The sequence below is a fragment of the Eublepharis macularius genome, chromosome 8, assembly GCF_028583425.1.
Source record: "Eublepharis macularius isolate TG4126 chromosome 8, MPM_Emac_v1.0, whole genome shotgun sequence".
Taxonomy (NCBI): domain Eukaryota; kingdom Metazoa; phylum Chordata; class Lepidosauria; order Squamata; family Eublepharidae; genus Eublepharis; species Eublepharis macularius.
The window spans coordinates 119979795-120051883 of record NC_072797.1 but is presented as its reverse complement, the minus strand read 5'-3'; positions in this window follow the sequence as shown (position 1 = coordinate 120051883).

Genomic DNA, 72089 nt, shown 5'->3' with positions numbered 1-72089 from the left:
CTGTGTGAGCCTGTAAGGAAAGGGCCATGCCCTGCGAGACAAGGTCAACACCACGCGGTGAATGACCAACATGTGAGGTGGAGGTCCGCACCTCCCCTCCAGCCATCAGGCCACTACTTGCCTGGGCGCTGCAAGCCTGTGTGAGCCTGTAAGGAAAGGGCTATGCCCTGCAAGACAGGGTCAACACCACGCAGGGAATGACCAACATGTGAGGCGGAGGTCCGCACCTCCCCTCCAGCCATCAGGCCACTACTTGCCTGGGTGCTGCAAGCCTGTGTGAGCTTGTAAGGAAAGGACCATGCCCTGTGAGACTAGGTCAACACCACGCGGTGAATGACCAACATCTGAGGTGGAGGTCCGCACCTCCCCTCTACAATCAGGCCACTACTTGCCTGGGTGCTGCAAGCCTGTGTGAGCCTGAAATGAAGAGGCCATGACCTGTATGCCAAGGTCAACACCACGCGGCGAATGACCAAAATGTGAGGCAGAGGATTGCACGCAGAGGCCCTGTCACTACCCGATTGGCATCCTCTTGGCCTGATGAGCCACCCAGAAAATCATGCTGTGTCCACATTTGAGGCTTCAACACCTCCTGCAGTGAATCACAGCATCTAAAAAGAAAAAGAAACAATTAGACACAACTCTTTAGAGTGTCAGCAGGGGTGCACGTATGCCCCATACACTGCCTACTATCACTGACCTACTCTTTGGTCCCAGATAGCCCAGTGCAGTTGCACTGCTAGGACTCATCACAAGGGCCCACCTGAACAATTGTGCCCCCACTGTCACTGATCCATCTTGGACCACCTAATATGAAGGGTCACTGAATCAGTCTCAAACTTCAGGTCCTGTGCCCTCAGTGCACACCCAGACAGATCTGTGAGGGATTGGGCCACCAGCTCACTCCTCTCAGAGTTCCGCAGAAGGCCATCAGTGACGTTACATGAAATAGTGCAGACTCAAATCCTGATAGGCACACCTTTTTCCAAACAGAGCCTAAACCCAGGCTGCAAGTCTGTGTGAGCATGTAAGGAAAGGTCCAGACACTATGAACCAAGGTCATACCACCCAGGTGAACAAACTGAATGTGAAATGGAGGCCGCTCCACCCTCCAGCTCACAAGGCCACCCAGCCTATGCATGCAAGGGCCATGCCCCACAGCCCAGGTTATTACTGCACATGTGAATAACAATATGTGAGGCAGAGGACAGCTCCTCCCCTCAAGCACACTGGGCCACCCAACCTATATATGCACGTCTGTGGGGCCTGTAATAGAAGGGCTGTGCCCTTGGAAATTTCAACTCATTACCCCCTGGTGAATGACCAGGAGTGAGGGAAATATCCTCATGTCCCATCAAACAGAAATAACAGCTGGCCATCATGTTCCTTGTGGCTAAGTGCAGTGTCAACCAGACCCTTCCTTAAGGGCTTCGGTCATCACTGTGCAAATTCTCAAGAATCTAACTTTCACACCAACCATTAACATCATGTAGCCCCAGAAAATGCCCAGGCCAACATCAAACGGGGAGGTTTACTGGTGAACCTAAAGGCGCATAAGCTGCCTGATGACTGCTACTGGCTACAAGGCGAGCCCCTTAATTTCAACCCCACCCCCATAACTGTGGGATATATCCACTAGCCATAACTCCTACAGACCAACCTATGCCCCAGCCTAGAGACCTCCATCTACTTAGACATAGGTGCACCGTGTGCTGGGGGCTATAATATCTGGTTGCCCAACAACCACAGCCATCCCTGAAGGCCTAGCTCAGAGGAAATCTGAGGGCAAGCTGCCCTGTTGCATCTGCAGTTGCGACTGGGTGTTGCTTTGAAACATAAATGCCAGGACCAGTCTCTGGAACCCATCTCAAAATCCTGTATGATTTGGATGAAAGGGTTAGGTATGGGCATCACTGCCTAATTGTCCACGTGAAGTGTGCTGAGGGGTTATCTAGTTCCCTCCCCCACACCAACTGCCAGGAGGATTGGAAAATTCCAAGCATATACGGTGTATAGTAAGTCCCCCATTCTGACTGGTAAATGGGCCACTGCTCAGCCCACCAGCGCCCCAGAACTAAACTCAGAGCTGTTAAGCCCCAAGGCAGCAGAAACTCCAAGGAAACTCCACCTCTAGGTATCAACACCCTGGAGACAAGGCTCAAAGCCCAGCCAGCTGCTGAAGCTCCCATAAAGGAGGCCGGCTGGCAGCTGCCTGGTCCATGTGCAGTAAACCACCTTAAATCTAATTCACTGTCTCCCTCCTCAGGTCTACCTCATCCTTCTCCTCCACTTCCTGAAGAGGAGGGTTAACCCCCAAACTGCTGCTCCCTTTATGACTGTCCCTTTATAACTGAATCAAGAAATAACTCAAGACGCCACTATAAAACTCAAAGGCAATACCCAAGAGGATACAACCCAGGAGTCTAAACATGGGTGCCTGGAGACTGTTGCCTGACCCCAGGAGCCCCTCCAGTGGACTTACCTATCTGCCAGTCAGGTTCACTGTCACCCTCACGTGACTAGGTTACAGCAGCCTAGGCCAGTTCTGCTACCAACGTCAATTGTGCTAAGGCTGCAAAACTGAGCAGGAGTAGGGGTTTACAAGCTACCACCCTGAGCATATAAACCCTTGCTAAGCCAATAGCAATAATATGTGAAGCAATCTGCCTTTCAGATGACTGCAAGCCACCCCCTACCCCAGCCTCAGCCAGGCCTTCACAGCTGTAGCTGTAATACTTTCTCCAATACAGTGAAAACGTTGGGGAGGAGGGGGGCTAGATAAACTAGAGGCCTACAGGGACTGAGCCTAACTATGTTTCAGCCCTCATGACTAATGGACACTGATAGCCCAGTATTTCCTTACTCCCTGTGGCCACTTCATCATCCTCAAAGGTTAACTGTGCAGGTAGGGCTGCTTTGCAGGATACATATTCAGTGGCTGTTTGCCCTTAGCAGGGCTGCTAGCCTTTTTATTTTTTAAATTTATAGTGGCATGATGGAAATGTACAGTAACGCAATGTACTGCAGTAACACATACCCCCAAAATGGGAGCCCAAACACTGTGTAAACTGCAGAGGCCTCTATAAAATGGTTGCCAGTGCTAGGCTAAGCAGGCCACAGGATAACACACTCAAAATGGCCACCCTAGCAAAGCAGAAGTTGTAAAGGTCTCACCAAAATGGCCTCCACTGCCAGTAAGCAGGAGGCAAATCAGACCATATAAAACCCACACTCAAAATGGCCACTCCTGGAGCTGTGCATATTGTAGATGCCTTCACAATAAGGCTGTACTGCCAGGAGGCCAAGAAGGCCACTGATGCCACACTCAAAATGGCTGCATCCAATTGAATAAACTGCCAAGCCTTTTCACAAAATGCACCCCCTGCTGCCTGAAGACCTTAAGCCAAGCTATTGCTGCTAGAAATACTCTCTCCCAAGTAAGTATAAATGGGGGGGGGGGAGGAAAAAAGCCTAGACAGAGAGGAGGCCTACCAGCATCCACCCTGCTAAGCCAGAAGCAGTAATGTAATCCACCCCTCAGAAGGCTGCAATTCACTCCTGCAGCCTACAGAAAAGCCTATTGCTGTTTCTGCTGAAAGTACACCCTCCCAACAAAATAAGGGGAAGAAGAGCCTAATTAGGCTAGAGGCCTGCAAGGACTGGATATAACCCTGCTTTAGCCCTCCTGACTGATAACCAACAGTCCCCAAGTGTAAATAAGAAGAGGATAATACTATTACTAATAATAATAATAATAATAATAATAATAATAATAATAATAAAACTCGGGATGTACTAAAACGAATGACAGGACTGCCCATTGGAAATAATGGGAGAGGCTTGAATGCCCATAGGAAATAATGGGAAACTGGAATGCCCATTGACTTGCATGGGCTCCATTGAAACACATTAGAGCAAAAAAAGAGGTGCAAAGAAAACGTGGAATGGATTTTGAAGGAAAGTGTCTGGGCTCAGATAACCTGTTCTGGGACTGGATTGACAGGTCCCATGCTGGAATGACGGCCCCTGGGTGTGCCAGAAGGGCTCTGGGACTGGAATGACAGGCCCCTGACTAGAATGACGGGCCCTGGGTGTGCCAGAAGGGCTCTGGGACTGGAATGACAGGCCCCAGACTGGAATGACGGCCCCTGGGTGTGCCAGAAGGGCTCGGGGACTGGAATGACAGGCCCCATGCTGGAATGACGACCCCTGGGTGTGCCAGAAGGGCTCTGGGACTGGAGCAAAAAAAACTGGTGCAAAGAAAACGTGGAATGGATTTTGAAGGAAAGTGTCTGGGCGCAGATAACCTGTTCTGGGACTGGATTGACAGGCCCCATGCTGGAATGACGGCCCCTGGGTGTGCCAGAAGGGCTCTGGGACTGGAATGACAGGCCACTGACTGGAATAACGGCCCCTGGGTGTGCCAGAAGGGCTCTGGGACTGGAATGACAGGCCCCAGACTGGAATGACGGCCCCTGGGTGTGCCAGAAGGGCTCGGGGACTGGAATGACAGGCCCCTGACTGGAATGACGGGCCCTGGGTGTGCCAGAAGGGCTCTGGAACTGGAATGACAGGCCCCATGCTGGAACGACGACCCCTGGGTGTGCCAGAAGGGCTCTGCGACTGGAACGACAGGCTCTGTGCTGGAATGACGGCCCCTGGGTGTGACAGAAGGGCTCAGGGACTGGAATGACAGGCCCCAGATTGGAATGACGGCCCCTGGGTGTGCCAGAAGGGGACTGGAATGACAGGCCCCTGACTGGAATGACGGGCCCTGGGTGTGCCGGAAGGGCTCTGGGACTGGAATGACAGGCCCCATGCTGGAATGACGGCCCCTGGGTGTGCCAGAAGGGCTCTGGGACTGGAGCAAAAAAACAGGTGCAAAGAAAACGTGGAATGGATTTTGAAGGAAAGTGTCTGGGCTCAGATAACCTGTTCTGGGACTGGATTGACAGGCCCCATGCTGGAATGACGGCCCCTGGGTGTGCCAGAAGGGCTCTGGGACTGGAATGACAGGCCACTGACTGGAATGACGGCCCCTGGGTGTGCCAGAAGGGCTCTGGGACTGGAATGACGGCCCCTGGGTGTGCCAGAAGGGCTCGGGGACTGGAATGACAGGCCCCTGACTGGAATGACGGGCCCTGGGTGTGCCAGAAGGGCTCTGGAACTGGAATGACAGGCCCCATGCTGGAACGACGACCCCTGGGTGTGCCAGAAGGGCTCTGCGACTGGAACGACAGGCTCTGTGCTGGAATGACGGCCCCTGGGTGTGCCAGAAGGGCTCAGGGACTGGAATGACAGGCCCCTGACAGGAATGACGGGCCCTGGGTGTGCCAGAAGGGCTCTGGGACTGGAATGACAGGCCCCTGACTGGAATGACGGCCCCTGGGTGGGCAAGAAGGGCTCTGGGACGGGAATGACAGGCCCCAGACTGGAATGACGGCCCCTGGGTGTGCCAGAAGGGGACTGGAATGACAGGCCCCTGACTGGAATGACGGGCCCTGGGTGTGCCGGAAGGGCTCTGGGACTGGAATGACAGGCCCCAGACTGGAATGACGGCCCCTGGGTGTGCCAGAAGGGGACTGGAATGACAGGCCCCTGACTGGAATGATGGGCCCTGGGTGTGCCGGAAGGGCTCTGGGACTGGAATGACAGGCCCCATGCTGGAATGACGACCCCTGGGTGTGCCAGAAGGGCTCTGGGACTGGAGCAAAAAAAACTGGTGCAAAGAAAACGTGGAATGGATTTTGAAGGAAAGTGTCGGGGCGGGGGGCGTCGGGGGGCGCGGCGCAGCCAAAACCATGCGGTGAATGACCAACATGTGAGGCGGAGGTCCGCAGCTCCCCTCCAGCCATCAGGCCACTACTTGCCTGGGCGCTGCAAGCCTGTGTGAGCCTGTAAGGAAAGGGCCATGCCCTGCGAGACAAGGTCAACACCACGCGGTGAATGACCAACATGTGAGGTGGAGGTCCGCACCTCCCCTCCAGCCATCAGGCCACTACTTGCCTGGGCGCTGCAAGCCTGTGTGAGCCTGTAAGGAAAGGGCTATGCCCTGCAAGACAGGGTCAACACCACGCAGGGAATGACCAACATGTGAGGCGGAGGTCCGCACCTCCCCTCCAGCCATCAGGCCACTACTTGCCTGGGTGCTGCAAGCCTGTGTGAGCTTGTAAGGAAAGGACCATGCCCTGTGAGACTAGGTCAACACCACGCGGTGAATGACCAACATCTGAGGTGGAGGTCCGCACCTCCCCTCTACAATCAGGCCACTACTTGCCTGGGTGCTGCAAGCCTGTGTGAGCCTGAAATGAAGAGGCCATGACCTGTATGCCAAGGTCAACACCACGCGGCGAATGACCAAAATGTGAGGCAGAGGATTGCACGCAGAGGCCCTGTCACTACCCGATTGGCATCCTCTTGGCCTGATGAGCCACCCAGAAAATCATGCTGTGTCCACATTTGAGGCTTCAACACCTCCTGCAGTGAATCACAGCATCTAAAAAGAAAAAGAAACAATTAGACACAACTCTTTAGAGTGTCAGCAGGGGTGCACGTATGCCCCATACACTGCCTACTATCACTGACCTACTCTTTGGTCCCAGATAGCCCAGTGCAGTTGCACTGCTAGGACTCATCACAAGGGCCCACCTGAACAATTGTGCCCCCACTGTCACTGATCCATCTTGGACCACCTAATATGAAGGGTCACTGAATCAGTCTCAAACTTCAGGTCCTGTGCCCTCAGTGCACACCCAGACAGATCTGTGAGGGATTGGGCCACCAGCTCACTCCTCTCAGAGTTCCGCAGAAGGCCATCAGTGACGTTACATGAAATAGTGCAGACTCAAATCCTGATAGGCACACCTTTTTCCAAACAGAGCCTAAACCCAGGCTGCAAGTCTGTGTGAGCATGTAAGGAAAGGTCCAGACACTATGAACCAAGGTCATACCACCCAGGTGAACAAACTGAATGTGAAATGGAGGCCGCTCCACCCTCCAGCTCACAAGGCCACCCAGCCTATGCATGCAAGGGCCATGCCCCACAGCCCAGGTTATTACTGCACATGTGAATAACAATATGTGAGGCAGAGGACAGCTCCTCCCCTCAAGCACACTGGGCCACCCAACCTATATATGCACGTCTGTGGGGCCTGTAATAGAAGGGCTGTGCCCTTGGAAATTTCAACTCATTACCCCCTGGTGAATGACCAGGAGTGAGGGAAATATCCTCATGTCCCATCAAACAGAAATAACAGCTGGCCATCATGTTCCTTGTGGCTAAGTGCAGTGTCAACCAGACCCTTCCTTAAGGGCTTCGGTCATCACTGTGCAAATTCTCAAGAATCTAACTTTCACACCAACCATTAACATCATGTAGCCCCAGAAAATGCCCAGGCCAACATCAAACGGGGAGGTTTACTGGTGAACCTAAAGGCGCATAAGCTGCCTGATGACTGCTACTGGCTACAAGGCGAGCCCCTTAATTTCAACCCCACCCCCATAACTGTGGGATATATCCACTAGCCATAACTCCTACAGACCAACCTATGCCCCAGCCTAGAGACCTCCATCTACTTAGACATAGGTGCACCGTGTGCTGGGGGCTATAATATCTGGTTGCCCAACAACCACAGCCATCCCTGAAGGCCTAGCTCAGAGGAAATCTGAGGGCAAGCTGCCCTGTTGCATCTGCAGTTGCGACTGGGTGTTGCTTTGAAACATAAATGCCAGGACCAGTCTCTGGAACCCATCTCAAAATCCTGTATGATTTGGATGAAAGGGTTAGGTATGGGCATCACTGCCTAATTGTCCACGTGAAGTGTGCTGAGGGGTTATCTAGTTCCCTCCCCCACACCAACTGCCAGGAGGATTGGAAAATTCCAAGCATATACGGTGTATAGTAAGTCCCCCATTCTGACTGGTAAATGGGCCACTGCTCAGCCCACCAGCGCCCCAGAACTAAACTCAGAGCTGTTAAGCCCCAAGGCAGCAGAAACTCCAAGGAAACTCCACCTCTAGGTATCAACACCCTGGAGACAAGGCTCAAAGCCCAGCCAGCTGCTGAAGCTCCCATAAAGGAGGCCGGCTGGCAGCTGCCTGGTCCATGTGCAGTAAACCACCTTAAATCTAATTCACTGTCTCCCTCCTCAGGTCTACCTCATCCTTCTCCTCCACTTCCTGAAGAGGAGGGTTAACCCCCAAACTGCTGCTCCCTTTATGACTGTCCCTTTATAACTGAATCAAGAAATAACTCAAGACGCCACTATAAAACTCAAAGGCAATACCCAAGAGGATACAACCCAGGAGTCTAAACATGGGTGCCTGGAGACTGTTGCCTGACCCCAGGAGCCCCTCCAGTGGACTTACCTATCTGCCAGTCAGGTTCACTGTCACCCTCACGTGACTAGGTTACAGCAGCCTAGGCCAGTTCTGCTACCAACGTCAATTGTGCTAAGGCTGCAAAACTGAGCAGGAGTAGGGGTTTACAAGCTACCACCCTGAGCATATAAACCCTTGCTAAGCCAATAGCAATAATATGTGAAGCAATCTGCCTTTCAGATGACTGCAAGCCACCCCCTACCCCAGCCTCAGCCAGGCCTTCACAGCTGTAGCTGTAATACTTTCTCCAATACAGTGAAAACGTTGGGGAGGAGGGGGGCTAGATAAACTAGAGGCCTACAGGGACTGAGCCTAACTATGTTTCAGCCCTCATGACTAATGGACACTGATAGCCCAGTATTTCCTTACTCCCTGTGGCCACTTCATCATCCTCAAAGGTTAACTGTGCAGGTAGGGCTGCTTTGCAGGATACATATTCAGTGGCTGTTTGCCCTTAGCAGGGCTGCTAGCCTTTTTATTTTTTAAATTTATAGTGGCATGATGGAAATGTACAGTAACGCAATGTACTGCAGTAACACATACCCCCAAAATGGGAGCCCAAACACTGTGTAAACTGCAGAGGCCTCTATAAAATGGTTGCCAGTGCTAGGCTAAGCAGGCCACAGGATAACACACTCAAAATGGCCACCCTAGCAAAGCAGAAGTTGTAAAGGTCTCACCAAAATGGCCTCCACTGCCAGTAAGCAGGAGGCAAATCAGACCATATAAAACCCACACTCAAAATGGCCACTCCTGGAGCTGTGCATATTGTAGATGCCTTCACAATAAGGCTGTACTGCCAGGAGGCCAAGAAGGCCACTGATGCCACACTCAAAATGGCTGCATCCAATTGAATAAACTGCCAAGCCTTTTCACAAAATGCACCCCCTGCTGCCTGAAGACCTTAAGCCAAGCTATTGCTGCTAGAAATACTCTCTCCCAAGTAAGTATAAATGGGGGGGGGGGGAGGAAAAAAGCCTAGACAGAGAGGAGGCCTACCAGCATCCACCCTGCTAAGCCAGAAGCAGTAATGTAATCCACCCCTCAGAAGGCTGCAATTCACTCCTGCAGCCTACAGAAAAGCCTATTGCTGTTTCTGCTGAAAGTACACCCTCCCAACAAAATAAGGGGAAGAAGAGCCTAATTAGGCTAGAGGCCTGCAAGGACTGGATATAACCCTGCTTTAGCCCTCCTGACTGATAACCAACAGTCCCCAAGTGTAAATAAGAAGAGGATAATACTATTACTAATAATAATAATAATAATAATAATAATAATAATAATAATAATAAAACTCGGGATGTACTAAAACGAATGACAGGACTGCCCATTGGAAATAATGGGAGAGGCTTGAATGCCCATAGGAAATAATGGGAAACTGGAATGCCCATTGACTTGCATGGGCTCCATTGAAACACATTAGAGCAAAAAAAGAGGTGCAAAGAAAACGTGGAATGGATTTTGAAGGAAAGTGTCTGGGCTCAGATAACCTGTTCTGGGACTGGATTGACAGGTCCCATGCTGGAATGACGGCCCCTGGGTGTGCCAGAAGGGCTCTGGGACTGGAATGACAGGCCCCTGACTAGAATGACGGGCCCTGGGTGTGCCAGAAGGGCTCTGGGACTGGAATGACAGGCCCCAGACTGGAATGACGGCCCCTGGGTGTGCCAGAAGGGCTCGGGGACTGGAATGACAGGCCCCATGCTGGAATGACGACCCCTGGGTGTGCCAGAAGGGCTCTGGGACTGGAGCAAAAAAAACTGGTGCAAAGAAAACGTGGAATGGATTTTGAAGGAAAGTGTCTGGGCGCAGATAACCTGTTCTGGGACTGGATTGACAGGCCCCATGCTGGAATGACGGCCCCTGGGTGTGCCAGAAGGGCTCTGGGACTGGAATGACAGGCCACTGACTGGAATAACGGCCCCTGGGTGTGCCAGAAGGGCTCTGGGACTGGAATGACAGGCCCCAGACTGGAATGACGGCCCCTGGGTGTGCCAGAAGGGCTCGGGGACTGGAATGACAGGCCCCTGACTGGAATGACGGGCCCTGGGTGTGCCAGAAGGGCTCTGGAACTGGAATGACAGGCCCCATGCTGGAACGACGACCCCTGGGTGTGCCAGAAGGGCTCTGCGACTGGAACGACAGGCTCTGTGCTGGAATGACGGCCCCTGGGTGTGACAGAAGGGCTCAGGGACTGGAATGACAGGCCCCAGATTGGAATGACGGCCCCTGGGTGTGCCAGAAGGGGACTGGAATGACAGGCCCCTGACTGGAATGACGGGCCCTGGGTGTGCCGGAAGGGCTCTGGGACTGGAATGACAGGCCCCATGCTGGAATGACGGCCCCTGGGTGTGCCAGAAGGGCTCTGGGACTGGAGCAAAAAAACAGGTGCAAAGAAAACGTGGAATGGATTTTGAAGGAAAGTGTCTGGGCTCAGATAACCTGTTCTGGGACTGGATTGACAGGCCCCATGCTGGAATGACGGCCCCTGGGTGTGCCAGAAGGGCTCTGGGACTGGAATGACAGGCCACTGACTGGAATGACGGCCCCTGGGTGTGCCAGAAGGGCTCTGGGACTGGAATGACGGCCCCTGGGTGTGCCAGAAGGGCTCGGGGACTGGAATGACAGGCCCCTGACTGGAATGACGGGCCCTGGGTGTGCCAGAAGGGCTCTGGAACTGGAATGACAGGCCCCATGCTGGAACGACGACCCCTGGGTGTGCCAGAAGGGCTCTGCGACTGGAACGACAGGCTCTGTGCTGGAATGACGGCCCCTGGGTGTGCCAGAAGGGCTCAGGGACTGGAATGACAGGCCCCTGACAGGAATGACGGGCCCTGGGTGTGCCAGAAGGGCTCTGGGACTGGAATGACAGGCCCCTGACTGGAATGACGGCCCCTGGGTGGGCAAGAAGGGCTCTGGGACGGGAATGACAGGCCCCAGACTGGAATGACGGCCCCTGGGTGTGCCAGAAGGGGACTGGAATGACAGGCCCCTGACTGGAATGACGGGCCCTGGGTGTGCCGGAAGGGCTCTGGGACTGGAATGACAGGCCCCAGACTGGAATGACGGCCCCTGGGTGTGCCAGAAGGGGACTGGAATGACAGGCCCCTGACTGGAATGATGGGCCCTGGGTGTGCCGGAAGGGCTCTGGGACTGGAATGACAGGCCCCATGCTGGAATGACGACCCCTGGGTGTGCCAGAAGGGCTCTGGGACTGGAGCAAAAAAAACTGGTGCAAAGAAAACGTGGAATGGATTTTGAAGGAAAGTGTCGGGGCGGGGGGCGTCGGGGGGCGCGGCGCAGCCGCGACCCCCGGGGGCCCCCGGCCCGCCGCAGGCGGGGCGGGGGGCGTCGGGGGGCGCGGCGCAGCCGCGACCCCCGGGGGCCCCCGGCCCGCCGCAGGCGGGGCGGGGGGCGTCGGGGGGCGCGGCGCAGCCGCGACCCCCGGGGGCCCCCGGCCCGCCGCAGGCGGGGCGGGGGGCGTCGGGGGGCGCGGCGCAGCCGCGACCCCCGGGGGCCCCCGGCCCGCCGCAGGCGGGGCGGGGGGCGTCGGGGGGCGCGGCGCAGCCGCGACCCCCGGGGGCCCCCGGCCCGCCGCAGGCGGGGCGGGGGGCGTCGGGGGGCGCGGCGCAGCCGCGACCCCCGGGGGCCCCCGGCCCGCCGCAGGCGGGGCGGGGGGCGTCGGGGGGCGCGGCGCAGCCGCGACCCCCGGGGGCCCCCGGCCCGCCGCAGGCGGGGCGGGGGGCGTCGGGGGGCGCGGCGCAGCCGCGACCCCCGGGGGCCCCCGGCCCGCCGCAGGCGGGGCGGGGGGCGTCGGGGGGCGCGGCGCAGCCGCGACCCCCGGGGGCCCCCGGCCCGCCGCAGGCGGGGCGGGGGGCGTCGGGGGGCGCGGCGCAGCCGCGACCCCCGGGGGCCCGGCTGTCTTTGTCTTTGTCTTTGTCTTTGTCTTTGTCTTTGTCTTTGTCTTTGTCTTTGTCTTTGTCTTTGTCTTTGTCTTTGTCTTTGTCTTTGTCTTTGTCTTTGTCTTTGTCTTTGTCTTTGTCTTTGTCTTTGTCTTTGTCTTTGTCTTTGTCTTTGTCTTTGTCTTTGTCTTTGTCTTTGTCTTTGTCTTTGTCTTTGTCTTTGTCTTTGTCTTTGTCTTTGTCTTTGTCTTTGTCTTTGTCTTTGTCTTTGTCTTTGTCTTTGTCTTTGTCTTTGTCTTTGTCTTTGTCTTTGTCTTTGTCTTTGTCTTTGTCTTTGTCTTTGTCTTTGTCTTTGTCTTTGTCTTTGTCTTTGTCTTTGTCTTTGTCTTTGTCTTTGTCTTTGTCTTTGTCTTTGTCTTTGTCTTTGTCTTTGTCTTTGTCTTTGTCTTTGTCTTTGTCTTTGTCTTTGTCTTTGTCTTTGTCTTTGTCTTTGTCTTTGTCTTTGTCTTTGTCTTTGTCTTTGTCTTTGTCTTTGTCTTTGTCTTTGTCTTTGTCTTTGTCTTTGTCTTTGTCTTTGTCTTCGTCTTCGTCTTCGTCTTCGTCTTCGTCTTCGTCTTCGTCTTCGTCTTCGTCTTCGTCTTCGTCTTCGTCTTCGTCTTCGTCTTCGTCTTCGTCTTCGTCTTCGTCTTCGTCTTCGTCTTCGTCCTCGTCCTCGTCCTCGTCCTCGTCCTCGTCCTCGTCCTCGTCCTCGTCCTCGTCCTCGTCCTCGTCCTCGTCCTCGTCCTCGTCCTCGTCCTCGTCCTCGTCCTCGTCCTCGTCCTCGTCCTCGTCCTCGTCCTCGTCCTCGTCCTCGTCCTCGTCCTCGTCCTCGTCCTCGTCCTCGTCCTCGTCCTCGTCCTCGTCCTCGTCCTCGTCCTCGTCTTCCGCCCCTTCCGCCCCTTCCGCCCCTTCGCATGGGGATGGGGATGGGGATGGGGATGTTTATTTTTGGCAACCTCTTCTACATGCAAAACTTAAAACTTTTCTGGTACAAAGTTGTAATTTTATAAAATGGTTAAAATGTCATAAAATTGTAATTTTACTGACAATCCAACTCAAATAAGTGTATAGATAATTCAAACAGTACACCAGTTATACACCATACTAGAAAAAGAACTACAGTGAAGTTCATACAGCGTTATTTAGAATGCATGTTTCACTAAGTATGTGTTCTAAACCATAAGCAGCAGTCTACTGGTTTGAATCCCACTACTGACATGAGTTCAGTAGGTGGCCTTGGGTCAGCCACTCCTCTCAGCCCCAGCAAAATAGAGGAGGAAAAAATCCACAGGGAATACAATACTAATTTACAAAATTACAAAACTGTAGTCACAGTGAAAAGGCTACAAAATTTCATCATTGTATTCAAATAAGTAAATAACAATCTCTTGATGCAATTTTCAGGCACACACATCAACATTACAATAATCTTTTACATAATCATACAGGGCAAGTTGCAGTAGACACACACAATTCCCAACAATCTTCTTGGAATAGTTACAACAATTCATTCCAGGGCTCCCCTCAGTAAGTGAACGGTGAAGCCCAGCCGTGAAGCAAAGCTCCAACCCATGCTCAATCTGTGGCAGCCTCTATCTGTGGCTGCCTCTATTTTGCTGTTTCGCAAGGGAATAGCCATTTTGTTCTCCACTCCTCTCAGCCTCAGCTCCATTGTGGGGATAAGAATAACACTAACTTGTTCACTGCTCTGGGTGAGGCACTAATATGTGTAGAAGAGTGGTATATAAGCACAGTTATTATTATTATTTATATTTCCATGACGCCATCCCTTGACCTGTGAAATTAAGTATTTTGATAAATATGAAAGTGATACAAAACATAAATGCATTGCATAATGTGTGAGTGTACATATACAAACTTTAAAAATTGTATTGGATAATACAGCAAAGCATGATTACTGACAAAGCTGCTTTCACTGCTTTCAGTGTGGAGAGCTGCTTGTAGATCAAAACAACCTGGCGAGCTGTCTTCATGCAGAGTGCACTTGATTCTCTTGGCTTTCAATTCTGCTTTCGTTCAGCATGGGTAAATCAATGTGTCAGCAGCAAACATTAGTATCACTCCTCTCTGAATGACCTTTTAAATTTTACTGCCTATCATGTCAAAGCAATTAAAATTAACAATACAGTTACTAAGCTGTTAAGATCAATTAATGGCTCTTAGGCTTTATTTATTGATCTAGTGACATCTTCAAAACCCACTGGTAACAGACTATACATACTTCTCTTCTATCCACAATATATACACAAGGATTCATTACATATTCTTATCTTTTCAAAATTACATATTTAAATGACATTCTTATCTCCTAAATTAAGTAGTCAAACTCTTTACATCAAGGATTTGTGACAAGTTGTGGACAGACTATGCTTGGACAGAATGTACACTGAGAATAAATGACATCAAACAAATTGGAAACTAAATAAATCACTTTTATTTAACAAAAATTTCTTCTGAAGTCTCTTTAGAAATTAAACAATAGAAACAAATAAACTATGTGGCATTCCTCAAATCCACGTGTAGGATGCTATGGAAGTGGTACTTAGAGGGAAATTAATCTCCGTTGCCTCCTGTCATGAAGAGCAAAAAGAAAACATTAGAAATGAAATGATATCTAGAATAAGAAAACTAGAAGATGAACACAAAAAAGGTCGCCCAATCTATAAACTTACTTGCTTGAAAATTAAAGGAAAAAAACTCACATTATTAAAGGCACCCAGGAAAAACTCAAACTAATTCTGTAAAATTAGCCGATGTATTTGCTGAATACTACCAAACCATTTGTGCATCAGACAATCCGGACACTAAAGATATTTTAAATTATTTATCATCACAGGAAACTATTTGGAAAAAAACTCACAAGAACATAAACAATATCTGGACCAACCAATCACAACAGAAGATGTTACAGTCACTATCAAATCCTTGAAAAAAATAACAAAGCTTCAGACAGGGATGGATTCCCTGCCAAATTTTTACAAAAAAATACATTCACCTACTTTCAACTCCACTAACTGCCACATGCAGCTCTGTTATGATAGGAGGTAGCATCCCTCTATCTTGGTCAGAGGCTGAAATAGTAGTTACTCCAAAAAAGGACAATGATATTACAAATACTAAATGTTCACAACCAATACCCTTACTGAACCAAGACCAAAAGATCTTTACAAGCATATTTGCCAAAACATTGTCTAAATTTAAATAACCAACTACTTTCACCTTGACCAGACTGGCTTTATGCCAATAAGGAATCTTTTTGACAATACACGTAACACTAACTATAATTAATTTCTGTGTAGCATACAAAACCCCTGCATTACTTCTGACCTTTGATATAGAGAAGGCATTTGATTAAGTGGAAATACCATATCTAAAACTTTTACTTCAAAAAATGGGTTTTGGTGACCAATTCTAAAATGCCATTAATGCTCTTTATCGTTCTCCACCAGGCCAGGGCCAGGGCAGAAAAAGCACTCACCCTGGTTGAGGCCAGATGGATGTCCTTTGGGCCAGGGACCACCAGGAGTTGCTTGTCTGCAGAGTACAACACCCTGCAGGGGACGTAATGGAAGAGGTGGTCCCGCAGGTATGGAGGTCCCAGTCCATGAAGGGCTTTAAATACCAAGGTTAACACCTTGAACCAGATCTGGAACTCCACTGGAAGCCAGTGCAGCTGGCACAGCACATGATGAATGTGCGCTTGGATGGGCGTTCTGGTAAGAACGCGTGCCGCTGCATTCTGGATCAGCTGTAATTTCTGGGTCAGGCCCAAGGGTGGTCCAGGATAGAGTGAGTTGCAGTAGTCTAGCCTGGAGGTGACCATTGCATGAATTACTGTGGCCAGGTCCTGGGGTGAAACATAGGGCGCCAGTTGCCTGTCCTGTCAAAGATGAAAAAAGGCAGACCTGGCAACAGTCATGACCTGGGCCTCCATTGAAAGTGTAGCATCCAAGGTCACACCCAGACTCCTCACCATCAGTGAAGGTTTCAATTCTACCCCATCAAGGGCTGGGAGCCAGTTCCCAGCTCGATTGCCCCATGATCCAGACACAAAACCTCTGTCTTCAGGGGATTCAATTTCAGGCGACTCTGATGTAACCATACCGTCACAGCCTCAAGACCCTTGACCAAGGAATCCAAAGCAAGATTGGACTGGCCATCTGTAATGATTCCAAGTAAATGTGTGCATGTATCTTTAAATGCTTGGTGAGATAGGTGAAGAGTGGGGGGTGAAGGAGATGGATGAGTGAGTGATATGTGTCAGGCTATGGCATTCCAGACTTGATAGTCTGTTTCACTCCCTTCTGCAAGAAGACGAGGTCTTTTGATTTCAAAAGGTTTATTGTGAAAGACAGCATTCAAGGCCAGATGTGCATATTCCAGGATTAGAGATCCTGGCCGAGCAAAGCGTTGCTAGGAATGAATCATAAAGGTTGTTACATTTCACACTCCCGGAGCCCAGCCTCCCCCCCCCGAGTTCATACAGCAAAACTTCTCAGAGGTGCACTGAGCTGGCCAAGGTCAAAACAGCAGATAAGACAGGATCCTTTCCCATGGAATTGGCTCCTTGCAGGTGTTGCCTGGAATAGCAGCTAAGACAGGATCCTTTCCCATGGAATCGGCTCCTTACAGGTGTTGCCTGGAGGGAAAGAAGTCTAAACACTACACAATTAAATATGGCGTTACTTAGGTTAAAACAGTTTCTGACAATATGATTGGTTGAGGACTGAGAGGGTGGGTGGAGTGAACGCAGTTTGAGACTGAGAGTAGAGAGAAAATTTTTAGTCAGAAGAAAGCAGGCTAGCTGTGTGCTGCCTGAATATGTTGAAGTGTTTATGAGAGAAATATAACCTGTGTGGAACCTGAACTGAGCATGTTTGTGAAAGGACACTCAGTCAGGGAAAGAGAGGCCAGCTGTATGAATGAGAGTAAATGAAGTAACTTTAAGAACCGAGAACTACAATGGTTGTTGTGGGTTTTGGTGCTACACCTCTGAAGATGCCACCTCTGAAGACTTTTGGTGCTACACCTCTGAAGATGCCAGCCACAGCTGCTGGCGAAACGTCAGGAACTACAATGCCAAGACCACGGCAATACAGCCCGGAAAACCCACAACAACCACCGTTCTCCGGCCGTGAAAGCCTTCGACAATACATCGAACAACCGAGAACTACGTTTATGAAACCGATACGCTTCTCGACTAAATAAAAGTTTATTTTTGTTTTGCTATATCCCAGTGTAGCTGTCATTGCTATATCCTATTCCTATCTTCAGGGCCACATAGAACCACAAAGGAGCCTGACGCTTAGGAACGTTACCAAAGGGAAAATTTAAATAAAATATCTTGGAATAAAATATTCTTGGTGGCAGCAGACTACCCAGAGAGTTAAGGGATAGATTAAAAGAAAAATCTACCCTAAAGAAAGTAAAGGTCATAACACCATCCATCAGCAGATAGAGCTGAGTGTCATCCGCATACCAGTGACAACCTAGCCCAAAGCTGCGGGCTAACCGGGCAAGGGGGCACATATAGATGTTAAATAGCATCGGAGAAAGAATCGTCCCCTGAGGGATGCCACATACCAAAGAATGGTAAGCAGACATCTGTTCCTCGAGTGCCATCCTCTGTCCTAGACTGTGAAGGAAGGAGTTCAGCCATTGCAGGGCTGTTCCACGAATCCCCACATCGGCAAGGCAGTGGGTCAGAAGATTATGACTGACCATATCAAATGCTGCTGTAAGATCTAAAAGTATCAGCAGTGCCGAACTATTCCGGTCCAGGTGTCTCCGCAGATCATCTGTGAGGGCAACCAGAACCGTCTCGGTACCATGGCCAGGCCTGAAGCTGGACTGGAATGGATCCAGGATAGAGGCATCACCCAGGTATACCTGCAGCTGTTCCACTACCGCCCTCTCAAATTACCTTACCCAGGAATGGAATATTCGAAACTGGGAGATAATTGGCTGGATCAGCAGGATCCAGTGATGGGTTCTTTAATAAGGACTGCACCACTGCCTCTTTCAGTGAGTCTGGAAAAAACCCAGAACTCAGAGAAAGATTAATGATGTCAGCTAATGGTGCCCAAATCCCATCACCACCACTTTTCACCAGCCATGATGGGCACAGGTCCAGTGGGCACGTGGTAGGTTTCACAGCATGCAGGACCCTGCCCACCTCCTCCTGGGAGAGTGGCCTGAATTGATCTAATGTCAACCCTGAGGACGACCAAGGGGCCTCCAGTACACATACTGCATCAACTGTGGTGGACAGATCCTGGCGGAGTGACAAGATATTATCCGCAAAATAGTCTCCAAAAGCCTCACAGCTTATTACCGAATTTACATTTTTATTTGTCCCATGTGTGAGGGACGTTAAAGACCAAATCACTCTGGAAAGTTGTGCTGGGCGAGAACTAGTGGACGCAGTGGAAGCTGCATAGTAGTCTCTGCAGCTTTCAGTGCCATCTCATAGGCCTTCATAAACGTCCTATAAGATGTTCTTGTCATTTCATCATGGAGTCGCCGCTACACTCGCTCTAGCCGTCTCAGCTTCCATTTGATTTGTCGTAGCTCATCAGTATACCAAGGAGCTACTCTAGTTCGGGGGCGGAGAGAGCAATCTCATCAATAGCTTCAGAGAAACGGGCATTCCAGTCCTCTATCAGCTCATTCAATGAGCCACCAAAGCGTTCTGCAATTCAATTGGATCCATTTGACTCCATGGGCGAGCATCAATCAGCTCATCGCCCAAGCAGGAGGGGGTCATGGTGCTCAGACAAGCCCTCAGGATGAGGTGGTCTGACCATGGCACTGCTATAGCTTCATCCAGATCCACCTGTATCCTGAACCCAAAGATCAAATCCTGTGTGTGTCCTGCTCGATGTGTGGGCATTGATACAAACTGGGATAGTCCTAATGCTGCCATGGAGGCTATCATGTCCATGGCCTGTGAGGAGGTAGCATCATCGGCATGGACATTGATGTCCCCTAAGACCAGAAGCCTGGGGTACTCCAAGGCCCAGCCAGCCACCGCCTCTAACAGGCCAGGCACCACATCTGCTGGTGCACTGGGCGATCGGTATGCCAGACAGATGGCTATACTCTCCTCGGCATCCCACACCAGGCCCAGACAATCAATGCCAGCAATCTTTGGCAAGGGGAGCAGCCTGATGGAGAAAGACTCTCGAATGAGCACCACTACCCCAACAAGACATTTCCCAATATGTAAAACAAATATGAGAAACCTGTACCATAAATGTGTTGGAATATATGTGTGTTGCAAGGTCTGAGATTCAGTCATTATGGGGTTAATGTGTTTACCTACCATGCTATTGTTTAGATTGACCTGGAAGGGGAACCTGGCTCAAAGCCAATAATCTGCAAGCCCAGGAAACTTGAGAGTGTTTGTAAACTGTTATTGGTCAACAGGTCAGGTGATTTTCTTTCAGGGTCAAGAAGACAGAGGAAGAAGAAGATTATCCATTCAGTTATCACAGCTCTTTGTTTGTAACCAGTAGTGAGAATGTAGCTCCAGGCATTTGTTATTTTGTAGGCAATCCTGTTAACCTTTTTTCCTTTAGAAGTAAGTGATTTTAAAAGCTAAACTCGTGTGGTGACTCTCTATTGATTCAAGATCCATTGCACCTCTGAAGAAAAGCTATTTTTTAACCTTTTCCCCCAACAAAGTGGACCAGTTGAAGTAATTATTAAGGTGAAAAAGATGCTAGCAATTCGTGTATATTGTTCTTTGAATAACAGCAGTATGGTATGGCTTTGGATAGGCAATATGAGATCATTAACTCTCAAAAAAGGCAAACCTTATGAGTTATATCATCCTGCTTTCAGATAACACTGCCAGTCATTGCTGCATCTCAAAATAGTCTAGGAGACTCAAAATTATCTCAGAAGTCTCAGTCAACTTGAGAGGAACAATCCTTACTGAAACTACTCCTTTTTAGCTCTCCAGAGAGCCAGCTAAAAAGAAGAAAGCAAACAAACTAAGTAACTGCAGACAAAAGTATCTCCTTTTCAAGTACAACATAATTCTCTCTCTCTCATTGTCTCACAGCAAACATGAGAAGGGGGTGGGAGTAGAAGACACTCTGTTGTGCCAGCCAGGAAAAAGGTGGGGAAATAGCTTCCAATGTAGCTGAAGGAAATACCAATTGTTTAATTACTAATAGATTGCAAATGCTGAGTGCCATTAATACTGAATGATTATAATGAAAAATAAACTTTGTTCTCACATTTTACAGTAGCCTGCATTCAAAGTGAAAGAGGAAGCTATGTAGACATGCTTATCTAAAATAGCCTGCATTCAAAGTAGAAGCGGAAGCAATGTAGACATGTTCATCTAAAATGTCAGTTGAAGTGCCTCGCTGTTAGATGGGAAAACAGATACATTCTAGCTAAAATGAGCTTAGCTTACCTGACACCAACACCATGTGATGTGTCTATATGCTGTATGTATAAAATGAGGAACTGTGAATGAATCGGGAGCTCAGTTCTTTGTGGCACTAGTCACGCTGAGCTCTGCCGGCAATAAACATCATTCCTTCCTGAAGATTCTGTCTAGTCTCAATTCTTGGGAACACTGAACCCTGCTACATTTTTGGGGGCTCGTTCTTCTGGGATTGAGGGGACCCTTGGGGTACCCCCTTGACCCCCAGTCCGTGGCCGCTGGTTCTAGACTGGTAGTGGACCTGTGGGCACCCCCTGAGTTTTTCAGGAGCAGGCCCTGCCTTCCTCGGGTGTCAGCGGTGCGCCACTGGGGCGTCAATGACCCGGTGACGGAATCAGGAACGAGTGATCCAGGAAAGTCCCAGGACATGTGAGTATGGAGTAATTGGGGTTACCGTTCCACTTTGGAGCGAAGAGGGGCTTGATCACCCCCTAGCACAGCCCAAGTAAGTGAGTCAGAGGGACTCAACTGAACCCGCTGGTGCTTGTAGGAACTGGGATGGAAACTTGTCATGTGAATGACATGAATGGAACGCCTAGGGCGATTGGTGTGTGAATCTCCGAGACGCATTTCCTGGCTGGGCGACTTCGTCAGGTCGTCAAAGACGAGAAGCGAGTGCGTAGGGCCTTGTGAGAAGCAGACCCCTTACTGCTTTCTCACTGTTATGAATCCCTAGACTGTCTTGTCTTGTATGGGCTCTGTGTTGATAATGGGTGGTTCATGCTCATCCCCAGAAACAACCCCCTTGAAATTGATGTCGAAACATTTCCAGGAGGTGTATGGAGGATGGGTCCAGTCAGGGGAGAATCCAACCCCTGAGCTGTTGTAAATTTTCTGGCCTACATTTGATTTAGGCTGGCCAAAGGAAGGGACTTTTGATGAAACAACTGCCCTAAATGTGTATCACTTTACTCTTAAGTAACATGATGATCAGATTATATATGCACAGTCATGGTTTGATACTTGTTTGAATTCCCCTCCCTGGGTTAAGAACTGGCCGGGGTACCAGGCTAGGAAGGAGGATGAATCCATAGTCAAGAAGGCGACCACCAAAGGGAGGCATCTACCCGGTGGTGCCAGTAAAGCGAGATACTGCCTGCCCCACTGCCCCTCTAGAAGCTAGGCTCCAGCCGAAGTCTAAGCCTGTTCAACAAACCCAAGAAGAAGAGGTGCCCCCACCACCATATGCTCCCTCACTGCCTAGAGGAGGAGAGAGAGTGGAAGGGCCTGTAGAAGAGCAAGTAAGGGGAGCTGGGGGTGGACCAAGAAACCCCTCCAATGCTACCCCTGCCAAAACCAGATCTTAGACACGGAAAAAAAAATGCAGAGGCAGAAGATGAGTATAAAGATATCCCAGAGCTAGAAAAAGAAGGGGAAGAGAGCAATGTCTATCCCTTGAAGAAAACTAAAGCCTGTTCCTTAAGAGAGACAGTGGACCCTCGCTCAGGGACCTCGCATTTAATATATATACCCTTTCCAACTACTGATCTGTACAATTGGAAGACTCACACACCTCCATTCTCAGATCAGCCAGAACCGGTGACTACTTTGTTTCAGTCCATAATTAATAGCCATAAACCAACTTGGCAGGACTGTAACCAGCTCCTAATCACGTTCTTCAATACAGAGGAACACAAACGTATTATACAAGGAGCTAGGAAATACCTAGCAAAGCTAGTGAAAGAAGGGGAGGATGCAGAAACAAAAGGTGAAAGAGGCATTTCCTATGGCAGATCCGAACTGGGATGCCAATGAAGAGGGAGGCATGGCTAAACTAACCGGGTACCAGCAGGCCCTGATGCAAGGGATAAAGGCTGCAGGAAAAAGGGCAACCGATATGAGAAAAATACAAGAGTGTCAACAAGGACCAAATGAGCCTCCTGGTGCTTTCCTAGAAAGGGTCTACCAGACCTACCGTCAATACACTCCCTATGACCCAGAAGCAGAAGAAAATAGGAGAATGGTTTTGAACACTTTTGTCACCCAAGCAGCAGGGGACATTAGAAGGAAAATACAGAAGCAAGAAGGGTTCCTGGGAATGAATATAGAGCAGCTGCTTGAAATTGCCCATAAAGTTTTTTCTAATCATGAACAGGAAGCACAAAAAGAGACAGATAGAAAAATGAAAAAGAAGGCAGAATTGCTGGCTGTAGCACTGGCCCAGCAGCCCCAACAGGGACAGTACCCCCCTGGAAGGGGACGTATGGGGGCACCCTGAGAGAGAGGAGGCAGGCAGCCCCTAGATTTTGAAACATGTGCGTGGTGTTTTAAAAGAGGGCATTAGAAAGATGAGTGCAAAGAGAGGCTACAGAGTATCAGGGGATGTGGAAGAGGACGAGATGATAGAAGAAGGAAAAGATGGGACCCCCAGAGCCAAGGGGAAGTCCGAGATGGAACGTATAAAAGATGAGGACCAGCCATGGAAGCAGCATTGAGAGAGGACAAATATGGATGGCAAATAGACTTTGAATGGGACGAAGAATGGGAGGCATAAGCCAGATTGAGCACCTTCAATCTTGGCCCCCAGGAGCCCATGGTTGAAATTTGCATGAGGAGCCAAAATATTTCTTTCTTAGTGGACACTAGAGCTGAACGTTCAGTAGTAACTCAGCCAGTAGTCCCCGTGACAGATAAAACAATCATTGTAAGGGGATTTGTTATGAAGTTGCTAAAGGTGCTATACAAATCTGGCTACAAAGTGTCACGGAAAAAAGCACAGCTCTGTCAGCCCCAAGTAAAATATTTGGGATTTGATATATCAGAAGGAATCAGGTCCCTGGGCCATGAATGTAAAGAAGCAGTCTGCTCCATTCCAGAGCCCTCCTCCAGGAGGCGAGTGCGAGAATTTCTGGGGTCGGCAGGGTATTGCCAAATTTGGATTCCCAACTTTGCAAAAACAGCAAAGGCCCTTTATGAAGTTACAAAGGGGAGGAGAACGGGATCCTTTTTCTGTGGGGAAAAGAGCAGAAGCAAGCATTCCAGACTCTTAAAGGACAGTTGCTGGAAGCCCCTGCCCTGGGTCTGCCAGACCTTATGAAGCCTTTTTGCTCTTCTGTGCATAAGAGGAATGGCACAGCAGCTGGAGTATTAACCCAGCATCTGGGAAATTAGGAAAGGCCAGTAGCATACCTGTCTAAGCAGTTGGATGCTGTAGTAAAAGGCTGGCCAGCCTGTCTCCGTGCTGTAGCAGCCACAGCAGAGCTAGTCAAAGATTCGCAGAAGCTGACTTTGGGACAGAAGGTCTGTGTTAAAGTCCCACATTCTGTGCTCGCCCTGATGGACTACAGGGAAGAGATTCGTTCACAAATGTATGCATGACCACGTATCAGGGATTGCTGAAAACCCACAAGTGAAGCTAACTGTAATTAGTGCTCTCAACTCAGCATCCTTACTGCCAGTAGATGAGGACAGCCCAACCCTTGATTGTCTCCGAACCATCAATGAAGTTTACTCTAGCCGAAAGGACCTGACTGATGTCCCCATGCCAAACCCAGACATTATTTTACTGACGGCAGCAGCTTTGTCGAAAATGGGGTTAGAAACGCAAGGTATGCAGTAGTAACTTGGACAAAGAATATAAAAGCTAAACCCTTGCCACCCAATACCTCTGCTCAGAAAGCTGAACTTACTGCTTTAGCCAGAGCCCTTCAGTTAGCAGAAGGATTAAAAGGTTAACATTTGGACAGATTCTAAATATGCATTTCTTACTCTGCATGCTCATGGAGTTTTATACAAAGAGAAAGGTCTCATCACTGCTTCATGAAAACGAATTAAAAATGGACCTGAGATTTTGCAATTGCTCCAAGCCTTTAAAAAGTAACTGTCAAGCATTGCAGCGGCCAGAGAAGAATTTTTGCAGCCATCCCATTTTCAATGTCCTTTTCCAAGTCCAGATGTCTGATTGGACTCCAAAGTATTCCCCTGAGGAGGAGGACTAGGCTAGTCCTCAGAATACCCAGAGATGTGATGGCTGGTTTCAGTTTCCAGATAGAAGACTCTTTGGGCCAGAATCAATTGCTCATGCAGTAGTAAAAGATGCCCATGAAGCCACTCATTATGGAAAGTCAGCACTAGCAGAGTTACTAAACAAGGACTTGTACATTGCTAAACTACATGGACTGTGTGCAGCTGTTTCCAGAAGCTGTGTCATGTGTGCCAGAAACAACCCCCGACAAGGACCAGGTCCACCTCCTGGGTTCCAACCCCCGGGGTCTCTGCCATTTCAGTCACTAGTTGTAGATTTTACTGAATTGCCACGGTACCAAGTATTCCGATACTTGTTAGTGTTTGTTAACTCATATTCTGGGTGAGTAGAAGTGTTTCCTTGTAAAACTGAAAAGGCCAGAGAGGTAGTTCGGTGTCTCTTAAAGGAAATTGTAGGACGGTGGGGTCTGCCAGCAGTTATTTTAAGTGAAAATGTCCCCATTTGAGTTAATGTTTGGTAGGCCACCTCCTATTTTACAAGGTGTTACAGGAAACCCTTGTCAGTTGGGAGATCTGAGACTCAGGGAACAAGTTGTGGCCCTGGGCAAGACTTGGCAGAAAATTCAAAAGTATGTAGGAGAACAATAGCCTTTGCCAGTGTTTAATCTAGTCCATAAGTTTCAGCCAGGAGCTGAGATTTGGGTAAAGGACTGGCAAGTAATTCTGCTAGGACCTAAATAGAAGGGCCCATACACTGTCCTGTTAGCAACTCCTACTGCTGTGAAGGTAAAAGGCATTGCAGTTTGGGTTCATTGGACTAATATTAAACCTGCTGCCACGCCTTGAGTTTCAGAGATCTGTCCAGACGATCCCCTCCGTTTCTGACTGAAGAAGCTACCCTCTGGATCTCAGCCTACCGGAAAAGGCTAAGATTCACAGGCAACAGTTCCAGGGCCTGGTACCTGAGCACTCCAGGAGGCTGTTCAGGTTCAAGGCTGAAGATGCTCTGGTCTAGCCACTCCTGGGCTGGCTAGTCTACCCACAGCTGAAGCTTCGATCATTGGTGGACTACAGTAACAGTTGATGTTTTTTTGCGTTTTCTCCTATACCTTTACTGGCTGCGCATTTTTCCTGTGTTTTGTTCTCCTTATCTGTTGTTTTTATACGATCGGGACAGGCATCCAAGACGTAGTTTGTCCTGACTGTGGTCAACAACATTGTAGTAACGTACCCTGCCCCCAGTGTTTCTTATATACTCCTCCTACTCTCCCACTCCAGGGAGTGGTGCTACTCATCCACTGCTCTGATATTATATCTAGATTAAGCTTTGCTTGACTATATTATAAGTGCTTTGCTAAAAAGCCTGGTCCAGGGAAAACGTGCTAGACTCAGGCTGCAATTTAAAGTTAAGTTTTAAGAAGAGCTTCATGTTATACTCTGCCTTCATTATTATATCGGGGTGTGTGTTTGGGGTCTGGCTAACCCTTCTTTTCAGCTGCCTACTCAGGTGTATTTTGGGCAGACGACCATAAATAGAGACTTGTCCAGTCTGTAAGTGCCAACACTATGCTATTACGACGTGCCCCAATTGTAGGCTGTCTTCTCCTCCTCCTTATACTCCTTCCAACACAGATGACGCTCCCACAGAGAGGATGGAGGTGTAACCATTGTTTTGGCTTGAAACGGTATATCCGAACTTTTCATGCCGTAACCACCCCTGTTAGTACAAAGTGTTATCACAGACATCTTGCAAAAGTTTGTTATCATGAAGGGAAAATGTATGCAATGGTCCAAAATATAGGGTGGTCCTGGTCTGGTACGGTGCAAGGTTGCCCAACCATACCATGGTTATGCATCCCAGCTGCATGGGGGAAGGATCGTGTGGCCTACACCCCCAGAGCAACTCAGCCACCAGAAACTGAGGCCACAACTAAGGCCCCGATTGTGGTATACTCCTCCTTGTATCAGGAGGTTGCCTCAGATGTTCCAATCCCTGCCCCTGGTAGAAATCTCTTTTTGACTCTTGCTGAACAAATAGCTGCCTCTTTAAATGTCTCAGATTGTTGGGTGTGTGGGGGACCCCTTATGAGTGAGCAATGGCCCTGGGTGGCAATGGAAGTGACCCCTGAAATATTAACCCAGTGAAACCATACAGTTCAGGCCCCCCAGCGTATAATAGAGTATTATGGCCCAGCCACCTGGGCACAGGATGGGTCTTGGGGCTGCCACACCCTATTTACATACTGAACCGCCTAATCTGTCTTCAGGCTGTCCTTGAGATTATTACTAATCAAACAGCTGCGGCTCTTGAACTCTTGGCCCGGCAGCAGACCCAAATGAGAGCACCTATCTACCAAAATAGATTGGCTCTAGACTACCTGCTAGCCGAGGAAGGAGGAGTATGTAGAAAGTTTAATCTCTCGGATTGTTGTTTATCAATTGATGACAGTGGGCAAGCAGTTACAAACATAGCTTCCAATATACGCAAGCTAGCCCATGTCCCTGTGCAGATGTAGAAATCTGCTTGGGACACTACCTGGTGGGACTCCTTCTTAGGAGGAGGTTGGTGGAAGAAAGCTTTGCTTCTGATGCGGTGTGCTCTAGCCGGTATTATATTCCTCCCTTGTTGTATTCCCTGTGTTCGCCTCATACAATCTACAGTTTCAGGCATGACAATGATGGCCACACCGGTGGCGCCTCCACCCAGGGGAGCCCCACCCCTGACTCAGTTATATACTGTTACCTCTGTATCTCCTGAACGGGATTATTCAATTAAGATGCGGGCACTGAGGTTCCCGTCAGAGGATGAAAAGAAGGAGGGGGAGTATGTAGGGCTAAAGGCATAAATTGTACAGACAAAGTTTTGGGTCAGCCTCTTTGCTGCGCTAATCAGAGGCTGAAAGGGGGGAAATGTAGCTGAAGGAAATACCAATTGTTTAATTACTAATAGATTGCAAATGCTGAGTGCCATTAATACTGAATGATTATAATGAAAAATAAACTTTGTTCTCACGTTTTACAGTAGCCTGCATTCAAAGTGAAAGAGGAAGCTATGTAGACATGCTTATCTAAAATAGCCTGCATTCAAAGTAAAAGCAGAAGCAATGTAGACATGTTCATCTAAAATGTCAGTTGAAGTGCCTCGCTGTTAGATGGGAAAACAGATACATTCTAGCTAAAATGAGCTTAGCTTACCTGACACCAACACCATGTGATGTGTCTATATGCTGTATGTATAAAATGAGGAACTGTGAATGAATCGGGAGCTCAGTTCTTTGTGGCACTAGTCACGCTGAGCTCTGCCGGCAATAAACATCATTCCTTCCTGAAGATTCTGTCTAGTCTCAATTCTTGGGAACGCTGAACCCTGCTACACCAATGCTACAAAAACTGTGGGCCAATATAATTGAAGCAGCTACGAGCAAAAACTCAGTGGTGTTCTGGAAACTAGTGTCAAACCGTGCCTCCACAGCCGCCTCCCCCTTGGCTTCCTCTATCCCCCCAGATAAATGGACTTCTTTTTTCCAAAAAATGTATGATGATCCTATTCAACCCCCTCCTGCCCTAACAATAGAAAATCTGGCCAAATGCCCCCTAGTTCATGCTGAAGAGGTAAAAGCTTATATTAGCCAGTTAAAGAATGCAAAAGCCCCTGGGCTTGATGGAATATCTCCAGAATTACGAAAAACAAATAAGGACTGGTGGGAAACTTTCCTAGCCTCCCCATTTACTTATATTGATGAAACCAGCTACATCCCCAATGATTGGGGAATGGCTATAGTAGTCCCCTTCCATAAGAAGGGAAAGAAGGAGGATCCATCCAATTATAGACCAATCAGCTTACTAAGCATTGTAAGCAAGTTGTCTACAAAACATCTGCTGAAGAAATCTTTAGACTGGCTAGAACAGGAGGAAATAATTGCTGATGAGCAAGCTGGGTTTAGAGCTTGCAGGTCAACAATAGATCACTGCCTAGTAATGCAACACCTTGTAGAGAAATACGCTACAGAAAACCAAGCATCACTTTACTGGGCATTTGTTGATTTAAAAGCAGCTTTTGACAGTCTCTAGAAATAGACTTTGGAGGAAACTGCAGGCCTCCTCTATTGATAGGCGACTGCTGTCCCTTTTGGGGGCTATGCACAAGCAAACTGCCTTGAGTAAGGTGCAGCCGAATTGGGCATTTGACTGACCCCATTCAAACTTACAGGCAGGTTTGTAAGTTTGTAAGGTCTAGCCCCCTTTCTGTTTATCTTCTACATCAACAATTTGATAAACCTTTTGAATGCCCCTCGATTGCACCCTCCCAAATTAGCAAATAGGCACATTCATGTACTGCTCTATGCAGACGATGCTGTATTACTTTCTAGGACCCCCATAGTGCTGAAACAAGCCCTAAAAAAATTCTCCCAATTCTGTGATACTGAACACCTTCTAACTAATTACCAAAAAACTAAGATCCTGGCTTTCGGTAAAAATCCAAAGACCAGACGATGGGAGCTTCAGGGGCATCAGTTAGAACAACTTACCAGCTTCAAATATTTGGGTGTAGTTTTGCAAGCCTCAGGTACCAAAACAACACATAGCAGCTTCATTGCTGATGTGGGAGAAAAAACAGCACACGGTATACTGAAATTCTATCAATCACAAGGGGGGCAGTATGTACCGGCTGCGCTCAGATTGTTTAAAGCCAAACCATTGGCCCAATTAGTATACGGATCATTCTTGGGGCTGCCATCCTCCTCTTTCTCTCAATTTGAGAGAGTGCACTCCAAATTCCTTAGAGCTCTATTACAAGTGCCCAAATGCATGCCTAACTCATGGGTTAGACTGGAAACAGGAATGTTAAGGGTAGAGGCCAAAATCACCATCCTTTCAATTTTCAAATGGCTGTCAGGGTGTCTAAACCCGCAACGTCTGCTCCCTCTGTTATTCCAAGACAAATTTCAATCTAATTGGCAAAAGACGACTCTGAAATCCCTGGGAAAATTGGGTCTTTCCCCTCAAAGTTTGCTAGTCATGGCGTTAGACTGAGAAAAATCACTCATTAAGCAGAGAGTGACAGACATTGAAAGACAAACATTTTCTCAGAGCACCAGGTTTTATTTCTTCAGATACTACTAAATATATTGCCGCTCCTGCAGCCTATTTTTACTTTCTTGAATCCAGTAACTCCAGAAGGGCATTTGCTTTAGCTAGAAGTTCAACTCTCCCCTCTGCCGTTCTGGAAGGAAAGTTTAAAGCTGTCCATTACTCTCTTAGGCTTTGCTCCTATCCCCTAAGAGAAACTGACTCAATGAAGCACATCTTCTTCAACTTCCCAAGTCATAGTAAAATTAGAGCGGAAACCATTAGTCTATTAGTAGAAAGATTCCCTGGAAGTTCAAATAAAATCAAACTTGATTATCTTTTGTCTGATCAGAATCACCAGACACCATGTCAAGTAGCAAGATTCTGTGCCCAGGTCTACAAGCAACGTAAATCACATAAGGCAGCTTAAACAACTAATTTATGATGATCTTATTTTTTTACTCTTATATTTATTCATCATTCTTCCCCGGTATCCAGTCTCAACGGCTTTTAAACTGATTTGCAAATGGTTTTATATGTACTGGTCGCAGACTGTAATAATAAACTTGACTTGAGTACCTCTGCACTAAGAACAGCAGAAATACCTGAACCTACTTCATGGGGTGAAATATCCTAGCTACCACCAGAAGAAGCTGAGAAATGGAGAAAAGCGGAGGGTGTGGTGTCGGTGTTGAAGAGAATGATAGCACATTGAAAGAGCTCCGTCTCTCCCATGCCTGAAATTTAAAATTTATGTTGAAAAGGTAAAGTAAAAATATTTACCCTTCCAACGTAAAGATACGCTAAGAGATCCGAAAGGCAGATTCATATTTATTAAAGGCACTATAGAAAACCAAACTTACACATTTGGCTCAATTTATGCCCAAAAACAAGACAGCCTAATGAAATTCTAAAACAAAGTTCATTAGAATACACATGTATCACTTAGTATAATTTGCTCTAAACCATATTTTCATGACAAACCCACAGAAACAGCAGCAACATAATCTAAGAGTATAATAAAAGCAACAAATAGAAACAGAAGGATTAAAAATATCGTGCTCACTAGGTTGGAGGCAAGTTCTGACGACAACAGGGCCAACAACAAAGATTCTCAGGTCAAACTCCATGGTCAAGTAACAGATTCCAAAATCAAAGACTGTGACCCACCAAGGCTCAGGCAGCCAGAGCCTAAGAGCTCACCAACAGCCATGTCCAGAATGCCACAATTCTGACTAGCTAATCCCATGCTAGCTGCAGCCTTATAAAGGGAGTTTCTCCTACAGGTGAGGCTGGGTTCATTAAGCTTCTTTCTCCAAGCTGGCTCATCTCTGCTACTCAGGAGGAGTAGATCAGATCCTGTACTGGCTCTCCTGACATTTCCTCAGCAGGGGGAAGGCCGTGGGCTGCCAGGCATGTGCTCCTGTGCTTGGCCCATGACTCTGCCCTTACCCTCAGCCTTTGCTGCTCCTGGGGTTCTTTGGGAGACAGTGGCAGTTCTGGCAGCAGGCAGGTCCATGCTAAGGCCGCCTGGCTTGATGACTCTGTGGTTGTCAACCCTCCTGGAGATCCCCACAAATTACAACTGATCTCCAAATGCAAAGAACCCCATGAATTGGTCTATGGGAAGCAATCCTTAAAGTGGATTCCTTTTTTTGGTTTATTATATATATTAATTGGACATCTCTTAATTTTTTTTTCAAATAAATAAACAAATAAATAACTGAAAAAATAGGACATATTTTTTGATTGTTAGTTGGAGCATCCAGCCAGGTAACTCCTCTTCACCTGAGGCGAAGTCCCAGGCTACCAACAGATAATTGTTGGGGTGGAGGGAAGCGAAAAACATGGTCTGGGTGTGCTTTCAGTCCCGAGTCTGCAGAAAACTGCAGTCTGTTTTGTGTTGTTCCGTGAGCATATTGGCATAAAAAGGGTTAATTGAAGGGTGCCAGTCCAGAGTTTTCATTTCTAAAATATTGTTCTGGAGTGTCTCTAACACATCCCACTGTTTTTTGTGGCACTGGCGTTTCTTTAGTGCCCGTTCCGGGCTGTTTTGTGCTGTTCCGGGAGCTTTTTGGCATGGAACGGGTTAATAAAAGCGGGGCAGTCCAGAGTTTTCATTTCTCATAGAATCATAGAGTTGGAAGGGGCCATACAGACCATCTAGTCCAACCCCCTGCCCAGTGCAGGATCAGCCTAAAGCATCTTTGACAAGTATTCATCCAGCCTCTTCTTGAAAACTGCCAGTGAGGGGGAGCTCACCACCTCCCTAGGCAGCTGATTCCACTTTTGAACTACTCTGACGGTGAAAAAGTTTTTCCTAATATCCAGTTGGTACCTTTGTAGTTTTAGCCCATTGCTTCGCGTCCTACCCTCTGCTGCCAACTGGAACAGCTCCCTGCCCTCCTCCAAATGACAGCCTTTCAAATATTTAAAAAGAGCAGTCATGTCCCCCCTCAACCTCCTTTTCTCCAAACTAAACATTCCCAAGGCCCTCAGCCTTTCCTCTTAGGGCTCAGTCTCCGGACCCCTGGTCATCCTCATCGCTCTCCTCTGCACCCCCTCGATTTTGTCCACATCCTTTTTGAAGTGAGGCCTCCAGAACTGCACACAGTACTCCAGGTGCGGCCTGACCAAGGCAGTATAGAGAGGGGCTATGACCTCCTGCGATTTCGATGCTATGGCCCCTTTGATACAACCCAGGATTGAATTAGCCTTTTTTGCCACCGCATCACACTGACTGTTCATATTCAGTTTACAGTCCACTCTTACCCCAAGATCCCTTTCACATATACTACTGCCCAGAAGTGTATCCCCCATCCAGTATTTGTGCTTCTCATTTTTGTGGCCCAGATGTAATACCGTGCACTTGTCTTTGTTGAATTGCATCCTATTCACAGCTGCCCACTTCTCCAGAGTATTCAGGTCTTGTTGAATTTTAATTCTATCTTCTTGGGTGTTTGCTACCCCTCCCACTTTGGTGTCATCAGCAAATTTAATGAGCAGCCCTTCCACTCCTTCATCCAGATCATTGATAAAAATATTGAAAAGTACCGGGCCCAAAACCAAGCCCTGCGGCACCCCACTCGACACCTCCCTCCAATCTGATGAAATGCCGTTGACCACCACTCTTTGAGTGCGGTCCTCCAACCAGTTCCCTATCCACCGAACTGTCCTATAGTCTACTCCACAGTCTTCCAGTTTGCCCATCAGAATGTCATGGGGGACCTTATCAAAAGCTTTACTGAAATCCAGATAAATCACGTCAACAGAGTTCCCCCGATCCAGCAAGCTGGTCACTCGATCAAAGAAGGAAACCAGGTTGGTCTGGCAGGATCTGTTAGGAACAAAACCATGCTGACTTCCCCAGATCACTGAGCGGTCCTTCAGATGCTTACAGATTGATCCCTTTAAAATCTGTTCTAATATCTTCCCAGCAACAGAAGTCAGACTGACTGGCCTGTAGTTTCCCGGGTCATCTTTCCTCACTTTCTTAAAGAATGGGATAACATTCGCTCTTCTCCAATCTTGTGGCACATCCCCAGTCCTCCAGGAGGCCTTGAAGATGATGGATAGGCCTTGAAGATGATGTTCTGGAGTGTCTCTAACACATGCCACTGTTTTTTGTGGCACTGGCGTTTCTTTAGTGCCCGTTCCGGTCTGTTTTGTGCTGTTCCGGGAGCTTTTTGGCATGTTATGGGTTAATTAAAAGGTGCCAGTCCAGTGTTTTCATTTCTAAAATATTGTTCTGGAGTGTCTCTAACACATCCCCCTCTTTTTTGTGGCACTGGCCTTTCTTTAGTGCCCGTTCCGGGCTGTTTAGTGCCGTTCCGGGCTTTTTGGCATGGAACGGGTTAATAAAAGCGGGGCAGTCCAGAGTTTTCATTTCTAAAATATTGTTCTGGAGTGTCTCTAACACATCCCACTGTTTTTTGTGGCACTGGCATTTCGTTAGTGCCCATTCCGGGCTGTTTTGTGCTGTTCCGGGAGCTTTTTGGCATGGAACGGGTTAATAAAAGCGGGGCAGTCCAGAGTTTTCATTTCCAAAATATTGTTCTGGAGTGTCACTAACACATCCCACTGTTTTTTGTGGCACTGGCATTTCTTTAGTGCTGTTCCGGGCTTTTTGGCATGGAACCGGTTAATTGAAGGGTGACAGTCCAGAGTTTTCATTTCTAAAATATTGTTCTGGAATGGCTCTAACACATCCCACTGTTTTTTCTAGCACTGGCATTACTTTAGTGCCCGTTCCGGGCTGTTTTGTGCTGTTCCGGGAGCTTTTTGGCATGGAAAGGTTTAATTGAAGGGTGCCAGTCCAGAGTTTTCAATTCTAAAATATTGTTCTGGAGTGTCTCTAACACATCCCACTGTTTTTTGTGGCACTGGCATTTCTTTAGTGCCCGTTCCGGGCTGTTTTGTGCTCTTCCGGGAGCTTTTTGGCATGGAATGGGTTAATTAAAGGGTGCCAGTCCAGAGTTTTCACTTCTAAAATATTGTTCTGGAGTGTCTCTAACACATCCCCCTCTTTTTTGTGGCACTGGCCTTTCTTTAGTGCTCGTTCCGGGCTTTTTTGTGCTGTTCCGGGAGCTTTTTGGCATGGAACGGGTTAACAAAAGCGGAGCAGTCCAGAGTTTTCATTTCTAAAATATTGTTCTGGAGTGTCTCTAACACATCCCACTGTTTTTTGTGGCACTGGCATTTCTTTAGTGCCCGTTCCGGGCTGTTTTGTGCTGTTCCGGGAGCTTTTTGGCATGGAATGGGTTAATTAAAGGGTGCCAGTCCAGAGTTTTCATTTCTAAAATATTGTTCTGGAGTGTCTCTAACACATCCCCCTCTTTTTTGTGGCACTGGCTTTTCTTTAGTGCCCATTCCGGGCTGTTTTGTGCTGTTCCGGGAGCTTTTTGGCATGGAACGGATTAATAAAAGTGGAGCAGTCCAGAGTTTTCATTTCTAAAATATTGTTCTGGAGTGTCTCTAACACATCCCACTGTTTTTTGTGGCACTGGCATTTCTTTAGTGCCCGTTCCGGGCTGTTTTGTGCTGTTCCGGGAGCTTTTTGGCATGAAATGGGTTAATTAAAGGGTGCCAGTCCAGAGTTTTCATTTCTAAAATATTGCTATGGAGTGTCTCTAACACATCCCCCTCTTTTTTGTGGCACTAGCATTTCTTTTGTGCCCGTTCCGGCCTGTTCCGTCTCGTTCCGTCTCGTTATCATAGCACTGGAAAAAGTACAGAGAAGGGCAACTAAAATGATTAAAGGGTTGGAACACTTTCCCTATGAGGAAAGATTGAGGCGCTTCGGGCTCTTTAGCCTGGAGAAAAGACGACTGAGGGGAGACATGATAGAGGTTTACAAGATAATGCACGGGTTAGAGAAGGTAGAGAAAGATGTGTTTTTCTCCCTTTCTCACAATACAAGAACTCGTGGGCACTCTATGAAATTATGGAGCAGTCGGGTTAGAACAGATAGAAGAAAATACTACTTTACACAAAGGGTGATAAACACATGGAATTCGTTGCCACAGGAGGTGGTGGCAGCTGCAAGCATTGCCAGCTTCAACAGGGGACTGGACAAATATATGGAGCAGAGGTCCATCAGTGGCTATTAGCCACAGGAGATGGATGGTATTCTCTTTGTGGGGAGGTGGTGCTCTGTTGTCTTGGTGCTGGAAGGAAGGCAGTGGGAGGGCTTCTGGTGTCCTGGCCTCACTGACAGTCCTTTAGATGGCACTGGATTTCTAGCCACTGTGTGTGACAGAATGTTGGACTGGATGGGCCACTGGCCTGATCCAACATGGCTTTGCTTATGTTCTTATGTTCTTATGTTCCGGCTTTTACCCTGTCCCGCCCACTTCGAAGCTCTTGCTGCCTGCGCTGCCCCAGGCCGAGATCGCGCTTCAAATCCACGCGCAGATTCTCCCCGTGTTGAACTCCGAGCAGGCACTGCGCGACTGCGAAGGGGGCACAGCACAGGGTGGAAGAGGAAATGCCTGCCCCGCCTGCCCTGCCCTTTCTAGAGCCTGTTGGTTTTTTCCCCCCACAACGGGCTTTGTTGCTCGTCCTACTTTATAATTCCCTTAGTGGGTTTCCGATGCACCAGTAAGTGCACCAGGCAGGCCGCTTCTGGAGGGTGCCGCTCGATGCCGCGGGTTTCGCAGCCCGTTCGGAGGACGGTGGCACTCTCAGCCCTTCCCACGGTGGCGCAGGAAGGGCAGCAAGGGCGGCATGTCAGAAAGCCTCAGGGGAGCCGTGGCAGGAGAGAAGCCTGCTGCCCTCTGACCCCTGCCAGAACCGCGCAGCGCTGCTTTCGGCAGGGACAGGACGAGGGCAAAGCACCCGCTGCCATGTCAGCCCTGCCGGAGCCGGGCACACCACTCTGCAAAGACCCGGGGCCTTGCATGGCAGCGGTGCTCCTCTTGTGGCGTCTCAACCCGGGTTCAAGGAGAGCAGTGCACACGGTTCCTGGGGCCTCGCAGGGCAGCAGTTCTCCACTCTCCTTGGGCCCGGGGAAAGGCGGCGTGAGCGGAGTGCCACCGCCCTGCAAGGCCTCTGGAGCCACGGCACTCCGCTCTCCGATCCAAACCCCCATTGCCTCCCTCCCTGCCTTTTCTTTCCACACCCCACATGCCTCTGACCCCTCCCGAAAACCCCACTGCCTCCCTACCTGCCTTTCCCCTCCACACCTCACCTGGCTCTCAGCCCTCCCCAAAACCCCATTGCCTCCCTACCTGCCTTTCCCCTCCACACCCCACCTGGCTCTCAGCCCTCCCCAAAACCCCATTGTCTCCCTAACTGCCATTACTCTCCCCACCCCCACCTGCCTCTGACCCCTTCCCAAACACCCATTGCCTCCCTACCTGTCATTCCTCTCCACACCCCTCCTGCCTCTCAGCCCTCCCCAAACCTCCATTGCCTCCGTACCTGCCATCCCTCCCCAGACCCCTCCTGCTTCTCACCTCTCCCCAGACCCACCTTGCCCCCCACCTGCCAGCCCTTTCTAACCACAACTTCCCACCAGCCCTCCGCAGCCCCAGCTTTCTAGAGCCCATTGTATTTATTTGCACAACGGGCTCTGTTTCTAGTATAAAATAACAAAACTCCACCACCTACCCACCACCCATTGAAAAGGCAATATAATGTTGATAACAAAAACTATTGAACTCAAATTAATAAGAAAGCAATTTTCATACCAAATGCTAAATCAAAAAACATGATATATGCACAGCCTCTGAGAGACCCTGTGGAAAGTGAACTCATTTGGGCCTGTTGAACAAAAGTGCAAAATCAAGGGCCTGTCTTTATTGGGAGCAAGAGAAAATGCCCCCCCAACCTCAATACTGCTGGGTAGCACAAACTGCTAGTGACATATTAAACTGGGTTTTTTTTAAAAGTTTGGATTGTTTCCCCCCTTCCCCACTTATACGGCTTGCAAGGAAATGGGGAAAAAAACAATTTCTTGACTCTGGAATGCTTTCCATTTTGTTGCCCAGTTGTTTCTTACTGGAATTAGTTCCTTTATGAGGAGTAGGGGCTGAATGAGTTAACTTTTTTGTGCAGATTTTGATAGGTCAGTGGAGGTAATGTTGAGTTTATACAGTAAAGCTTGTCCTGATACGATAGAGTACCATTCGGCAAATATTTTCAAGTTTAAAGAAATAGTGGTTGTTGTGGGTTTTCCGGGCTGTATTGCCGTGGTCTTGGCATTGTAGTTCCTGACGTTTCGCCAGCAGCTGTGGCTGGCATCTTCAGAGGTGTAGCACCAAAAGACAGAGATCTCTCAGTGTCACAGTGTGGAAAAGATGTAGGTCATTTGTATCTACTCAGGAGGGGTGGGGTTGAGCTGAGTCATCCTGTAAGAGTTTCCCAGGGTGTGGAATGCTAATGGCGGGAGGCTTCACTGTATCCTGAGGAGGTTCTTTTGCATATGGATTGGTACTTGATGTGCTAATCTTCTCTGCAGGGCTATTGTCGGGTGTAGAGTGTTTTGTTAGCCTGGTGTTTTTCAGAACTGGAGCCCATGCTCTGTTCATTCTTAAGGTTTCTTCTTTCCTGTTGAAGTTTTGCTTGTGCTTGTGAATTTCAATGGCTTCCCTGTGCAGTCTGACAAAGTAGTTGGAAGTGTTGTCCAGTATTTTGGTGTCCTGGAATAAGATACTGTGCCCTGTTTGCATTACGCTATGTTCAGCCACTGCTGATTTTTCAGGTTGTCCAAGTCTGCAGTGTCTTTCATGTTCTTTTATTCTTGTCTGGATGCTACGCTTTGTGGTCCCGATGTAAACTTGTCCACAGCTGCAGGGTATACGGTATACTCCTGCAGAGGTGAGGGGGTCTCTACTGTCTTTTGCTGATCGTAGCATCTGTTGTATTTTTTGGGTGGGTCTGAATACTGCTTGAAGGTTATGCTTTTTCATAAGCTTTCCCATCTGATCAGTAATTCCTTTGATATATGGCAAAAACACTTTTCCTGTAGGAGACTGTTTTTCCTTGGTTGTTTGATTCATCCTGGGTTTGATTGCTCTTCGGATTTCATTTCTAGAGTAGCCATTTGCCTGAAGTGCGTGGTTTAGATGATTAATTTCCTCATTGAGAAAGTGCAGCTCACATATCCGTCTTGAACGATCCACTAATGTTTTAATTATGCCAGGAACTACAATGCCAAGAACACGGCAATAGAGCCCGGAAAACCCACAACAACCATCGTTCTCCGGCCGTGAAAGCCTTCAACAATACATTAAAGAAATAGCATTAGCAAGGAGCCAAGACATAATTTATCACACCCACGGGCTGTCATTCCAGTCAGGGGCCTGTTATTCTAGTCCCAGAGCCCTTCTGGCACACCCACGGTCTGTCATTCCAGCATAGAGCCTGTCATTCCAGTCCAAGAGCCCTTCTGTCACACCCAGGGCCCTTCATTCCAGTCAGGGGCCTGTCATTCCAGTCCCAGAGCCCTTCTGGCCCACCCAGGGGCCGTCATTCCAGTCAGGGGCCTGTCATTCCAGTCCCCAAGCCCTTCTGGCACACCCAGGGCCCGTCATTCCAGGCAGGGGCCTGTCATTCCAGTCCCAGAGCCCTTCTGGCACACCCAGGGCCCATCATTCCAGGCAGGGGCCTGTCATTCCAGTCCCCGAGCCCTTCTGGCACACCCAGGGGCCGTCATTCCAGGCAGGGGCCTGTCATTCCAGTCCCCGAGCCCTTCTGTCACACCCAGGGCCCGTCATTCCAGCATGGGGCCTGTCAATCCAGTCCCCGAGCCCTTCTGGCACACCGAGGGCCCGTCATTCCAGTCAGGGGCCTGTCATTCCAATCCCAGCGCCCTTCTGGCACACCCAGGTTTCATCATTCCAGTCTGGGGCCTGTCATTCCAGTCCCAGAGCCCTTCTGGCACACCGAGGGCCCGTCATTCCAGTCAGGGGCCTGCCATTCCAGTCTCCGAGCCCTTCTGGCACACCCAGCGCCCGTCATTCCAGTCCCCGAGCCCTTCTGGCACACCCAGCGCCCGTCATTCCAGTCCCAGAGCCCTTCTGGCACACCCAGGGCCCATCATTCCAGGCAGGGGCCTGTCATTCCAGTCCCCGAGCCCTTCTGGCACACCCAGGGGCCGTCATTCCAGGCAGGGGCCTGTCATTCCAGTCCCCGAGCCCTTCTGTCACACCCAGGGCCCGTCATTCCAGTCAGGGGCCTGTCATTCCAGTCCCCGACCCCTTCTGGCACACCGAGGGCCCGTCATTCCAGTCAGGGGCCTGTCATTCCAATCCCAGCGCCCTTCTGGCACACCCAGGTTTCATCATTCCAGTCTGGGGCCTGTCATTCCAGTCCCAGAGCCCTTCTGGCACACCCAGCGCCCGTCATTCCAGTCCCCGAGCCCTTCTGGCACACCCAGGGGCCGTCATTCCAGCATGGGGCCTGTCAATCCAGTCCCCGAGCCCTTCTGGCACACCCAGGGGCCGTCATTCCAGTCAGGGGCCTGTCATTCCAGTCCCCGAGCCCTTCTGTCACACCCAGGGGCTGTCATTCCAGTCAGGGGCCTGTCATTCCAGTCTCAGCGGCCTTCTGGCACACACAGCGGCCTTTATTCCAGTCAGGGGCCTGTCATTCCAGTCCCAGAGCCCTTCTGGCACACCCAGGGCCCGTCATTCCAGTCAGGGGCCTGTCATTCCAGTCTCAGTGCCCTTCTCACACACCCAGGGCCCGTCATTCCTGTCAGGGGCCTGTCATTCCAGTCCCTGAGCCCTTCTGTCACACCCAGGGGCCGTCATTCCAGCACAGAGCCTGTCGTTCCAGTCCCAGAGCCCTTCTGGCACACCGAGGGCCCGTCATTCCAGTCAGGGGCCTGCCATTCCAGTCTCCGAGCCCTTCTGGCACACCCAGCGCCCGTCATTCCAGTCTCCGAGCCCTTCTGGCACACCCAGCGCCCGTCATTCCAGTCCCAGAGCCCTTCTGGCACACCCAGGGCCCATCATTCCAGGCAGGGGCCTGTCATTCCAGTCCCCGAGCCCTTCTGGCACACCCAGGGGCCGTCATTCCAGGCAGGGGCCTGTCATTCCAGTCCCCGAGCCCTTCTGTCACACCCAGGGCCCGTCATTCCAGTCAGGGGCCTGTCATTCCAGTCCCCGACCCCTTCTGGCACACCGAGGGCCCGTCATTCCAGTCAGGGGCCTGTCATTCCAATCCCAGCGCCCTTCTGGCACACCCAGGTTTCATCATTCCAGTCTGGGGCCTGTCATTCCAGTCCCAGAGCCCTTCTGGCACACCGAGGGCCCGTCATTCCAGTCAGGGGCCTGCCATTCCAGTCTCCGAGCCCTTCTGGCACACCCAGCGCCCGTCATTCCAGTCCCCGAGCCCTTCTGGCACACCCAGGGGCCGTCATTCCAGCATGGGGCCTGTCAATCCAGTCCCCGAGCCCTTCTGGCACACCCAGGGGCCGTCATTCCAGTCAGGGGCCTGTCATTCCAGTCTTCGAGCCCTTCTGTCACACCCAGGGGCTTTCATTCCAGTCAGGGGCCTGTCATTCCAGTCTCAGCGGCCTTCTGGCACACCCAGCGGCCTTTATTCCAGTCAGGGGCCTGTCATTCCAGTCCCAGAGCCCTTCTGGCACACCCAGGGCCCGTCATTCCAGTCAGGGGCCTGTCATTCCAGTCTCAGTGCCCTTCTCACACACCCAGGGACCTTTATTCCAGTCAGGGGCCTGTCATTCCCGTCCCTGAGCCCTTCTGGCACACCCAGGGCCTGTCATTCCAGTCAGGAGCCTGTCTTTCCAGTCTCAGCGCCCTTCTGGCACACCCAGGGGCCTTTATTCCAGTCAGAGGCCTGTCATTCCAGTCCCAGAGCCCTTCTGGCACACTCAGGGGTCATCATTCCAGCATGGGGCCTGTCAATCCAGTCCCCAAGCCCTTCTGTCACACCCAGGGACCATCATTCCAGTCAGGGGCCTGTCATTCCAGTCCCAGAGCCCTTCTGGCACCCCCAGAGGCCGTCATTCCAGCATGGGGCCTGTCATTCCAGTCCCTGAGCCCTTCTGTCACACCCAGGGCCTGTCATTCCAGTCAGGGGCCTGTCATTCCAGTCCCCGAGCCCTTCTGTCACACCCAGGGCCCGTCATTCCAGTCAGGGGCCTGTCATTCCAGTCCCAGATCCCTTCCGGCACCCCAAGAGGCCGTCATTCCAGTCAGGGGTCTGTCATTCCAGTCCCTGAGCCCTTCTGTCACACCCAGGGTCCGTCATTCCAGCATAGAGCCTGTCATTCCAGTCCCAGAGCCCATCTGTCACACCCAGGGGTCGTCATTCCAGTCAGGGGCCTGTCTTTCCAGTCCCAGAGCCCTTCTGGCCCACCCAGGGGCCGTCATTCCAGTCAGGGGCCTGTCATTCCAGTCCCCGAGCCCTTCTGGCACACCCAGGGCCCGTCATTCCTGTCAGGGGCCTGTCATTCCAGTCCCTGAGCCCTTCTGTCACACCCAGGGGCCGTCATTCCAGCACAGAGCCTGTCGTTCCAGTCCCAGAGCCCTTCTGGCACACCCAGGGGTCGTCATTCCAGTCAGGGGCCTGTCATTCCAGTCCCCGAGCCCTTCTGGCACACCCAGGGGCCGTCATTCCAGTCTGGGGCCTGTCATTCCAGTCCCAGAGCCGTTCTGGCACACCCAGGGGCCATTATTCCAGTCAGGGGCCTGTCATTCCAGTCCCAGTGCCCTTCTGGCACACCCAGGGGCCGTCATTCCAGCATGGGGCCTGTCAATCCAGTCCCAGAATAGGTTATCTGAGCCCAGACACTTTCCTTCAAAATTCCATTCCATGTTTTCTTTGCACCTCTTTTTTTGCTCTAATGTGTTTCAATGGAGCCCATGCAAGTCAATGGGCATTCCAGTTTCCCATTATTTCCTATGGGCATTCAAGCCTCTCCCATTATTTCCAATGGGCAATCCTGTCATTCATTTTAGTACATCCCATAAAACTCTGCCAAACCACTGAGCCTGGCGCTGGGCCCTGGCTCTCCTCCTGTTGCTTGAAGATATCAAACAGGGGACTATCACAGCTTTCCCCAAGAAGGTAGCTATAGCCACCTAGCCCTGAAGGCCTGCAGTAAAACTGGCCTCAGAGGTGCTCGGCTGAGAGAGCTTGATATATGCTCTGCTCAGGCCTTGCTTTCAAAGCTGACTGAGCCCTACAGAGGCGGAGCCACCCTTTACAGGGCCAGGCCCCACCTCCCAAAGCCTGGATGCCCAGGAATGTAAGGCTGGTCTCTCCATCCGTGCAGTGAGGCAAAAGTGGCACCCAGCCTAAGCATGTTTCACATGTAGCTGGGTGTGCCATCTTCTTTCTCTCTTCTTGCTTCTTTATACTTTTTCTTTCTTTTCTATCTACTGCTTATTTGAAAAATTAATTAAAAAAAGAAGAAGAAGAAGATGCAAGAAAACTGGCCAAGAATAAGTAATCCAAATTTGTCCATGGTGTGGCTTAATATTTACAAAAGCACCTTAGTGCCTTTCACTGCCCCAAAAAGTTTCTCTATCTTTACTGACAAGGTGGTTGTATTTTTAAGAGCTGTGTGAAATAAAACTTGGACAGGTGGTTCAACGTCCCCCAGAACACAGGCGTGATGAGAAAGGCCCGATCTGTTGACTTATCGCTGTTAAGACACAAATGTTTTGCTAGAAGAAAAAAAAAACCCTCAGCACTGTAGTGATGGGAGAGGAGCTACGAGGAGAAAGGGCATAAACTATGAGCGAATTCATTGACCACATTGTGTCATTTGCTCATAGTAACCTTCTTTGCTCATAGTAACCCTATGATCTAATAAAGGATCATCCTTGAACATGAAGATAATTTAGCCCTCAAAATATCAATCTTATTGGACCTAAAACTGTCCCAAGGGCTACCTTCTGGAATGCCTCATGATGATCTTAAGTCCAGGGCTAGAAAATTTGCCATCAACAGGCATAATTTTTTTGTCCAGTAGCTCCACAAAGCTGCAAACAGAGGCAATCTTGCTTATAACCATGCCTACAAAAGCATGTTTTACTTCTAGAGCTGGCAATAAAACAAGATAGGGAAAAATTATACGATGTTTTATGATTTTTCATGAAACAGGCCATTGATTACAGATAACCTTGCTCTACACAAAGGTGAGGATTATTATTTTTCTACACCTCACCAGCAGTTATTATACCATTCCTGAATAGAACTGCTGCTTCTGTTATTAGAATTGTAAGTCTGCAACATTTTATGGTCAAAATGAATGATTTCAAGAATATTCTTCTATAGGAAAATATACTAAAAATCAGGACTTGAGTTCAATGGCTGATGATAGACGGTTCACGGTAGACATTTTAATTGTAATTGTGCTGATGCCCCAAAATAAAGACAAAAGACAACATGGGTTTAATTGGTTTTATTTAAATAGCTGATATACATCATAATTTATTAAAATACATAAATATATTTAAAGGGTGGTTTGTGCTAGGCAGACTACCCATGGCTGACTTCGTTGGGCAAGTCTATCCTGGATCCAAACTTGTTTATCCCTGTATTGTCGAAGGCTTTCATGCCCGGAGACGATGGTCGTTGTGGATTTTCCGGGCTGTATAACCATGGTCTTGGCATTGTAGTTCCTGACATTTCGCCAGCAGCTGTGACTGGCATCTTCAGAGGTGTAGCACCAAAAGACAGAGATCGACACTGAGAGATCTCTGTCTTTTGGTGCTACACCTCTGAAGATGCCAGTCACAGCTGCTGGTGAAATGTCAGGAACTACAATGCCAAGACCACGGCTATACAGCCCGGAAAATCCACAACAACCATTGTTTATCCCTACCTGCATATAGAATATGTCAAAAGGTGCCAAGTCCTATCCTCTTCCTCTGATTCTCCATAAAGCCTATACCAGGTATGGAAAGATGTTGCTCAATACGAAAGGCAATTCTTCCCAAACCCACCCCACCTTAAAACCTGTGATGGGCTGTTCAGGACACACCCTGCATAATGCCTGATGCCAATCTTTCTTACCTATCGTGAGCAATTTGACCTAGTCCTGCCAAATTATTTATGGTCTGGCCAGTCAAAGACCAGGCTTATTTTATCTAAACAGTCCATTTTCTAGTGAATGAGAAAGAAGCCCCCCCCCAAAGGTTCCCCAGCAGCCAATCAGAGGATCTCAAAAAATTCTTGCTTGGCCCCAGAAACCAAGGACCGACTAATCCTACAATATCCTAAGGGAGGGTAGAGGGCTGAGTAGCAGGCAGTGTGCCTGGAAGGACCATAGTTTATTTATACAGTCTTCTCACTGCATCCCCCCATTGGCAGTAACATTTCAGAAAGCTCCTGTTGCTGAAGCAGGATAATAATAAAAAAGGCAGTGGCCCAGGTGTGACATCTCTTCCATGGAAAACCTGGAAGTGATAGCAGGTAGCTCTAGGAATTGCGGGAAACTCTATAGTTTTACTTGCTTTTACTTCTGGTTTCCCCCAGGAGTAATATAGTTATGCCTGTGATTCTGCCTCCTACCATGTCCCTGACTCCCAACTCTCCTGCTGGATGCCAGGCTCGGTCTGGCAACCCTAGTCTGAGATGATCTCTGAATGATATTCAAACCTCCTGCAATTTTCTAACTCTGTCAATACGGTTAAGTCATACTGTGAAAAAGTTATAGTCCACTTCCTCCTCCAGGCTTCTCTCCCATAGGATTCCTCTGTGATTATTCCTGCTAAGACAAGTGACCAAGGGAAGCAACAGAGGGGGCCAAGCTATACTATTCATTTTCCACGAATTGGGTTGTGGCTCCCTGACCCAACTTGCAGATAGAAGTTAGGTTGTGGAACTAAAATGTCTGATGATGCCAGGGCCTGATTCAGTTTAGGATCTCAGCCAGAGGGGAGCGGCTTCAGCTTTCCCTCCTGTGCTGTTCTTGAGAGCCAGAGGGCCAAGCTACACGTGACAAATGACACTTGAATGGCAAGTGTATTTCTCCCTGTTCACTTGCCCTCCACTCAATCCACTTGCTGTTCAAGTGTCATTGGTCATGTGTAGCTTGGCCCAGAGTGGCAATGGAGGTCTCTATTGGCCTTGCTGTGGAGCTCAGTGGGCTGCAGTCATGTTATTCTGTTTCTCTCTTATCAGAAAATTCAGCATCATTTTGCTACATTGTAGGGACCTACAATGGCAAGTGAACAGGGAGGAATACACACGAGTCTGTTCACTTGCCAGGCAAGTGTCATTTGTTACTTGTAGCTTGGCTCATAGTTGAGCTTTGTAATGTAGCCACATAGTCATGCCATTCTTGCCTGCCTGAAAATGAAAGTTTTCACAGAACAAGTAACCAGCCTGTTATCTCTGAAAGTATGCTGCACTGACCTTGCAGCTGGAACCAGAAATGTAACCGTTTATCAGGGCAAAGAGAAAGACTTTGATTGCTTTGTAATCTTCTGCCGTTTCTATCCAGACTAAGCTATTGTGTTCTCATGCAGCTTCAGAGGTTTTCGCGCCTAAATGCAATCTACTGTAAGAGGGGGGCGGAATAGTACTCCCTATATCAATAGTGCCTTTGCCTGTATAATCATTCCTGCCAACGTTCCCATCTATGGATGTACCCATGAACTTAATGGCTCTCTAAATAAAAGCCTTTCAACCAATATACTGGATTGCTTGCTGCGAGGGGCTTGGGGATCTATCTGCCATGGACTGCTGTCCCTAGAGTTGACACTAGGGTGTGTGAGAGAGAGAGAGCTTCTCAAGATCTGTGGATGCAGTAAAATACTCTCATGTGTTATTTTCATATAACGGAGTGCATGATTTTTCCTACAAGGAGTTTATCTTTTATAAAGCAGACATTAGTGACTGGGTCAGGGTTCCCAGGACTGACAGTGCAATCCGAAGCAGAGTTACACAAGTTAAGCCATTGATTTCCATAAGTTTAGGCTGCAGTAGCTCTGTTTAGGATTGCACTGTGAGTTGTAAGCTATAGTTTGGTTATCCCTGGTCTCTTAGCTGCATTGCATATATTGGAAATCGCTTTTTCTACATTTCATTTCTGGTGTACCATAAATTGATAAAAATTGCTTGTAAAGGTTTACTGTAATTTATGTAGCTTGCTTGTGTCAGTTATTGTGTTTATGTAGCAACATACATAAAACACATTCTCTAGAGAAAATAGGTTAGTTCCTATTTTTCAGTATTGTGGAGGGTTTTTTAAGCGCAAAAATGATTCGCTGCTGAGTTACCATGGTGACTGAAGGGAGATACCAAGTGTCATGGCAGTACATACAGAATGTAAACTCTTCATTGGCATCAGTGCTAGATTGTTGTGGATTTTCTTTTCTAACAATGTATGATATTAATCATAATTTTACTGGAGGTTAGAATTTTTTAAAAAATCAAATACCTTCCATTGTCACATGACAGGACCAGTAGAAGAAATATAAATGATCAAGCATAGAGCACACCAACTGTCTCTGAGTATGACCAGGACAGAGGAATAATATTGGATTCAAAGCAGAAAGGCTGGTAAATCTGGTAAAGTATATTGCCTGGAACACAGCATAGGTCCCACTGAGCTACAAATACACGGTAGAAAGTAATACGGCATCTTTGGCCCAGATCCAACGTTCTGCAAGCAGAGACATAAATAGACTTAGGCACCGTTCCACTTGCATATGATTTTGTGCAACATCTCACACTTTCCGGCTGGTACATCATAGTGCCCAGAAATTGGTTGCCCAATGTCATGAACAAGCCGAAATGCAAGACTGGCTACAATGGGCTAGATCCAAACTAAATTTTCCCATTGCAGAACTGAACTTTCTTGCCTCTCCCCTCACACTGATCTCCACAAAATGCTTCCCCTGGGGGATAGAAAAACCTGGGGAATGACATTGTGGAGGTGTGGGGGCAGAGGGAGTCTGCAGTGGAAAAAAGAATCAATGAAAATTGATTGCCTATTTAGTCTGGCTGGCTCCTACCAAGTGAGTTTGACTTAGTGCAAACTACTAGCTCAGTTTTATTTTTGTGTTTCTGCATGTTCAAGAGCTTTAGAGCAATTGGAAATTTTGCACTGGATCAGCCATACTCTCTTCCCAAAGAGCAAAGTACAAACTATTGGGTTTTAGTTAAGGCATGTTAACTAAACAAACTGCACACAGAAAGCTCTCATCCAAGTTAGAAAACCAATAACTGTTTATTTATCTAAAGAATTATATTTACATAAGTTTAGTGGAGAGATGGAACGAATAACCGATCTAACTAGCTAAGGATGGCTTTAGATTGAAAGTAGGCCATCTCTCTTCTGGTGCATGCAGGGAAGGAGAGAGAGATAAGGGGGAGAGAAGGGAAAGAAGGAAGTTTCCCTGGCAGGAAGGAGACACAGATAGGCTGCTATCTAACTGACTCTATGGTTGTTGCCTTCCTTCTTCTCTGCCGGCAGTCCTAAAGGCCTGAGCAAGAGACATCAACAGTCCCTTCTTCTAACACAAACCTCATCTATGTCACTCACACACAGCTTTCAAGGCAATCAGCCTGGCTCTAGGATAGACATGGGCACAATCCAAAAAAAATACCGATCAAGCTGATTGTGGATCTGCGCTGGCAACGACCCCAGATCACCAATTCACTCTGATAAAGTCCCGTTTCTGATCTGGGATCGGGGAGGCCAAAGCGGAGGGGCACCCCCCACACACACACTTAGAGCAGAGGGGGGGAGTTTTTAACCAGGTGATGAGCTGCCTCCACTCAGGGTGGGGACGTTTTCTCTCTCACACACACGCATGCACTTAGAGCAAAGGGGGAAAATGTTTTTAACCCGTCCCTGCCTCTCCAAATAGAGAGAGAGACACCCCGTCAACAAGTTTCAGCCAGCTTTTTTAAAAAAGCAGGGATAGAATCCTCCATTCCTCCCCACCCGATTTTAAAAGCAAGCAGCCAGTCTTCCAAAAGCATATTTTAAACAGGAAGAAAGTAAAACCAGGATCCACACAGATCCTCGCGGATCCTATGGTTTTTTAAATAGGAAAAACACAAATGAAACATCAAATCACATATCAACTTCTTGCAAAAAGCAGGCACTGGGCTGAGAAGCCAGGAGGAGAGAGATATCTCTTTTCAGTGTTAACTCTTTCAACGCACTGAATTAACTCAGGAGGAGCGCAAAACAGCTTCAGTTGATAGCTGCTCTCAAAGCCAGGGGTTTTTGTTTTCATTTAGTGCATTGAAAGAGTTAACACTGAGAAGAGATCTCTTCTCAGTGTTAACTCTTTCAATGCACTGAATGAACTCAGGAGGAGCGCAAAACAGCTTCTGCTGATAGCCACACTCAAAGTTTCTCTCTCTCTTAACCCCTTCCTCTCCCAATCACTTTGCTTATATTTTTCTCAGGAAGCCACCTTTTCACTCACAACTGTTTGCTTTTCCTCGCTAGGGGAAATATTATCAAGTTTCAAACAGAGCTCAGGCATTCCCCTGCCTCCGTTGCCAGGGGAATAGATTGTTGGTGCCTGAATGTCCAGCTTTCCTATCCTATCACGATCGCCCCGGTCCAGCCCCCTCCCGACTGCTGGATCGTTTGCTGTGGAAGACAACGATCCACCAGGTCCCGATTGCACGAATGCCATTATCGTGGGTTTTTTTTAATCATAATGCAGATCGTGCCCATCTCTACTCTAGGATACACTATAAGATGCAATATACAATTTTCCATTGGCCACAGATACAAAGATCTGGAATTGTAAAGCATCAGCTGAAATCATTATAGACTACAGATGACTTCCCTACAGAAAATTGAAGGGCCAGGGAAACCAAAGACTCTACATTAGGCTATACAAAATGTTGAATGGCATGCGCGGTTTTAGAGAACATTATTCATTACTTTGAACAGTTCACTTTATTGGCTTTCCTTTTTTTCTCATCTTCACCAGTCTTCTCATACTTCTGTTCCCTACCAGCTTTCATTGCTCTGTGTAGCTCCCTGGCACAGTATCTTTCCTCCCAACATTTGATACTCTTTGTATGATTCCACCTTCAAGCACCTCCTAAAAATGCATCTGTGTTGACCCTGGCTTTCCTTGAGTGAACCTCCTTTCCTTTCCAGAACAACATATCTTGTTTTATACTTAGATTTTTATACTATTTACATAAGACTTGACCTGGAATGTAAGATTAGCAGGAGAAAAGGATCCACAGGAGAGCAAGAGTAGGTACACTGCTTTGCTCTCAACACCCCAAGAGAAAGATGCAAGACTAAAACTAATAGCTGAACTGTGCAACTTATGAACTCTCTCCATCACTTTAGTGGGGGTTCCCTAAATCTCACCTGCAGGTTTCAGTGTCTGGGCATTCCCACCCTGACTCCCAACTTAGTACAGTAATGCTTCCCTGCTTCTTGTTCTTATCTGCATGTACATCTGAGGCAAGAGCTCATCAAAACCATTTCATTTTGCCGGCCAGCTGGAGGGTTCAGATGATGATGTCTAAAACTAAGAGAGCTCCTTCTCACCCCACTGGGTCAAGTTAGCAATGAGTGTCTGGTTCTGGTACCTCCGCCTATCTTTAGATGCCTCAGGCTGGATGCCGATCTAAATTTTGGTGTAGTGGTTAAGAGCTCGGGACTCTAATCTGGAGAGCCGGGTTTGATTCTCCACTCCTCCACTTGAATACGGCTGGGTGACCTTGGGTCAGTCACAGCTCTTTCAAAGCTCTCTCAGCCGCACCCACTTCTCAGGGTGGTTGTTGTGGGGATAATAATAACATACTCTGCGAACTGCTCTGAGTGGGTGTTAATTTGCCCTGAAAGGCAGTATATAAATCAAATGTTGTTGTTGTTGTTATTAACTTGAAACTCAGAACCTGCTCTTATCCTGCCAAGCTCTTAACAATGTCACTGAGGGCCAAGCTACACATGACGAATGACACTTGAACAGCAAGTGGATTGAGTGGAGGGCAAGTGAACAGGGAGAAATACACTTGCTGTTCAAGTGTCATTCGTCATGTGTAGCTTGGCCCTGAGTCTAAGTGTATTTAACACAAAAATACAAATTTAACAATAACAATATGTTGGAAGAGGAGGATTCAATGTTGTCTCTTTCCTCAAGTTTCAGAGGGGGACAAATCAAAGAGTTAGAAAGATAAAGAGGTCAGGGAACTCTGTTTACTGTTTACTATTGTTTACTGCACTGACTGTCCTTTAATATGCAGATTGCTATTCTCAGGATTTCCTCCTCCTGACTTCCTCCCTCTCACTTCTTCTCTTCTTGGCATTGTTTCAGGCAACACCTCTCTCCTTCTCCTCCCTCCATCTTGGCAGCATAGATGCAGGCCTTGCCCAACCATCCATGTCCATCCTTAGACTAGATAGGTAGTTAGTTATCTCTCCTCCTTTCCTATCAGAATATGGAGTTCCTACAATAAAGAACTCTCATTTCTTTTCTAAATATAAAGCGGGTGTGTTATTTTGTTATTTTCTCTCCTGCACACACACCAGCCAGCAGAACCAGCTCACAACCACTTATAATCACACTTTCTATGCCAAACAATAGACTCTGATAACAGCCCGAACATGGAACCCTTTAATTAGGTTTCTGGGGCCTACATAACAATTTATTTATCACAATAAAACCTCCTCTGTGAGCAGTATGAGAAAAGGAAGTTATCTTAGAAAATTTGGAAAGAACCCCAAAATGGTTGGTCTGAAGCAATTGGCCAAGCCCAACTCATGGTCTCAGCTCTGTTACATAAAAACAAGGTTATAAATATTTAGATAAATGAATGAATTAGTAAATGAACACTGTCCTTGGAGGGGTAAAAACAACTTTGCCAGCAGTAGCCTGGCACAGAAGGACATGAAAGCTTTTAGTAAGTTTCACTTAATTTTCCTCCTATTGGCTGAGCCAAATGAGGCAGCCAGCTTGGATCCCACCCACCAAGATCTTGAGTTGAATCTCTGGCAAAAAAGGAAGAAAGAAAGATCTCTTTGAGCACCAAAAAAACTATGTTTGGGATTATGAGATCTACATGGACGAAAGTCACAATGAATGGGGGCTTGTAAAAAGGAAGGAAACTGACCAAGATTAGTAAAAAAAGCTGGCAGGATTCCATCCCTTTGAAATAGAGGGTGGAGGGCAAAAATGAATTCTATGTCCCAAAGAAGAGGAACTGAGTTTTTTAATGCTCTCTCCAGAATGTGGAACCTTCTCTTCTTGAACAATCTGTTTGGCTCCAACTTTGTGGACTTTTCAGAGAACATCAAAAATTCATGTCATGCTGCCTGAGGTTGTGATCCATTTCATGAACTCTGCTGATCTTCACTCTTGACTGTTCTCTGTTGCTGTTATTTGTAGAATGGTTTAACGACTGGAGAGTTTAAAAATAATTTTTGTAAGATTTTTTTCTGCTCTTAGATTTTTTTAAAAAATGAAATATACATTTTAGTAATTAAATAATAGATTGAAAATCTGCAGGGCATATTTTCTGTTTAAATTTGTATGGTGTCTATCTATAGGAATAACAATAATAATAGTGTTTCATCCAAGATCAAGGTATTAGAATTTTTTCTGAGTTATTTCCCCTGAAAAGCTCCTCGAAACTGAAATATGAAATACTACCTTTGAATACGTGGCAGTATCTAAGGCCATCTGTTCTCATATCAATGTTATTCTACGCAGCCTTTTACTGGAAGTGTGTTTTTCGTTGATTCACACTCCTTCTGTAGACCTGAGATGATCTCTCTTATGAAAATGAAATATCATACATTTAATTGCTCTGCACTGCCTCTGGGACTAGCGGTGACAGGTATGAAGAGGATAACAGAAAAGCAATTACAAAATGGAGGATTATGCATTTTGAGGAGCTGCGACTTAGAGGTTTAATGTTGACTTGGTCTGCATTTTTGACACTTCTCGGCTCCCTTCATAAAAGCATTTGCTGCTGGGAGGAAAGAATTTTATAAAAACTGCCTCAGCTGCAGGAAGTACTGCTAATCAGCCATAAATTAGTTTTAGACATTAGCAAACATTAGAGAGCCCTCATTATATAGAATGTGATCTTAATTAAAGGGGTGATTTACACAGAGCTTCAATTCAAAAAGTGTAGACTGAACCCTGAGCAGCGAGCATATCCTGTTAGGTACTGAAAAATAAAAGGCTCCTAAGGTTCAGTTCACACTTGAATGCACAGAATTTGCAATGCAATACGTAGAGTTTGTTTGTTTGTTTGTTTATTTCACTTTATTTATGTACCACTTTTCTCCTCAATGGGGACGCAGAGTGGCTTACATCATTCTCTTCTCCTCCATTTTTTTCACCTCAGAACAAACTCTGTGAGGTAGGGTAGGCTAAGGGCCAAGCTACAAGTGACGAATGGCACTTGAACAGCAAGCGGATCGAGTGGAGGGCAAGTGAACAGGGAGAAATATACTTGCCATTCAAGTGTCATTTGTCACTTGTAGCTTGGCCCTGAGAGTGTGCAACTGACCCAAGACCCCCACTGTGAGCTTCCATGGCAGAGCAGGGACTTGAACCTGGGTTGCTCAGATCCCAGTCCAACACTCTATCCACTACACCAGTTACACCCTTCTAAGCCTATTGATAGAACAGAATGCTACATCTAGAATGTTGACTGGAGTGGGTCACAGGGACAATATCACTCCAGTCTTGTTCCAGTTTTTTTTCCCCCCTACACTGGCTCCCAATTTACACAGAGAGCCAGTTTGGTGTAGTGGTTTAGAGTGGTAGGACTCTAATCTGGAAAACCAGGTTTGATTTCCCCACTTCTCCGCTTGTAGTCAGCTGGGTGACCTTGGGTAAGTCGCAGCTCTCTCAGAGCTCTCTCAGCCCCACCCACTTCACAGGGTGATTGTCATGAAGATAATAATAACATACTTTGTAAACTGCTCTGAGTGGGCATTTAGTTGTCCTGAAAGGCAGTATATAAATCGAATGCTGTTATCATGTTATTATTGCTTCCAGGTTCAGTTCAGGATGATGCTATTGACCTTTAAAGCTGTATATGGCTTGGAGTCAGCATGCCTGAAGGATTGTCTTCTCCCATAGGAACTTACCCATCCTCACAGATCATCTCCAGAAACTGGCTTCAGGTGGACCCATGGGCTGAGATTATAGGTGGTTGGGATGGGCACAGAACAAAAAAAAAAAATAAACTGCTCGGTTCATGGTTCGTTAATTTCCATAGAACACAAACTTAACAAACTCACTCAATTTCCGAACCGGTTTGATTCCAGTGTATTAACAGAGCAGAAAGGGATAGATATTGTTTTTGTGTTTTCAAGTAGCTATTGCTTTACTTTGACCCTAAGGGGTTATAGAAGACAGATGTTGAAACAAGAAATCCTTATCCCGCAAGGACATTTCCTAAAGGTTTCTGTGTTAATGTTGCTTTGTACATTTATATTCTAAATGTATTTGCTCTTTCTTTGCAATTTTTCATTAGAGCTGCAACTTGGGAAACTTTTTTTAAAAAAAATATATAATTATTTTTAAAGCAGTTTCTCCTTGGAGGCTTTGGGGCTTACCCTCATTTGAAGCAATGCCTCCCATTGGCCTTTCACACAGCCATTCAGGTCTTAATTATCCAATAAAACTATTGAGGCTGCCATCTGGAAGCCTATGCAGTTTGGTAGGCCAGCTGTCACGGGCTCATTAGTTGTGCAGACATTTGTTTATAACAATTGCTATCATTATAACCCACTCTTTTTATGACTGCCTCATAAGGCTTCCATATGGCTTCGGCATATGCTGTCCATAGGGCGGCCACCTCCAGTGTGTGTGTGTGTGTGTGTGTGTGTGTTTGTGTGTGTGAATATATATCCTTTCATAATCTAAGGTAAATAAAGTTTGTAGTGTGCATGTGAGTGATTTACAAGTCTCTAGATCAAATTAGAATTGATTTTACTGCATCAGTGACAAGAAAATATGATCCAAACTCTTTTTATCAAAATCCATAAAAGGCTGCATGAGCATTGGGTTGAATTATATAGACTTGGTCCCAGTCCACATGTTTGCTTCTTAATGGGGAATCTCATGGAACCATCTCAGGACCAAACTACAAGTGATGCCTGACACAGGTTGGACACTTGTCAGGTTCCCTCAAGTTTTGATGAGAAATGTAGGCAGCTTGGCGGAATCTTGGAAAAGTGACAGTTGAAAAGTCCATTGGACAGCAGTCGGAGAGCCAAGCTGCAAGACCAGGACACCTACATTTCACATCAAAACTTGAGGGAAGCTGACATGAGTCCAACCTGTGTCATTCGTCACTTGTAGCTTGGCCCTCAGTGGCTGTAGTGGCTGTTACCATATATGGTTGAGATTTGGAAGTACACAAGTGTACTGTATTTATTTATTTATACACTTTTAAACCACTTTTCTACACTCAATGTGGATTCAAAGCAGCTTACAATATCAGCCCCCTTCCACAACAGAAACCCACAATTATTTAAGCCCAAATTAACAACAGGTCTGCCTTCCATGAACACAACTGGCAACCCCTGGAGGTGGTTACTTGCTGTGCTGGTGTCATGCCAGCAGGCGGATAACAATTCTGGTGAAAACAGAGGTGCTCTAGGGTTTTTCAAACAAAAAAGAAAGAAAGATGGTAAAACTATGGACATGCACCCAAATCCCTCCCCCATGTCCTCTCACAAGTACTTCAGGCACCTGTGAAAATGAACCAAATGAGGTGGAGGTCTATAGTGGGAAAGCTAGTAACCCTAATGATGGGAAAATGAAAGGATATATTGAGTCTTGTGACACCATAAAGATTAATGCATTTATTAGGGCAGAAGTAGTTGTGAGCCAGAAACAATGTGTTTGTAGTTTGTACACCAAATTGGAGAGTCAGTTTGGTGTAGTGATTAAGAACAGCAGGACTCTAATCTGGAGAACCAGGTTTGATTCCCCACTCCTCCACTTGGAGTCACAGCTGCTAGGAGCTCTCTCAGCCCCACCCCCCTCACAGGGTGATTATTGTTGTGGGGATAATAATGGCATACTTGTAAACCGCTCTGAGTGGACGTTAAGTTGAAAGGTGGTATATAAATTGAATGTTGTTGTTGTTGTTACATTGCCAAAATGTTCTTTGTTGTTTTGAATGGAGCAGACCATCATGGCAGCCCCTCTGGAATCTAGAGGTCTGTGCTGTCAGGCATCTTCATCCACCAGAGAGATTTTGTTGGGCTGCTTAACGGTATACAAAACAACATTTTATTAAGATCTTGCCTGGGCATATGTTTGATTAAATCCAATAACATCTGTTTAACCAGTTGAGTGGAAGCATGACACTGTTCCATTCCATTGTTTCCATTCTGAGACCAATAATGGTATGGGAAGGAACCACATTTTTCTTGCCCATTGATTCCTCTATCTGTATCAGTTCTGATCCAACATGGTACCTGCTGATGTGGTTCCTAGCACCTGCTTGCTGTTTTGGCTTTGAGGACAAAATCCAAAGGATTTTCACTGGAATGGAAGGGAGACCACCCAAGGGGTTCTGTTTACCCCCTCCCAGCTGTCTCACTGGCAAATTGAGGAACTCATCCTGGACTGTTGAGTTTGAACATAGACTTGAATTTCCTTCTGACTTTGGTGCTTGGAAACCTCTCCATGTGGCTGTGCAGTGAGCAAACTTCCCCTTTCCCTTGGAAACTGAAATCAAGCAGCATCTTTTTATGAAAGTAAAAAACCAATCCCAGATTATTTTTTATTCTTCCTTGCTTGGTGCAACAGAGGTTTCAGAATCATTAACGTTTTAATATGGAACGTTTTAAAATGATTTTAAGGTTGTTATCCGCCCTGAGCCCACTTGGGGGAGGGCGGAATACAAATATGATATAAATAAAATAAAGTAATAAAATTAAATCCAGGAGGCATGTCTTTATATTGGCAGGGAGGGCTTATTCAGAATCAGCTGTCTCCATTGTAGAATAATCCAGAGGTCCCCAACCTTTTTGAGCCTGGAGGTACCTTGGGAATTCTGAAGGAGAGTGGCAGGGATAAACACACAATGGCTGCCATAGGAAGCGGAAACACCCAGAAAATGTCAGAGAGTGAGGTTATGCATAACTCTGATGGACAGTCTTCAACATTTCAAGCAGAAGCTCGGTTTAAAATGATACCTTTAAAAATGATCTTACTGTTTTAAAATATTTTTTGCATTATCATCATCATCTCCGTCATAATTTTCAATTTATATACCACCCTTCAGGACAACTTAACGCCCACTCAGAGCGGTTTACAAAGTGTGTTGTTATTATCCTCATGACACTCTGTGAGGTGGGTGGGGCTGAGAGAGCTCAGAAAGAGCTGTGATTGAACCAAGGTCACCCAGGTGGCTTCAAGTGGAGAGCGCAGAATCCAACCTGGCTCTCCAGATTTGAGTCCTGTCGCTCTTAACCACCACACTAAACTCACTCTCCTTCACACAATATTCCTCCATTCACTCAGTGAAGATCCTTGTGCCTTGGTAGCAGCTCCCAACATTTGTGGAACTTCAACTTTTTGTCATTTGTTATTGGCTCTGTCTCATGGCAACTATTTTGTGATGGCACCCACTATCCTTTCTCAGCATTCCAAAAGTTCCTGCAGGCTTAACAAGGTTAAGCATCCCTGATCTAGATATTGGTAAAGGATAGAATCATACCCCAAGAAGAAAGTTTCGGGTAGGTAGCCATGTTGGTCTGTAGTAGAAGGGCAAGATTCGAGTCCAGTAGCACCTTAAAAAGCAACTAGATTTCCAAGGTAGGAGCTTTCGAGAACCAATAAAAAGGGAAGTTTGACTCTAGAAAATTCACGCTCTGGAAATCTCTATCTATCATATTGTGGATTTCAATGTAACTTTTTCAACAGCAAGTTGCTCTTTGTATTGCCCTAATGGTGGGGTTTCCATATGAGTTGGGGGAATTACCATTCAAGGAGTGGCAGCAAGAGGTAGGTAATTGCGAGATCTTACACCTATGTGTATGAGGATTGTCCCTCCAGAGAACTCTTTCAATAACCAGCCAGATGTTCCATCAAAGGAGTTTTTTACTTATAAAATAATAAAGATACATTGCACACAAAACACACAGCACACACATAGAGCTAAATAGAAAAGCAGGGAGGAAAACTGGAAAGAGAATTGTAGGGTCAGGTAATAATTACCAATTGGATGAGAAGAGGGCATCCCTGAGAAAGTAGTGTTGAGCAACCAGTGCTTTGTGGCAGGAGAACAAGAGGCTCAGACGGGGGTCTGAGGGTGGATGCTGCATTCAAGGGCATGAATACAACTATGTGGAGGAGTAGTCCAGTGATACTGTGGAACATACCCTGGGGCAGGATTGCATCTCCTACCCAAAAATAATAGCTTAATGGCTGTCTCTGAGGTGAGACAAAGGATTAGGAAGCCATCTCCTGGGCAAGACAATAAATCTGGGAAGGTTTGATTAAGCCTTCCTGAGCCAAATTAAAGTTATCAATGATGACCGGCAATGTCTGGATAGGTGGGGCTATCAGAGCCCTGAATAGTCCGGAATGGGAGAGCAGATAAGGAGATCAGTGGGGTGTGTTAAGGTGATTAATTCAGGAACCCCTGGAAGACCCTATTGTCTTAGAATCTGTGCACATATCTGGGGGTGTGGGGGGCCTGAAAGCTGGCCTTGCCTGGCAACTCACATGTCAGTAATTTTCCAGCTCCCAGCCTTTTCCTGCCTTACTAGGCAATTTTTCCATGTTAAAAACACCTGAGGAGATATTGCCATATTCATACACCTTCTTAATAATGTGAGGGCAGGTCTGACCACTAACATTTGTTCTAGCTAGGTTGATTTCAGTGCATATGAAAACACTATAGGAAAATGCAACAGTGCTGTGTGTTTTTTTTAACATTTCTCCTTTACTGTTCAGATGTTCTTTTGGAAGTCCCTTTGTGTGGTGAGTTTTCTCTGTTCTACTCATCAGCCCCAGAATGGGTGCAAGTTGCCATTTGGAGAGATTATATAGAAATGTGCTGTTCTACTGTAGAGATCAGAGAGTTTATTACAACTGTAGACACTGCACAGCTCAGGGAGAACTTAACTTGATAAATAATGGAGAGTTTTTGTGAAGAACTGATTATGCATAACAAAATTATTCTTGCACATGCACTGACAGTTATTTGTTTAGTGAGGGAAAACATGAAAGGGATTTATGTATCTGGAAAGCAGCAGCCCAGGATTTGAGTTTTAATTGGGGAGAACTAGGTCCAATGTTTCAATAGAAATTTAAAAAAAAAACTATTTTTTTTTCAAAATCTCATACATCAATGCCTAATTATCTTTACATAAGGAGGCATTTTGGTTAGTGCCTTGCATTAGTCAGACTTTTTCACACCGTTAAGATGATTGTCACTTTTGGTCCTTGTAATTTGGAAGAAATGGACTAAATGAAATAATACCTTTAATTGATCCACCTCCAGGAAGCAAACTTTTTGATTACATGGAAGAAAGAAAGAAAGTCAGCACTGGGTGTATAAAAAAATAACATGAAACGTTCATAGTTGAATGCCTGCAAGCTTTGGAGAAACTGTTGTTATCAAAAGCAAAGCAGTTACTGTGTGCTCTGCCCCCCACCAACCCTCTGGATTAGTCTGTCGAAGGCCGGTAGATTGGTTGTTAAGTATTTGTGCTGCTGATAGTTTTATGTTGTTGCTGGTTTTGACATTGGATGCCTCTTTAAATCCACACTGAGCAACAGAAAGATTAAAAGGCCCAAATAAATAAATTTAAATAAATAAATAAATAAATACAGTGGTATTTATCCAGTAATTAAAAAAAGAACACTTTGCTACTTGAATATCTGCATTTTTGAGAACCAGAGACTAAGAGCCAAGCTACAAGTGATGCCTGACACAGGTTGAACACTTGTCAGCTTCCCTCAAGTTTTGATGGGAAATGTAGGCATCCTGGTCTTGCAGCTGTAATGGAGAGCCAAGCTGTAAAACCAGGACGCCTACATTTCCCATCAAAACTTGAGGGAAGCTGACAAGTGTCCAACCTGTGTCAGGCATCACTTGTAGTTTGGCTCTCAGTAAGCATTGTATCCTTTTGGGTAGGACATCCAGACAGTCAGCACACAGGAGACTTGGGCAATTCCCACAACAGGCTTCTTTATTGCTTCCTACAGGGGAAAAACACTGGCATTCATAGACTGCTATAACTAACTCAGGGCCAAGCTACACATGACGAATGACACTTGAACGGCAAGTGTATTTCTCCCTGTTCACTTGCCCTCCACTCAATCCACTTGCCGTTCAATCCACTCAATCCACTTGCCATTCGTCATGTGTAGCTTGGCCCTCAGACCCCTACCATACATGCCTTAGGGGAGTGGGGACCAAAATGACTTTATAAAGACATCACAGTAAGAATTTGAGTTTCTGAGAAACATGGCCAAATCCACCCTCCAAAGTACTCCATCAGTGGCTCTAGTCCTCTTCACATAGATAGATAGATAGATAGATAGATAGATAGATAGATAGATAGATAGATAGATAGATAGATAGATAGATAGATAGATAGATAGATAGATAGATAGATAGATAGATAGATAGATAGATAGATAGATAGATAGAGCTACCTTGTCTCTGCTTTCTCAAAGGTATATGCCCACTCTTCAGGTTGTAATATGGCAATCTCAAAATATACATCTTTTTCTGGTTCAGAATAGCCCTTTTCAGATATATAGTTTTAGTATATGTGAACTGACCACCAAATTTTTCAAGGTTTTTGTATATACATGGCACTGCTCGGACAACACAATGACATGTATGGGGAGCATCACAGTTAGCACGCACTTCCAATACATGCAGTTGCTGGGATCCTGGTAAACGTGGATGTAAATCTCTAAAAAAGGCTATTATTAGATGTGATTTTAAGCATGCGCAATCATGTTAGGATTCAACAAACCAGGTTCCAAATGTAACTGTTTTGTACAAGCATGCACAGAAGTTCTTTAATGTCTGTGTTATGTACTATCAAGTCACTTCTGATCTAGAAACCACTTATTTGTCTTTTTGGCCATCCATGGCATCCGTAAAACTGTGGCGACCCTATGAATTAACAACTTCCAAAATGTCCAATCAGTAATGGCCTTGCTCAGATCTTGCAAATTGGAGGCTGTGGCTTCCTTTACTGAGGCCAGCCATCTCATCTTGGGTTTTCCTCTTTTCCTACTGCCTTCCATTTACCCTAGCAATATTGTCTTTTCCGGTGAGTCTTGTCTTACCACGATGTGACCAAAGTATGATAGCCTCAGTTTTGTCATTTTAGTTTCTAGGAAGAATTCAGGTTTGATTTGACCTAGAAAACACTTGTCTTTTGGGCCATCCATGGCATCCATAAAACTCTCCTCCAGCACCACATTTCAGATAACAACAGCAACAACTATAACAACAACAACATTCGATTTATATACCATCCTTCGGGACAACTTAATAGCCACTCAGAGCGGTTTACAAAGTATGCTATTATTATCCCCACAACAGTAATCATCCTGTGAGGTGGGAGGGGCTGAGAGAGCTCCAAGAAGCTGTGACTGACCCAAAGTCACCCAACTGGCTTCAAGTGGAGGAGTGGGGAATCAAACATGGTTCTCCAGATTAGAGTCTGGCACTCTTAACCACTACACCAAACTGGCTCAACTTTCTTCCTGTCAACTTTCTTCATTGTCCAAATATTATTCTCAGTGAGTTTCATTGATGGTTATGAAATTACAAAAATGCACTTTCTATGTGCATGAAAAGTTCTTTCATATTACAGTAAAGTTTTGCTGTACCAGATACCGAAATCAAGGAACTTTCTTTTGGCTCAACTCTCTCTCTCCTTTTCTCTCTGAATTTTTATGTAGTTATCCCCCTCCCAGATCTTGTACACTATCTTGTGGGTGGTGTTAGAATGGTATTTGACTCTTGGCCATGGCTTTTGCTGTGGGATAGGCGCAGAGTGGTAAGCTGCAGTACTGCAGTCCAAGCTCTGCTCGCAACCTGAGTTCGATCCCGACAGAAGCCGGGTTCAGGTAGCTGGCTCAAGGTTGACTCAGCCTTCCATCCTTACGAGGTCGGTAAAATGAGTACCCAGTTTCCTGGGGGTAAAGTGTAGATGACTGGGGAAGACAACGGCAAACCACCCCATAAAAAGTCTGCCAAGAAAACATCATGGTGTGACGTCCCCCCATGGGTCAGTAATGACTTGGTGCTTGCACAGGGGACTACCTTTACCTTTAGGTACTGTGCAGGGGGAAAAAAACAAAGATAATTTGTCATGATATACACGTGCATGCAGCAAGATCACTGCACATCCAGTGGTAAGTGGAGAGGAAACACTTGTAGAACAGTTGAACCTTTTAAAATAAGTACTCATCAAGAAACCTTGCAAATACCAGGCCAATTCTGGTTAAGCTGAGGGCAATTTACCCTGTAGTCTTCTGCTCCACATTTTTGTTCTTCAGTGTTTTCCAGGTCTTCTTTTAAATTCAAATTTAACACAAAAGCAGATTGTGTAATGAGACCTTCACGGATGGGATAGTCATTTGTCTCAATCAAGTTTCTATTTGATGGGATCATGGCGAGGGCGTTGAAAGATAATAAATGAAAGGAACAGGTAATAAGGAAATAGCATTCATTCCTTTTAATTATAAAAGACGTTTAAATGATTTTTTTCCTGTTTCTGATTTATCTTTACCTCAAATCTGGTCAAAATGGCCAGCCATCACCTGAAAACTTCATGACTAATTAAGGAGGACTGCTTCACCTCTGAAGAACAGTACAATCAATTTGTTCCAAGAGGCAGAACAGTCTGTGCTTTTCTTCAAGCCCTGGGATCATGAAGCTCTGTTTTGCCTCTAACCAAAAGCTTTTCCTGAAAGCCACAAGTTTAGCCTGAAGCAATGTATATTCTAACAGTGCAGCAACCTTATACCTCAGGGAGGCAAGCATGAAGCCTATTTAAACCAATGCGTTTTGGCATAATACAAGCTTTCCCCTCTATTGTATGTATCATTTCAACTACCTTTTACAGTAAAGATTCACTAGAGACCCTTGATTCATTCCCAAGGCACACTGTATTGTTAGGGTCTATGAAAAAGAACAAAATCACAGCAGACTTTTTAATAAACTGCGAGTTTGGTTAAGACTCGAAGTGAAGATGATTCAGAAGGGACTCGGAAAATATAAAATCTTCTATAAAATGGTAAAAGTTTGTCCACAGTGTGTAGTGTTAACTTTCTCAAGAGGAGTTTCATTCTTTCTTTCTTTGACCAGATATTAAGCTAATTAAAATGGTATGAAAGCCACACTAGATGATAATAAGCATGACTGTCGGAGACACATGGAGAGTCTCCCACTGGCGGTTGTTCTTATTGTCATTATAGAGTTCCCAATTTTTATCATTATTTATTCAAAATTTTTGTTAGCCACTTTTCTACCATGCAAGAACTCAAAGCAGCATACAATATAAATAAAAACAATCAAAGATAAAAACAAACTTTGAAAACGTTACAGTTTAGGACTGCCAGTAACACAAAAACAAAGGTAATTAAAAGCAGTTCTAAATTGAAAAAATCTTCAGCTGCTTCCTGAAGATCGATAATAAAGAGGCGAGGATCACTTCCCTAGGGATGCTATTCCATTATCATGGGACTGCCACCGTAAAGGCCCTTTATCATGTACCCACCAACTGAGCTCTTTTAGCTTATGGGACAGTCAGGAGTAGAGATGGGCATGAACTGAAATATGAACCAAAATTTGGCATGAACTGGGCCAGTTCGTGGTTCACAAACCAGCGGTTTGTCAGAGCCCATTTCTGATGAACCAGGCTGGTTTGTTGGGTTCGTTTTTTGGTTCATCACTGAAGACACCCTGGCGCCAATCAATCAGTTTCCTAGGCAACAGTGGATGGACTTTCTGCAGACCTTCTGCTGACTCAGAAGTGGCATTCTGCTGGCCTGGAAGTGACCTTCTGCTGACCTGGAAATGACGATTTGCTGACCCGTATGCGATGTTTTCATGAACCAAATGAACCAGTTCGCGAACCGGAGCAGGTTCATGAAAGTTTGTGGTTCATGGTTCATGAAAAGTGATGAACCACGAACCGCATGGTTTGGTTTTTTTCCGGTTCGTACCCATCTCTAGTCAGGAGAGCCTCTCCCTGTGATCTTAATTCCCAGGCAGAAATGTATGAGAGAAAATCCTTCAGATACACTGGTCCCAAGCCATGTAGAGCTTTAAAGGCCAAAAGCAACTCCTTTGTGTTCCAAAGTAGATTGGTAGCCAGTATAATTGCTTTAATATTGGGATCACATGATCCCTATAGCTGGCCCCAACGAGCAGTCCAGCTGCAGCATTCTGCACTAGCTGCAGCTTCCAAACACTCTTCAAGGGTAGCCCCAAATGTAGTGCATTGCAACAGTTCGGTCTAGATGTAACTAAGGCATGGATCGCCATGAATAGATCTTACTGAGCCAAGATCAGACACAGCTGATGCAGCAGCCAAAGCTGGGCAAAAGCACTCCAAACCCCTGAGGCCAAATAGTGTTCTAAGGTGACTGCTGTAGCACTCCCAAGCTGTAAACCTGGCTTCTCAAAGGGAGAATAACCCCAAGACAAGAAAGATCTACAGTTCCTGGTCTGCCTTTCTACTAACCCAAAGAACTTCTGCCATTCAGTTTCAGCTTGTTCACCCTCAGGGCTTTTTTTCTGGGAAAAGAGGTGGTGGAACTCAGTGGGTTGCCCTCGGAGAAAATGGTCACATAGCTGGTGGCCCCGCCCCCTGATCTCCAGGCAGAGTGGAGTTTAGATTGCCCTCTGTGCTGCTCAGTGGCGCAGAGGGCAATCTCAACTCCCCTCTGTCTGGAGATCAGGGGGCGGGGCCACCATCCATCTGACCATTTTCAAGTGGTTCAGGAACTCCGTTCCCCTGCGTTCCCCCTGAAAAAAAGCCCTGTTCACCCTCATCCAGCCCATTACCGACTCCAAGCACCAGTTCAGAACATCAACAGCATTAGATGGAAAAGAAAGACAGAGCTTGGCATCATCAGCATATTGGTGACACCACCGCCCAAACCTCCTGATGACCTCTCCTAGTGGCTTCACATAGTTATTTAATAGCATGGGGGATAAGACTGAACCTTGCAGGACCCCACAGTCCAGTGGTCAAGGGGCAGAGCAGGAATCCCCCAGCACAGCCTTCGGACACTGATCTCCCAGATAGGACTTATCACTATTATGGTGCGCCTTAGTCCCAGAACCAGGAAATGACTCAAAAGGATACCATGATTGATAGTATTGAAGGTTGCTGAGAGGTCCAGCAGGACTAGCAGGGCCACATGCCCCCTGTCTAGTAAAGGTCATCAACCAAGTGTCATGCTAAGGATATATCAAGCAGGCCTTTTTCATCTTTCTGACCAAGTCCTGGGAAAACAGATCCCCTGGTCTATTGAACATCAAGCAGCTTGCCACCTCCATGGGGTCATGGAGCTTTGTACATAGAGGGACTGTGCGGTAAGAATGCCGCAATGTTTGTACTGGAGTGTTTTAATTACTATGCTGCCTGTTTTATAAGCCCACTGTGATCCACTCTGAAAAGCTGGCAGGTCAGTGCACCACTTACTCAAACTGTGACATTGGGATGGAGGAATGGTTGTTTTTCTAGCCTTCTGATGCCACTTTAAAACCAGCTTCGTGGAGTACATGCATCTACGTGCCTCTTGGAATCTGTGCAGGCTGGTGGGACTCCCAAGGAAGGAGGGAGATTCCCCCCCCCCCACCATGAGGAGAGACTTTTAAAAGGTCTGCAGCATTTTGCATGTGTGGTTCATCTGCAAAGGAGAAAGGGGAGAAATAGAGAAGGGTTTGTCTCTACTCTTGGACTCTCCATTAGGTGATGTGCACCTATCCTGAAGTGATGTCCAGGTATTTTTTGTAACTCTCAGGTATGATAGCTAGACTTAGTAACTTTCTGTTCTTTTCTTATTTAGCTGCTAGCCTAGTGTATTGTAGCTTCCTACATATGATATGCTCCTTGTATTTTATGTTTTATATTCAACCAAAGATCTTTCTTTGGTTAAGCATAAGATATGTCAAGGGTCCTCACCCACCAACCTATGCTTAACATTACTTTGCATGTGTTCAGAGGTTCACCAGTATCTAAATGGCTGGTGAATAATTAAGCCTATACATTTAAGCCTATATATTTGGTGGTGTTAGAGGAAATGAAGTGGGATGAACGGCTAGAAAGCAGTGAGAAACTCCCTCTCAGTCATAATATGAAGGCATCCAGTGCAGTCTCTATTCCAAACCATGGCCTGGAGCCAAATTGAAACAGGTCCCAAAAAATTAGTCTCTTCCTAGATCCCCGAGAAGCAACCACCCACTCTAACACCTTGCTCAGGAATGGAAGATTGGAGACTGGCCAGAAGTTCTCCAACACAGTAAGGCTCAGGGAGGATTTTTTCAACACAGGTCTAATTTCTGTCTCCTTGAACATAGGTTGCACAACTCACACTCCCAAGAAAGCATTTACTGCTCCTTTTACCCACTTGGCCAATTCCTCACTGGCAACTTTTATCAGCAAGGGTTGAGAGCATGGGTGGAAGAGCTCACCTCTGCAAGAATCTTGTCCACATCCTTGAGTCTCGCAAGCTGAAAAGTATCCCTATACATCGGACAAGCACGTGCAAAGGTACATCGTCAAGACATGCATCCACACCAGCATCTAAGAGCGAATCTGGGAGATCTTATCTGCAAAGTAAGTAGCAATTTAATCACAGCAGGACAACATGCGGTCAGAGTCCAATTCCCTGGAGCTATGATGCAAAAGCCCCCAAATCACTCAGATGATTATGAGCAGATGCAACATCAGCAGAGAAGTATTGCCTTTTTCCTGTCATCACCACAAAATAGGCTCTAATATGGGCTCTATGCTGGGTTCAGTCAGCCTCGTTCTGGGTTTTCCACCAGCAACACTCTAGCTGTTGTCCCTCCCATTTCATTGCCATCTAGTCCCTGGTAAACCAGAGAGATTGCTTGGCTCTATCCAGGAGAAGGGGGTGCTTACAGGTGATTGTGTCAACAGGCCAGGCCATCTTCCTATTCCAGAGAGCAGTCTTGGCCTTGACAGAATCAGCAGCAGCCAAGATAGAGAAATCCCCAAACACTGTCAAGAAATCATCAGGATCCAACAGGTGCCTGGGATGGGCCACCTTAATGGGCCATCTTAATCTCTCTCTCTCTCTCTCTCTCTCTCTCTCTCATTTTTAACCTGCCCTCTCCGCAAGTGGGCTCAGGGCAAGGTGCAACATTGATTAAAATACAGCTTAAAATCAATTACAAAAACAGATAAAATACTGTGCCCCTTTCGGGGCAACCAGCGGGAGTGGACTCTCCATACCCCTTGTAGAAGGAGACCGGTGGAAGGCTTGCCAATGATGGGCTAAAATTAGCCTCGACCATATGCCTGGCGGAACATCTCTGTCTTACAGGCCTGCCTAAATTATACAAGATCCTGGTGGGCCCGAGTGTCCTCAGACAAAGTTCCACCAGGTGTGAGGTAGAGGCCAGCCAAGCCTCCCTAGGGCCAGGGACCACCAGTAGATGTTTTCTGGTTGAACGTAGTGCCCTCTGGGGCACATACAGGGAGAGACGGTCCCTTAGGTAATGGGTCCACCACCACTGTGGAGGAAAGAATAACTCTAAACTTTCAATTTTGCATTGACATTGTCAGGCATGTCCCTAGCTTAGGAATGGGGGAATGATCTAGAGACTGCAAACTTGCTACCAAAATATGCTCGGATCCTGCGGTGTGTGGAGTTGGACATTTTTTTGCCCTGTACATTGTGAAAATGAAAATTGAGGCCATTTGGGTGCCGGAGTGGCTAGCTATTTTACACAGAATAGCTAATCAGAGAGGCAGCAACGGAAGGTTATTCCAAACTGACCCAGCCTTCAGCACTATGCTTTTGAATGCAAAACTACTCCCACTTTCCCTACCCTTCATGGGGTCATGATGGAATTCCTTACAGTTCTCCATGTATTGCATTTGCTAATTCATGGCAGTTATGGAAAGAATAATGATCATATGGCAAAAAGCCAGTTTTGTGATGATCCAGAAGATGATCAAGAGCCCAACAAGCCTCAGTTTAGAGGCCAATCCATTACCACTCACATTCTCCCTTGCACACAGCCTGCATGTTTTGTACACAGCCTCTAGAAGTCCCAAATGCAAAATTATACCTGTTCCAATTATAGTTAATTGTTCAGACTCCTATTGGTTGGAATTGTGAATGAGAATCCCACTTAGCTATGGGATAAGATAAAACATTCCATCTTCCCAGAGTCACCTAGAAATGTGGAATGAGAAGGAGCTCTTGTTAGACATTCCCTCATCATTTCCATCAAAGTGAGGTCCAACTATCAGTCGCCACTCGCCAGCTATCACAACCTGTATGGATGAATGAACTGCCCATTAGAGCAGAACAGGTATAAATGAGTTCTTGGAAGGATTTAACAGGCAAGAAATGATTTTTTCCTGTTTTTCTATGTTTTCCAAAACCTTAAACGCTACTCACTTGTTCCATTGTGTGCAATTAGAAAAATAAACTTTTTTAAAAAAAATAACGCGTTCTTATGAAATACTAGGCTGGGTTACATTTCTCTCCCCATGAGCTGACAGGTCGAGAGAGCTGCACTTCTCAAAGAGAAGGAGAGGTACCCTGAGAAGATACGGAAGCCCTCAGATGCAGACACTCTCAAGTCAACCTGGGATGATTTGACAAGGTTTTATATTTCTTGAGACAGCCCTGGTGATAACAGCACTACAAAAGTGAATGTGGAGCTAATGGGGGTGCAGAATGGCAAGCAGTAAAGTGCTCTAAACTATGCATACAGAGCTTTTTGCCTTTTCACAACCTTCCCCATCCATTCTCCCTACTGTAGCAGTAGCTCTAACCTGAACAGTATCATAAGTTTTTCATTAATTTTGTGAGTGTAAATCAAGGGAGAGGGGAATTCCACATATTTTAAAAGTAAAAAGGGAAGTTTGCTGTCTTCCCTGGACCATTTTCCATTGGCAAATAATTGTAAAAATTATGCACACCAGTAGACTGGAAAGTGAAGAGAATGGGCTGATTTTTTTGTAATATCTGCTCTCTTTACAAATTCAGAAATACCCCCATTTATGTATTCTGAAATAAAATGAATATTGCCAAAATGCCAGAAGATTCCAATGCACTCTCTTAAGGGAAGCTGTAACCTGGATGGGACTCCTTGTGAGTAGGGGAATTAGTGACAAGGAGTGGGCTTGTACAAGAGTGGCAATGAGTGGAATTGCCACTTATGTTTACGGGGTCCTCTCCTCAAGGAGACTCTTGGGACAGGTGTTCTTCAAGCAAAGAGTAACTTTATTTAAAGAGGAAAGCGCATACACACAAGAAGTAATAAACTGTTGGCACAGACACACAGCGTCCTAGGAAATTAGCCAGAGATTGGAATACAGTGAGGGAAGGGAAGTATATTTACCTATTTGGAAGAGTGGTTCACGGAGGAAGAAAGTCCTGCATCTTTGGCCAGGGAAGAGGGCTCAGAGTTGGGAGCCTCTGAGGGTACTACGCTGGATGAATGTTTACAATTTGAGTGTGGCAGAGCCCTGGTTTTTATATTTTTATATGTCCTGAGGCTGGGGAGCCCTCTTGGCCATTGAGACGAAAGTCCATAACAGTCAGCAGTAATTGCTTTGCCCGTCTGGCTGGAATGTCCCTGTTGCAGCTCAAGCTGTATTAATTCAAGGGCTCTGTGATTTTATATCACAGGTTGTATTAAAACATGGCAGAGGCCGTGGGCCAACTGGTCACAAAGCAACCCAGGTAAGCATTGTCCCTGGCAATTTTTCCCCAGGCCATTGTCAAGCTGTGGCTGGCTTATGGAGTTGAAGCTGGTTTCTTTCAGACCAAAATAAAGTGACCATGAAAGGTCTTGTCATTAGCCTGTTTGCAACTGAGAAAGATGAATTTTGACCAGCTGTTTCCAGAGGCAAAAATAAGATAGAGACAGCTTCAAAATAAATTGAGGGGGGCAAGAATTGTTATGGTTATAGAGTTTACGCCTCTGAATCAAAATGCATGATCATATTTATCTCTGAATGCTTGCTGAAAGGATCATTATAGGGGGAAGACATAATTGTACATCTTTCCCCTGTAATCATTCTTTGAACCATAAAGCTGTTTGGGACTGCTCTCATCAGATTTTTTTTTAAAGGCAGATATGCCTATCTCTCACCAGTGTTGAACTCTGAAGAAATCTCATCTGAAGCTGAGAGAGGACTTTAATAATAACATAATAACATTTGATTTATATACCGGCCTTCAGGACAACTTAACATCCAGTCAGAATGGTTTACAAAGTGTGTTATTATTATCCTCATGATCATCACCCTGTGCAGTGGGTGGGGCTGAGAGAGCTCTGAGAGAGCTGTGACTGAACCAAGGTCACCCAGCTGGCTACAAGCAGAGGAGTGGGAAATAGAGGTAGGCATGAAGCAAAATACAAACCAAAGTTCATCATGAACCAGGATGTTTTTTGCTTCATGAACCAGTAGTTCGTTAGAGAACATTTCTGATGAACCATGATGAACCATGATGATATTTGGGCCAGATCATTTGGTTCGTTTTTCTGTTTGTCACTGCAGACAGCCTGGCGCCGATCAATCGGTTTCCTAGGCAATGGAGGGGAATGGGCTTTCTGCGGACCTTCTGTTGCCCCAGAAGTGACGTATTCATGATCCAAATGAACCAGTTCACAAACCAGGCAATTTCATGCCAGTTCATGGTTCATGAAATGCGATGAACCACAAACTGCAACGAACTGCCATTTTCCCGGTTCATGCCTATCTCTAGTGGGGACTCAAACCCAGTTCTCCAGATTAGAGTCCTGCCGCTCTTAACCACTACACCAAACTCTCTCTCTCATTGACTGTCAGGAGCTAGTTGTTTAGCATTTATTTATTTCATTTAGACATTAAAAAAAAACAAGCCTTTTCACCTGCAGTTCCTGCTTTAGGCCACAACAATGGTGGGATAAAAATAATAGGAATTCCATAACTTCCACTCATGGATGAGGTTCTGCAAAAATCATTTCAAATCCCTTCTGGTCCCCAACTAAACATGACATAACAAAGAATAAGGGAGTCTGCCCGTAGCTCATTTAACTCTAGCAATTTAATATTGCCAGAGTTCTATGGTCTCTAGGATCAGCCAGTAGGGATGTTCAGTCCAATATATCTAGTTCAAAGATATACCTGAAGAAAAACCTTTATTGGTATTGATTGGCTGGGGGATGGTCCTGGAGTGCATGGCTGCTCAGAGAGATTGGAAGAATCTTCAGAGTAGCCCCCAGGGGATTGGGGACGATTGGTGTGACATGAACCGACCTTCCCTCCCTTTCTGAGGCCAAAGGGGTAAACGGGGCTTAAACTCGGTGGGCAGCTGACTGCATCTCCCACATGGTGGCTATGGCTCCTGTGGTGAGGTGGACTCTTCACATAGCTGTTTCTATGGGAATCCAAATTATTCATCTATCATTTGTCTATACTAACCCAGCCCTTGTTGGGAATTCTTGAAGGATTGCTAGAGTTGCAAAAACTTGACCTCTACCAGATCCTTTAGGTTAGTTGTACTTGTTAGGAGTGTGCATTCAGATATTTCTGAGCCAAAATTATACCCCAAAATTGCTGTTTTATTTTAGCTCATGGATATTTGAAAAAGAAAAACATACTCCCAAAATTTATACCCCCAAATTTTGGGATTTGGAGGTGGTTATTTTGGCTTTGGGGTGGACTTGGCATCCAAGTCCAGATACTGGGTCTACACGTTTTCTATGGATGGAGGTCATGGCATCCTGAGTCCAGAGCTACTGCCCATAGAAGACCATGGAAGTAGACCTGGCCTCCAGAATTCAGGAGCCAGGTCTACTGCCCTTTGATAACTGGAAGTCGACATGACTTCTGGCCACCGCCCATGTAGATACTGTGAATTTTTGGGATACTAGTAGTCATGTCCTTTCTGAAATACAGAAATGAATTTAAAACATTTTTTTTGAAATGTACATCTGTTGTACCCACAGCTGTGTGAGAGAAGTCTATGAAGAGATGTGATAAAGGCCATGACACTCCCTATCTAATTGTCAACAACCGAGTCCCACTTGTACAATGTGTTCACAGAAAAAAGAGACTGAATAGACAGACCAGCCCCAAGAAAGTGACAGCAGCACATCACATCCTTTCCCCAAGGAAATAGCAGAGTATTATAACTGCAGCTTGTCCTGGAAGATCCCTAGCAACTAAGTGTTCTGCAGATGTTACGGTGGCATTCCATTCGTGTGGAGTAGAAAGAATGATACGCACAATCATCATATTGTATGAGTAGGGCAACACATTAATTTTCCATATCGGGCAGCTTCTGTTCCTGCAAATCAGGGACCTGTAAGGAAAATCCATGCGTACTCACATACTATAGTTATCACATACATATCATTCTCCTTAAAGTTGTGATTAGTAGGTTCCCACTAGGAGTTAACAGAATGCCAGCATAATGTTTGCAGAAAATGCTAGACTTTTTGCAAATGGAACCTCTTACGTAGTGTATTGCTGATAACAGTATAGAATTGGAAATTGCTGTTCCCAAAGCACCAAGCGCAATTCCCATTATTCCAGGTTGCTGTATAACTCTTGGCATCTAACTGCTCTCAACTGTCCTAGAAAAGTGCTTAATTTAGCTTATTTTATTCATATTAATGTGATCCAAGTGATAAGCAAT